This window comes from Ranitomeya imitator, chromosome 4 (assembly GCF_032444005.1).
Source record: "Ranitomeya imitator isolate aRanImi1 chromosome 4, aRanImi1.pri, whole genome shotgun sequence".
In the NCBI taxonomy this organism is placed as follows: Eukaryota; Metazoa; Chordata; class Amphibia; order Anura; family Dendrobatidae; genus Ranitomeya; species Ranitomeya imitator.
In genome coordinates this window covers 494,202,847-494,274,935 of record NC_091285.1, presented here as the reverse complement: position 1 = coordinate 494,274,935, position 72,089 = coordinate 494,202,847, and the positions used below count along the sequence as shown (strand labels likewise).

The 72,089-nt window shown below is 46.2% G+C and overlaps 1 protein-coding gene across 2 annotated transcripts; it reads left to right on the top strand.

The window, feature by feature from the left end:
* Window positions 1-19,780: 19,780 nt before the first annotated feature.
* Window positions 19,781-57,683, top strand: LEO1 (LEO1 homolog, Paf1/RNA polymerase II complex component). Of its 2 annotated transcripts, none has more exons than XM_069765986.1 (12): window positions 19,781-20,026; window positions 24,613-25,671; window positions 25,775-25,882; window positions 28,025-28,122; window positions 28,489-28,634; window positions 53,354-53,438; window positions 53,857-53,951; window positions 54,031-54,165; window positions 56,105-56,240; window positions 56,568-56,751; window positions 57,034-57,134; window positions 57,502-57,683. In XM_069765986.1, the coding sequence occupies exons 1-12, from the start codon at window positions 19,963-19,965 to the stop codon at window positions 57,607-57,609; spliced, it is 2,319 nt and encodes a 772-aa protein (XP_069622087.1). In that variant the 5' UTR covers window positions 19,781-19,962; the 3' UTR covers window positions 57,610-57,683. The 2 variants fall into 2 exon arrangements, with proteins under 2 accessions (XP_069622087.1, XP_069622088.1); XM_069765987.1 differs by having other exon boundaries at window positions 19,920-20,020.
* Window positions 57,684-72,089: the final 14,406 nt, after the last annotated feature.

Below are 72,089 nucleotides of genomic sequence, written 5' to 3'. Positions count from 1 at the left end.
GGAAGGAGGAGGGACAATGGCCTAGAGAACCTTCCTTCCAAAGGCCAAATCGGTATTGGACTTTAAATCTAGTCTGTAATGTTTTGAAAAGGTATGGACTGAGGACCAGGTGGCAGCTCTGCAGATCTGCTCAATGAAGGTGTTTGCCCTCTCAGCCCATGAGACTGACATAGCTCTGGTGGAGTGTGCTGTAAACTTTTCTGGCTTTACCATTTCTGGTTTCTGAAAGCTCCACAAATTGCCTTCTTAATCCAATTTGCAATCGTGCTCTTGGAAGCTCTCTTTCCCCTTATTTTAACCAAAGTGTTGTATGAAGACATTCTGGTCCTTCCTCCAGGGTCTTGACCTTTTGAAGATCGTGAAGGACTGTTCTTCATACAGCTAGAGTATGGAACTCCGTTTCCTTAGCATTAGACGGGTTCTCAAGTTTCGTCTTGCTGTTGTGATGGCAACCAGGAAAGCTGCTTTCCAAGACAATTTATCCAAGTCTATAATCTCTATAGGTTCAAATGGAGGTATTGTGAGGCCTTTGAGAACCATGTTCAGATCCCAGGTTGAGACCAAATTGGGAACCTTACGTTGTAGACGACAGGCTGCAAACATAAATCTCCTCACCCAGCGATGGTCAGCTAGGGTCTGATCAAAGTACGAGCTGAGGGCTGCAACTTGGACTTTTAAAGTGCTTGTCTTCAGACCTTTCTCCAGCCCGCTCTGTAAAAAATCAAGGATTTGCGCCACATTCAGAGGTAGTACATTTGGTAGTTTGGATCCGCACCAGGATATGAAGGTTTTCAATATTTTGTTATAGATAGAATTGGTCACTGGCTTCCTGCTCCCTTGAAGTATCTTAACCACCTTGTGTGAGAGACCTCTAACCTTTAGGATAATGGATTTAGAAGCCAGACTGCAAGCTGTAAGGTTTGAAGATCTGGGTGACAAATCGGTCCCTGGTGGAGAAGGTTGTTGGCTGGTGGGAGAACCAGCGGGCCATCTACCTTTAAATTGTTCAGAGCACCGAACCAGCTTCTTTTTGGCCAATGAGGTGCTACTAGTATGGTCTTTGTCTTGTCCCTTCTGATTTTTCTGCAATGTCCTTGGTAGGAGAGGATTCGGAGGGAAGGCATATGCCAACTTGAAGATCCAGCAGTGGGCGAAACCATCCACCGCTATGCATGTGTCGTTCAGGTCTAGAGAGAAGTATTTGATTAGATTTGTATTTAGACGGGTAACGAACAGGTCTACCTCCAGACAGCATGGTGGCTCAGTGGTTAGCACTGTAGCCTTGCAGTGATGGAGTCCTGGGTTCAAATCCCACCAAGGACAACATCTGCAAGGAGTTTGTATGTTATCCCTGTGTTTGTGTGGGTTTCCTCCGGGTACTCCAGCTTCCTCCCACAATACAAAGACCTACTGATAGGTAATTTAGATTGTGAGCCCCATCGGGGACAGTGATGATAATTAGTGATGAGCGAATATACTCATTACTCGAGATTTCTCGAGCATGCTCGGGGGTCCTCCGAATATTTTTTAGTGCTCAGAGTTTGTTTTTCTTGCCGCAGCTGAATGATTTACATCTGTTAGCCAGCTTAATTACATGTGGGAATTCCCTAGCAACCATGCAACCCCCACATGGACTTATGCTGGCTATCAGATGTAAATCATTCAGCTGCGGCAAGAAAAACTAAATCTCCGAGCACTAAAAAATACTCGGAGGACCCCCGGGCATGCTTGAGAAATCCCGAGTAACTGGTATATTCGCTCATCACTATTAGGCCACGTTCACACGTTCAGTATTTGGTCAGTATTTTACACCAGTATTTGTAAGACAAAATCAGGAGTGGGTGATAAATGCAGAAGTGGTGACGTGTTTCTATTATACGTTTCCTCTGATTGTTCCACTCCTGCTTTTGATTTACAAATACTGATGTAAAATACTGACCGTGTGAACGTGGCCTTAGGGACCTGATCAGTTTTGAAGAGATTGTGTGTCCTATATATTGGAAACCCCCAAATTTGATACCATTTCAAAAACGCACACCTTAATGTATTTAAGATTGCTTTCAGGTAGTTCATTAACCCTTTGGGTGCTTTTTAGGAGTTAATGCAAAGTGGCACAACAGGAATTAAATGTTTGTTTTGCTTCTTACAGTGGAAGTATTCTGACCCCTTTACATTTTTCACTGTGTTTCATTGCAGCCATTTGGTGAATTCAAAAAAAGTTAATTTTTTTTCTCATTAATGTTCACTCTGCCCCCCATCTTGACTGAAAAAAACCCAAAACAGAAATGTAGAAATTTTTGCATGTTTATTAAAAAAAAGCATTCGGACCCTTTGCTCAGACACTCATATTTGTCACATTTCCTTGTGATCCTCCTTGAGATGGTTCTACTCCTTTATTGGAGTCCAGCTGTGTTAAATTAAACGGATAGGACTTGATTTGTCTATATAAGATCTCACAGCTCACAGTGCTTGTCAGACCGAATGAGAATCTTGAGCTCAAAGGAACAGGCCAAGAAGCTCAGAGACAGAATTGGGGTAAGGCATAGATCTGGCCAAGGTTACAAAAGAATTTTTGCAGTACTCAACGTTCTAAGAGCACAGTGGCCTCCATGATCCTTAAATGGAAGACATTTTGGGATCACCAGAAGTCTTCCTAGACCTGGCCGTCCAGCCAAACTGAGCAAACGTGGAAAAGAGTTAAAGAAGAACCCCAAGATCACTATGGAAGAGCTCCAGAGATGCAGTAGATGGGAGAACGTTCCACAAAGTCAATTATCACTTCAGCCCTCCACCAGTTGGGTCTTTATGGCAGAGTGGCCCAATAGAAGCCTCTCCTCAGTGCAAGACATATGAATGCCCGCATAGAGTTTGCTAAAAAACACATGAAGGACTCCCAGACTATGAGAACTAAGATTCTCTGGTCTGATGAGATGAAGATAGACTTTTTTGGTGATAATTCTAAGCTGTATGTGTGGAGAAAGCATTAAGCTACTTACCGGTAGCGGCATTTATCGGAGGCCCATGACAGCACCACGAGAGAGGGGATCCGCCCCTTTAGGAACAGGAAACCCACAGATACGAAAGGGCGGCTTGTCTTCCATGTATCAGTTGTATTGCAGAGCCTGAGAGAACCACTGCAGTTAATGACAAGCATACACAAACATTATATACAATAGAATACAATATCTTTAATGAAGTAATAATCCAGATATCACACGTGAGACAATCTTTTTTTTTTTTTTCGCTACCGGTAAGTAGCTTAATGCTTTATTCAGACTCCCATGACAGCACCACGAGAGATTTACAGAGATGTAAGCTACCTTAGGGAGGACCTATAGCCTGCAGCACCTTTAACCCGAAGTTGAGATCTGAGGAGAACCCCAAGTCCAACCGATAGTGTTTGAAAAAGATGGAAGGGGATGACCATGTGGCTGCCTTACATATCTGGTCGATTGACACTCCAGACCTTTCCGCCCAGGATGATGCCATGGCTCGGGTGGAATGCGCCCTCAGATTCTGCGGAGCCGGACCCCCACCTTCTGTGTAAGCCAGAGAGATAGCCGACCTAATCCATTTAGCTAGTGTGTATTTTGATGCTCTAACCCCCTTCCTAGGACCTTGGAAGGATAAAAATAATGCATTATCTTTTTTCCAGTCGTTAGTGACTGAGATATAGTGTTAAGGTACCGTCACACTTAGCGACGCTGCAGCGATACCGACAACGATCCGGATCGCTGCAGCGTCGCTGTTTGGTCGCTGGAGAGCTGTCACACAGACCGCTCTCCAGCGACCAACGATGCCGGTAACCAGGGTAAACATCGGGTAACTAAGCGCAGGGCCGCGCTTAGTAACCCGATGTTTACCCTGGTTACCATCCTAAAAAGTAAAAAAACAAACGCTACATACTTGCCTACCGCTGTCTGTCCTCGGCGCTCTGCTTCTCTGGTCTGGCTGTGAGCGCCGGGCAGCCGGAAAGCAGAGCGGTGACGTCACCGCTCTGCTTTCCGGCCGATGTGCTCACAGCCAGACCAGAGAAGCAGAGCGCCGTTTACAGACAGCGGTAGGTAAGTATGTAGTGGTTTTTTTTTTACTTTAACGATGGTAACCAGGGTAAACATCGGGTTACTAAGCGCGGCCCTGCGCTTAGTTACCCGATGTTTACCCTGGTTACCAGCGAAGACATCGCTGAATCGGTGTCACACACGCCGATTCAGCGATGTCTACGGAGAGTCCAGTGACCAAATAAAGTTCTGGACTTTCTTCCCCGACCAGCGACAGCACAGCAGGGGCCTGATCGCTGCTGCCTGTCACACTGGACGATATCGCTAGCGAGGACGCTGCAACGTCACAGATCGCTAGCGATATCGTCTAGTGTGACGGTACCTTTACTGAGACCTGGCTGATGCCCCCTGACACGGCCTCGCCTGCAGCACTGAGCTATGGTGGCCTCCAATTTACCCACACTCCTCGCTCTGGCAACAGACATGGTGGAGGAGTGGGTATCCTTCTTTCTAAAAACTGTTCCTTCAACCCTATCCAACCCCCACCCTCCCTTATCCTCCCTTCTTTCGAGGTTCACTCTGTCCGTATCTACTCTCCCTCCAATCTCCAAATGGCTGTCATATACCGACCACCGGGCTCAGCCACTGCCTTCATCGACCAATTCTCCACCTGGCTCCTTCACTTTCCCTCTGCTGACATCCCCACCATCATCATGGGTGACTTTAATATCCCTACTGACACCAACCAGCTAGCAGCCTCCAAGCTACTGGCCCTTACTTCATCCTTTGGACTCACTCAGTTGTCCTCCACAGCCACCCACACAGACGGACATACACTAGACCTCATCTTCACCCGCCTCTGTTCCTTATCTAATCTCACAACCTCTCCCTTCCCCCTATCTGACCACCATCTACTCACCTTCTCATCCTTGTCCTCCTCACCTGCCCCCCATGTCCAGCCATTACCACATCCTTGCAGAAACCTCGCACATCTAGACATTCTCAGACTCTCTCCTACCCCTGTCCTCCATATCTTCACTCCACGACACGGACAGCACCACCGCTTTCTATAACTCCACCCTCACATCAGCCATAGACTCAGTCGCCCCTCTCATGCATGGCACAGTGCGACGAACCAATAGGCAACCTTGGCATAACAATCTCACAAAAAAACTTCGACAAGCATCCAGGGTTGCGGAGCGGCGTTGGAAGAAAACACGCCTGCCAGACGACTTCACTGCTTTCAAACAAGCTACATTTGACTTCACATTAGCCCTCACATCCACTAAACAGACCTATTTCACTAACCTTGTATCTTCACTATCCTACAACCAAAAACAACTATTCAGCACATTTACCTCCCTCCTCCGCCCACCACTGCCACCTCCAACTCCCCTCATCTCCGAGGACTTTGCCACCTACTTCAAAAACAAGATCGACCAAACAAGGCAAACCTTTACTGTTCCATCACCCCAACCACTCCATATACCAGACCTCTGCCCTTCCCTAATAACCTCCCTCTCTAACATCACTGAAGGAGAGCTTACTCGCCTCTTTTCCAAATCGCACATCAACCACCTATGCACTTGACCCCATCCCCTCCCACCTGCTCCCCAACCTCACTAACATGCTCATTCCAGCCCTAACCCATGGCTTCTGCCCCCACCACTCCACCGAAACTGCGCTGACAAAAATTACTAATGACTTACAGCCAAAGCGAACAGTTCTCCATTCTCCTCCTTCTTGACCTGTCCTCTGCTTTTGACACAGTCAATCACTGCCTACTGCTACAGATTATTTCTTCCCTTGGCATCAAAGACCTTGCCCTGTCCTGGATTGCCTCATACCTTTCCGACTGCACATTTAGCGTTTCACACTCCCACACCACCTCCTCATCCCGCCCTCTCTCTGTTGGAGTCCCTCAAGGCTCTGTCCAAGGGCCCCTACTTTTTTCCATCTATACTCTTGTCCTAGGACAACTCATAAAGTCCCACGGCTTCCAGTACCACCTGTATGCGGACGACACTCAGATCTACCTCTCTGGCCCAGATGTCACCTCTCTGCTGTCCAGAATCCCGAAGTGTCTGTCAGCCATATCCTCCTTCACCTCTCGCTTCCTTAAACTCAATGTAGACAAAACCGAACTCATCTTTCCCCATCTCACGTATCCCCCCTACCTGACCTATCTATTATGGTAAACAGTATCACGCTCTCTCCCGCACCTGCAATCTGCTGCCCCGGGGTAACTCTCGACTCTGCCCTGTCCTTCAAACCGCACGTCCAAACTCTTGCCACCTCCTGTCGCCTCCAGCTCAAAAATATTGCCAGAATCCGTTCCTTCCTCAGCCCACAATCTACCAAAACTCTTGTGCATGCCCTCATCATCTCCCGCCTCGACTACTGCAACATCCTCCTCTGTGGCCTCCCTGCTAACTCTCTTGCACCACTCCAGTCTGTCCTCAACTCTGCTGCCCGGCTAATCCACCTCTCTCCTCGGTACTCCCCTGCTTCTCCCCTCTGCAAATCCCTCCACTAGCTCCCAATTCCCCAACGAATCCAGTTCAAACTACTAACACTAATCTACAAATCCATCCACAACCTGTCCCCTCCCTATATCTCTGAACTAATCTCCCAATATATTCCCTCACGTAATCTCCGATCCTCCCAAGACCTCCTACTCTCCTCCACACTAATTAGTTCCTCACACAACCGCCTCCAAGATTTCTCTCGAATATCCCCCATCCTCTGGAATTCCATGCCTCAACACGTCCGACTATCGACCACCCTCGGCTCCTTCAGACAGAACCTGAAAACCCATCTCTTCAAGAAAGCCTACAGCCTGCAATAACCATTCTGCCGCCTCGCCATCGCCAGAGCCGCCGCCTCGCCCCTACCTTCTGCCTCTTCCCCACAGAATGTAAGTCCGCAAGGACAGGGTCCTCTCCCCTCTGTACCAGTCTGTCACTGTAAATTTGTTTACTGTAAACGATATCTATAACTCTGTATGTAACCCCTTTCTCATGTACAGCACCATGGAATTAATGGTGCTATATAAATAATAATAATAATAATAAAATATCTTTTAATAATGACCGCTCAAACTCCAAGCCGTTAAATGGAGTCACTTCACTTGTGGATGGTATATCGGCCCCTGGAAAAGCAAATTCAGGATGTCTGGTAGCACCCAGGGATCGCCTACCGACATTGTCCTGAGCCATACAAACCAGGTTCTCCTGGGCCAGAAAAGAGCAATCAGAATGACCTTTGCACGATCCTCCCTAATTTTCCTCACCACTAGAGGTAACAGGTTTAACGGTGGGAAGGCGTAAGCCAGAGTAAAATCCTATTTTATTAGGAATGCATCCACTGCCAGAGGATTCTCCCTGGGATTTAGCAAACAAAATCTTTTTACTTTTTAGTTGTCTCTTGTGGCAAATAGGTCCACCACTGGCTGACCCCATCGGTGAACAATCTGATTGAAGACGTCTCCATTTAGAGACCATTCCCCTTGTCTTAGCATATTGCGCCAGAGAAAGTCTGTTTTTACGTTTTCCTTCCCTTTGATGTGAAGAGCAGTCAAAGATTGAAAATTCGTCTCTGCCATCTGGAACAGGCGATCTGTGACCTGCATCAGAGTCTTGGAGCGTGTTCCGCCTTGATGATTTATATAGGCGACTGCCACCTGGTTGTCCGAGAGGATCCTGATGTGGTGTCCCTGCAGATATGAGTTTTTTAACTGCTAATTCAATCGCCAATAATTTCCACTGATTGGATGAAGACGTTGTGTACGGTTCCCATTGTCCCTGAACCACAATGTCATCCATGTGGGCCCCCCACCCTGAGGGGCTGGCATCCGTAGTTATCACCCGGGATATATCTGTTATCCAGAGAACCCCTGCCGATAAATTATCCAGCCACCATTTTAGGGATTCAAGAGTTACCGGTCTCAAGGTTATTTTTCTCCTCTAAGACACCCCTCAAGATTTTGTCATTAATTAAAACATCTTTCTGTAGGGGTCTAGTATGAAATTGGGCCCATCTGACCGCTGGGATGCATGATGTGAGGGACCCTAGCAGGGACATAGCTTGTCGAAGGGTCATAGAGGGTGTATTGATTGCCTTTAATACTTGATGCTGAATTTGATCTAATTTCTCTATTGGGAAAATACACTGTTGTGTAGCTGAATCTAATAATAAACCTAAAAACTTTTGAATTTTTAGGGGCTGCAACCGGGATTTCTCATAATTAATTATCCAACCCAGGTGTTCCAATTTAACTCTAGTTACAAACAGTGCTCTATTCAATTCCCTGCTGAGGAAATCATCAAGGTAGGAAACAATAAGAATATTAGATTCTCGTAAATGTGCCATAACTTCCGCAATTACTGTATATACTCGAGTATTAGCTGAGATTTTCAGCCCAAATTTTTGGGCTGAAAGTGCCCCTCTCGGCTTATACTCGAGTCATGGTCGGCGGGTGAGGGGGAGAGAGGACTGTGGCATACTCACCTGCTCCTGGCGCTGTCCCTGCCTGTCCCATGGTCTTCGGGTGCCGCAGCTCTTCCTTTGTTCAGCGGTTACATGGTACCGCTCATTAAAGTAATGAATATGGACTCCACTCCCATAGGGGTGGAGCCACATATTCATTCCTGTAATGAGCGGTACCATTGACCGCTGACAGAGGAAGAAGCTGCAGTGCCCGGAGACCATCTGTCCGGGAGAAGGACCCAGGGACCGCGCCGGGAGCAGGTGAGTATTTCATATTTACCTGTCCGCGTTACACCCACTGGGCGCCGCTGTCTTCCCGTCCTCTTGCTGTGACTTTTCACGTCAGAGGGCGCGATGACATATTAGTGTGCGCGCCGGCCTCTGCCTGAACAGTCAGTGCGGAGAGACGGGACACTGAGGAGCAGCGGGCAGCGACGAGATGTATGTCATTTTTTTTTTTTACTGCAGCAGCAGCAGCAGAATTATATGTGGCACAGCTTTATATGCAGCATCTATGGGGCAATAATGAACGGTATGGAGCATTAGATGTGGCACAGCTTTATATGGAGCATCTTTATATGGAGCATCAATGGGGCAATAATGAACGGTATGGAAAATTATATGTGGCACACTTTTATATGGAGCATCAATGGGGCCAGAATGAACTGTATGGAGCATTATATGGGGCATCTATGGGGCCATAAAGAACTGCATGGAGCATTATATGGGGCATCTATGGGGCCATAAAGAACTTCATGAAGCATTATAAGGGGCATATTTGTATATGGAGCATCTTATGGGGCCATAAAGAACTGTATGGAGCATTATATGGGACATATTTTAATATGGAGCATCTTATGGGGCCATAATGAACTGTATGGAGCATTATATAGGGCTCCTGATTCAATATGGATATTCAAAAACACAACCTACTGATGTCTCAATTAATTTTACTCTTATTGGGATCTATTTTTATTTTTTGCATTTACCGGTAGCTGCTGCATTTTCCACCCTAGGCTTATACTCGAGTCAATAAGTTTTCCCAGTTTTTTGTTGCAAAATTAGGGGGTCGGCTTATATTCGAGTATATACGATAGTTTTGTAAATATTCTAGGGGCAGAAGTTATACCGAAGGGAAGTGCTCTGTACTGAAAATGGTGAACTACTCCCCCCATTAATACTGCTACCCTTAGAAATTGTTGAAAATCTTCATGAATGGGCACATGATAATAGGCATCTTTTAAATCCACTACTATCATAAAACAATTTTTGAACCACATCTTTATTGTCGAATTGATAGACTCCATCTTAAAGGTATGTTTGACCAGGTAACTATTAAGATGTCTAAGATTTATGATGGTCCTATAAGTGTTATCGGGTTTCTGAATAAGAAACCGGGGAGAATAAAATCCCTTTCCTCTATCAGATTTTGGAACCTCTATAAGGACATTTTTAGAACAAAGAGACAACACCTCGTCTTCTAAAGCCGATTGTTCCAGGGGAGAAGAGCGTAAAGGAGTCAATTTAAAATTATCCCGTGGGGTACGGATAAACTCAAGTGTGAGACCCCGAGAAATAGTGTTTTGAACCCAAACACTATTTGTGATCTCTGACCATTCTGAACAGAAATGTAATAGTCTTCCTCCCACCGGGATTCCTATTCATTTATCTTCCTTCTTTCTCTCCTTTGAAGAATGTCGGAACATATATCCTGTACCTCTTCTATGTCTATCATCCCATCTAGACCGATCTCTAACGGGTGAAAAGGCACGCTTCCTTCCCCAACCAAACCTCTTCTTATTGAAGGGACGACGATACGACCCAAATAGATTAGGGAACTTCTTTTTGTTGTCTCCTGCTTTCTCTAGGAGTTCATCCAAGGTGGGATCAAATAAATATTCTCCCTTACAAGGGTTGGCACAGAGCTTTGACCTCGTTTGTATATCACCCGGCCAGCATTTTAACCACAGGGCTCTCCTAGCCGCAGTAGAGAGTCCTGCTGCTCTAGCCGCCATTTTAACAGAGTCAATGGAAGCGTCCGACAAGAAGGCAGCCGCCTCCTGAATCACCGGTAAAGCAGTTAGAATAGAGTCTCTAGAAGCTCCCTCTTTCAACAGGGTCTCTAACTGGTCCAGCCAGACCATCACTTACCTGGCTGTACAGGTTGAATCCACCGCAGGTCTTAAGGAACCAGCCGCCATTTCCCAGTTACCCTTTAGAAAAGTGTCCGCCTTCCTGTCAAGGAGGTCCTTAAGGGTTCCCATATCCTCAAAGGGGAGAGAGGCCCGTTTCGCCACTTTGGCTATTGCCGCATCTAATTTAGGGGCTTTTTCCCAATTGATGACTGCTGGGTCATCAAAGGGATACCTGCGTTTCTGTGCTGGTGGTAAGGAACCTTTTATCTCAGGTTTTTTCCATTCCTTATTAATAAGTTCTTGAATTTTTTCATTTAGCGGAATCCAAGAAGTATTGTTTCTCCTTGCGGAGAGTGACATGATAAGCATGTCGAGGTAAGGAGACTTAAAGCCGCAATGCTCCTCTGGGAAATATACAAATTGTCTCTTCAGAGAGGAAGAGGACTAGAACTCTAGTGCCACCTATTGTAAGTAGCAATCCTAACAGTCAATGTCGACCATTTAACGATCTAAGTCATGTGACAAGGCTCGTTAAAGGGTCGACATTGACTGTTAGGATTGCTACTTCCAATAGGTGGCACTAGAGTTCTAGTCCTCTTCCTCTCTGAAGAGACAATTTTCATTTAGGCTACTTTCACACTAGCGTCGTGCACTGCACGTCGCAATGCGACGTTGCGGCGCGCCGACGCATGCAGTGGAAGCGGCGCACAACGGGGCAGCGAATGCTGTTTTTCAACGCATCCGCTGCCCCATTGTGAGTTGTGGGGAGGTGTGGAGGCGGAGTTCCGGCAGCGCATGCACGGTCGGAAATGGCGGGCACAACGCAGCAAAAAATGTTACATGTAACGTTTTTTGCTGCCGACGGTCCACCACAATACAACCGTCGCACGACGGTTGCGACGTGTGGCAAAGCGTCACTAAAGTTAGTCAATGGAGAAAAAACGCATCCTGCAAGCAATTTTGCAGGATGCGTTTTTTCTCCTAAACGACACAATGCGACGTGCAGTGCACGACGCTAGTGTGAAAGTAGCCTTAGCGGAAAAGCTCTACGCTTCTTTTGCTCCAATCCACTAAACATAATCTCCTCTTTAGATAGCTGAGGTTTGGGTTCTGTTATGCCCATTGTTCCTCTGACCGCTTTAACCAACTTATCTATCCTTTCAAGGGGTAGACAAAAGCGAGCGGTGTCTTCATCCGTGGAAGAGGACGATGCAGCTGAACCGCAGGAAACTTCATCCCTATCCTCATCCGCTGAAGAATCCGAGAATAATGGGGCTTTATATTTAGAGCTTCCTGCTTGAGATAGGCACTTTATGGATTGTTTAAAGGGAACCTGTCACCTGAATTTGGCGGGACTGGTTTTGGGTCATATGGGCGGAGTTTTTGGGTGTTTGATTCACCCTTTCCTTACCTGCTGGCTGCAATATTGGATTGAAGTTCATTCTCTGTCCTCCGTAGTACACACCTGCGCAAAGTAATCTTACCTTGCACAGGCGTGTACTATGGAGGACAGAGAATGAACTTCAATCCAATATTTCGGCCAGCATGCAGCCAGCAGGTAAGGAAAGGGTGAATCAAACACCCGAAAACTCCGCCCATATGACCCAAAACTGGTCCCGCCAAATTCAGGCGACAGGTTCCCTTTAACTTCCCTCCTGACCAGCTCTTTCAGGCTTGCGGCCATAGTAAAGGATTCTTCCGCTACCTGAGGGGGCAAGTAAGGCAATCTAGTCTTTGAAGATCTAACGCCCTCCACCCTCTCCCCTTCCATGAGACCTCACCGTCTGCTGGATACAGGGGGCACATAGTTTTTTAGGGCACGAGTCAGGTAAGGGAACTCCGCAGATGGCACATTCTTTATGTTTCGCCTTACTGATGCTTTTCTTCCCTGGAATATGAGAGGGATTCTTCTTGGCTGATGCACCAGACCCCTGTCTGGAGGAGCTTTTGCGGCCAGATTCACTACTCCTTCTGTCATGCTCCTTTCCTTTGAGGCTGCTGTTCATGCTCACTCTCCATCCTCACGGTATGAGGCCAGAAGCAAGGAACCCAGATCCGGAGCTCGTTCATATAACCCCTCCTCCGGTCAGCAGATATGCCGAGCGCTCCCCTGATTCACTCTATGCCTCCCCCCAGGTGCAGGAGGTCGTCTCCGGGGTCTGATGGCAAGCAGCGTGCAATTGCCAGTGGGCGCCGCCATCTTGGTTTCACCGCGCATGCGCGGGACCCCGAAAAGCCAGAAGTAACTGACAGCTCCGCCCCCAAAATCACCCCGGCCCCTAGCGCTTCCTGTCAGTGCTCAGAGCAGCGTGGGATGCCCGGCTAACCAGCAGCACACCGGGTGGCGCCACCAAAATGTCGCCGCACCATCCCCAGGATGGAGGAGACCCCAGGGGACATACTTAACCAGCGCTGGACTTGGAGACATGACACCGCCGGCAACCACTCCCTGCCGAGAATATCACAGCCGTGCAGCCCTGCCAGGATCACCGTGACATTTCCAGGATCTCCGCACCGGCCGAGGTAGGAGATCCCCCCGCTACCTGAGTCGGCCGGCCGGGGATCCTTTTGCAAAATCTTTAGGATCCTGTCCCTTTAGGAACAGGAAACCAACTGATACATGGGAGAGGTGCCGCCCTTTTGTATCTGTGGGTTTCCTGTTCCTAAAGGGGCGGATCCCCTCTCTCGTGGTGCTGTCTTGGGAGTCCAAATAAAACAGGCACTGCTCATCACCTGCCCTATACAATCCCAACAGTGAAATGTGGTGGCAGCATTATGCTATAGGGGTGTTTTTCAGCTGCAGGGACAGGACGACTGGTTGTCATTGAAGGAAACATGAATGCGGCCAAGTACAGGGATATCCTGGATGAAAACCTCTTCCAGAGTACTGTGGACCTCAGACTTGGCCGAGGGTTCAACCCTCGAACAAGACAATAACCCTAAGCCCATAGCTAAAATAACAAAGGAGTGGCTTCAAAACAACTCAGTGACCATTCTTGACTGGCCCAGCCAGAGCCCTGACCTAAACCCAATTGAGCATCTCTGGAGAGACCTGAGAATGGCTGTCCACCAACGTTCACCATCCAACCTGACGGAACTGGAAAGGATCTGCAAGGAAGAATGGCAGAGGATCCCCAAATCCAGGTGTGAAAACTTGTTGTATCATTCCCAAGAAGACTCATGGCTGTACTAGCTCAAAAGGGTGCTTCTACTCAATACTGAGCAAAGGGTCTGAATACTTATGACCATGTGATATTTCAGTGTTTGTGTTTAAATACATTTGCAAAACTTACACTTCTGTTTTTTTTCAGTCAAGATGGGGCACAGAGTGTACATAAATGAGAAAAAAAAAATAACTTTTTTGAATTTACCAAATGGCTGCAATGAAACAGAGTGAAAAATGTAAAGGGCTCTGAATACTTTCCGTACCCACTGTAAAATTTGATAACTTTTGAACATGCAACTATAGCTGGAAGACTTTAAGGCAGTGAACTGCCATGGCAAACATTAGGCCTACAGATGAGCGAATACGTTTGGAAAATGAGTGCCGAATCCAAATTTGCCATATTAGTGCCGAATTTATGTTTGATGATCTTTGCTAACATATTTGCTCATATTGAAATATTTGCTTATCTATAATCAGGACCACACGATCAAGATCTCAGGGTACCAATGGGGATATAGAGGGCGCCACCACACTGTTAACCATTTAGATGTCGTAGTCACTATTGGCAGAAGCATTTAAGGGGTTAAATGACCATAGTCTGTCCCAACGCTGATGCTGCCAGTTATAGTGTACAGCTGATAGCTGCTGAATTGTCACCCGTTGGGGGATGCTAGTCTCTTATATGGCAGGTCGGTGAAAAGTATTGGTGGGCACTAAGGGGTTTATTCAGAACTGGACTGACAAACCCTCACATAACAGCATGCACAGCGCTGGGCCTATGGGTGTAGCAAGCTGCATCAAAATACAAGGTAAGATCTTTTCACACAAAAAAAACACCTGAAGATAATTATGAAAAAGAGTATACAATAGCAGAGCGGATTAAGTGTTTGGGGGTTGTGAAGCAACATCTAGATGAAGTAGCCATAGCAGAGGGGAGTGTTGGGGGGAGCAACAATTAGATGAAGTAGCCATAGCAGAGGGGAGGAAGTGGTGGGGGGGTGGAAGCAACAACTAGATGAAGTAGCCATAGCAGAGGGGAGTAACAACTAGATGAAGTAGCCATAGCAGAGTGGAGTAAGTGTTGGGGGGGGAGCAACAATTAGATGAAGTAGCAATAGCAGAGGGGAGTAAGTGTTGGGGGGGGGGGAAGCAACAACTAGATGAAGTAGCCATAGCAGAGGGGAGTGTTGGGGGAAGCAACAACTAGATGAAGTAGCCAGACTGAAATGAAAAGAACAACCCCTTTTGATTTGCTCTTAGAAGGTTCAGTCATTGTGCTGTGGCCACCTGTTTCCTGCAGCCGCTGGAACGGGTCCTGGAACGGCGCCGCTGCGGGTCCTGAGTTGATTAATCTAGGGTTGTCTATTAGTGGACAGCCCCTTTAAACCCAGAAACACTTAGCATAATGTGAACATATCTGAACTGGGACGTTGATGTAAATTCCTAATTATTCTGTAGTTATAAGTCTGGTGGGCGCTCCAGTGACTGACAACTTTAGTCATGTGCCAGTAAGACCGTCAATGATTGATGTGACATGATTGTCCATGATGCTGGTAGAATATGGCACTAATGTACGGCATCCTTATGTATGATGGAACCATTCGCTTGAAGCCAACTGCCTCCCTGTCTATGGCTGCCACAGTGGTATTTCTTTGCTGTCAGATGTTCTGGTTGCCTGCGGCTTCCATGCCATTCTCCCTCACTGCTCCATGAGAAAGCACATGGCTGAGGTGTCGGACGTAATCAATACCAGTATAATCTGTCACCACCCAAGTGAACAGACTGTTTCAAAAAGTCACAAATGCGTCATGTGAAAATATGCGCACAGGGCAGGATTAACCCCTTACCGACATCAGGCGTACATTTACACCAATGTCGGTGTCCCTCCCTTTGATGTGGGCTCCGGCGGTGAGCCCACATCTTTCTGGGGACATGTCAGCTGTTTTTAACCAGTTAAATGACGCTGTCAAACTCTGACAACGGCATTTAAATTGCTCTTCCGGCCATCGGGCTGGAAATACGCACATTGGTGACCCCGTCACAAGATCGCGTGTCACTGATGTGTTGGCATGACAACCTGAGGTCTCCTGGAGACCTCTATGGTTGCCGGCTTGCTGTGAGTGCCAAACAGTGGTCGGCGCTCATAGCAAGTCATTAAAGGGAACCTGTCACCTGAATTTGGCGGGACCAGTTTTGGGTCATATGGGCGGAGTTTTCGGGTGTTTGATTCACCCTTTCCTTACCTGCTGGCTGCATACTGGCCGAAATATTGGATTGAAGTTCATTCTCTGTGTTCCATAGTACACGCCTGCGCAAGGTAAGATTACTTTGCGCAGGCGTGTACTACGGAGGACAGAGAATGAACTTCAATCCAATATTGCAGCCAGCGGGTAAGGAAAGGGTGAATCAAACACCCGAAAACTCCGCCCATATGACCCAAAACCAGTCCCGCCAAATTCAGGTGACAGGTTCCCTTTAAATCTGCTATACAGAGGCAATCTGAATATTGCCTGTATGTAGCAGAGCCGATCGGGCTATGGCAGCTTCTAGTCTCCTATGGAGACTATTGAAGCATGCCAAAAGTTAAAAAAAATAATCACACCCCTTTCAAAATAAAACAATACAATTAAAATCAAACCTACACATATTTGGTATCGCCGCGTTTAGAATTGCCTGATCAATAAAAAAAAAAAAAGCATTAAACTGATTGCTAAATGGTGTAGCGAGAAAAAAAGTCAAATGCCAAAATTGTTTTTTTAGTCGCTGTGACACTGCATTAAAATGCTATAATGGGTGAGCAAAAGATCGTATCTGCACCAAAATGGTATCATTAAAAACGTCAACCAAAATGGTATCATTAAAAACGTCAACCAATAGAGAAACTTGGCACTCAAAAATATCTTTAGCGTGGATAGATACAGTTAGGGCCAGAAATATTTGGACAGTGACACAAGTTTTGTTATTTTAGCTGTTTACAAAAACATGTTCAGAAATACAATTATATATATAATATGGGCTGAAAGTGCACACTCCCAGCTGCAATATGATAGTTTCCACATCCAAATCGGAGAAAGGGTTTAGGAATCATAGCTCTGTAATGCATAGCGTCCTCTTTTTCAAGGGACCAAAAGTAATTGGACAATGGACTCTAAGGGCTGCAATTAACTCTGAAGGCGTCTCCCTCGTTAACCTGTAATCAATGAAGTAGTTAAAAGGTCAGGGGTGGATTCCAGGTGTGTGGTTTTGCATTTGGAAGCTGTTGCTGTGAGCAGACAACATGCGGTCAAAGGAACTCTCAATTGAGGTGAAGCAGAACATCCTGAGGCTGAAAAAAAAGAAAAAATCCATCAGAGAGATAGCAGACATGCTTGGAGTAGCAAAATCAACAGTTGGGTACATTCTGAGAAAAAAGGAATTGACTGGTGAGCTTGGGAACTCAAAAAGGCCTGGGCGTCCACGGATGACAACAGTGGTGGATGATCGCCGCATACTTAATTTGGTGAAGAAGAACCCGTTCACAACATCAACTGAAGTCCAGAACACTCTCAGTGAAGTAGGTGTATCTGTCTCTAAGTCAACAGTAAAGAGAAAACTCCATGACAGTAAATACAAAGGGTTCACATCTAGATGCAAACCATTCATCAATAACAAAAATAGACAGGCCAGAGTTAAATTTGCAGAAAAACACCTCAAGAAGCCAGCTCAGTTCTGGAAAAGTATTCTATGGACAGATGACACAAAGATCAACCTGTACCAGAATGATGGGAAGAAAAAAGTTTGGAGAAGAAAGGGAACGGCACATGATCCAAGGCACACCACATCCTCTGTAAAACATGGTGGAGGCAACGTGATGGCATGGGCATGCATGGCTTTCAATGGCACTGGGTCACTTGTGTTTATTGATGACATAAGAGCAGACAAGAGTAGCCGGATGAATTCTGAAGTGTACCGGGATATACTTTCAGCCCAGATTCAGCCAAATGCTGCAAAGTTGATTGGACGGCGCTTCATAGTACAGATGGACAATGACCCCAAGCATACAGCCAAAGCTACCCAGGAGTTCATGAGTGCCAAAAAGTGGAACATTCTGCAATGGCCAAGTCAATCTCCAGATCTAAACCCAATTGAGCATGCATTTCACTTGCTCAAATCCAGACTTAAGACAGAAAGACCCACAAACAAGCAAGACCTGAAGGCTGCGGCTGTAAAGGCCTGGCAAAGCATTAAAGGGACTCTGTCACCTGAATTTGGCGGGACTGGTTTTGGGTCATATGGGCGGAGTTTTTGGGTGTTCGATTCACCCTTTCCTTACCCGCTGGCTGCATGCTGGCTGCAATATTGGATTGAAGTTCATTCTCTGTCCTCCATAGTACACGCCTGCGCAAAGCAATCTTGCCTTGTGCAGGCGTGTACTATGGAGGACAGAGAATGAACTTCAATCCAATATTGCAGCCAGCATGCAGCCAGCGGGTAAGGAAAGGGTGAAACGAACACCCGAAAACTCCGCCCATATGACCCAAAACCAGTCCCGCCAAATTCAGGTGACAGGTTCCCTTTAAGAAGGAGGAAACCCAGCGTTTGGTGATGTCCATGGGTTCCAGACTTAAGGCAGTGGTTGCCTCCAAAGGATTTGCAACAAAATATTGAAAATAAAAATATTTTGTTTGGGTTATGTTTATTTGTCCAATTACTTTTGACCTCCTAAAATGTGGAGTGTTTGTAAAGAAATGTGTACAATTCCTACATTTTCTATCAGATATTTTTGTTCAACCCTTCAAATTAAACGCTACAATCTGCACTTGAATTCTGTTGTAGAGGTTTCATTTCAAATCCAATGTGGTGGCATGCAGAGCCCAACTCGCGAAAATTGTGTCACTGTCCAAATATTTCTGGCCCTAACTGTATTTATTCAATCTGCATCCATAGAGACAAAAGCTGAACGTTTTCGGTCTACATCCGGACCTTCATCAGAACAATTATACTGGGAAATAAGTGTCTCCTGTCAAAACTGCGCAACTCACCACGCGACCCCTGTCGCTCTCCTTGTGCGCGGACACACTCAGGATTCCTCTTCGCATCCAGGCTTTTTTGAAAACTCTGTTGGAACCAGTTTTGACAGGATATACATATTTCCCAGTATAATTGTTCTGATGAAGGTCCGGATGTGGACTGAGAACGTTCAGCTTTTGTCTCTACGGATGCACATTGAATAAATAACTATCCACGCTAAAGATATTTCTGAGAGCCAAGTTTCTCTATTGTCTGGATTGCTTTGGGCTGGATTATCTACTTGAGCACCTAACTCGCATGATAGTATGAGTGCCGTGTTGTACCGCTACAAATTAAAAACGTCAGTTAGGCACGAAAAAAATAAGCCCTCATCCGACCCCAGCTCATGAAAAATGGAGATGCTACAGGTAGCGGAAAATGGCGCTATATTTTTTTGAGTTTGGAATTTTTTTTTACTACTTAGATAAAAAAAGAACCTAGACATGTTTGGTGTCTGTGAACTCGTAAAGACCTGGAGAATCATAATTGCAGGTCAACCTAGCTAAAAAGCCAAACAATAAACAACTGTGGGATTGCACTTTTTTTTGCAATTTCACCACACTTGGAATTTTTTCCCTGTTTCCAGTACACAATATGGTAAAACCAGTGGTGTCGTTCAAAAGTACAACTCGTCCTGCAATAAATAAGCCCTCACATGGCCATATTGCCAGAAAAATAAAAAAGTTATGGCTCTGGGAAGGAGGAGGAGCGAAAAACGAAAACGCAAGACTGAAAAAAGCTCCGGGGGTGAAGGGGTTAAAGCCACTAAAAGGAGCAAATAATTCCAGAAAAGGGGAGAAAGGCGCCAGAGAGTGACTCGGCCCCGGGGTCACACCGACACTAGTATGCGGAGAGTAGACTATAGCTAAAAGCTGCCACCGCGGCTCCTAAATGCGCAGCTTGAGAACTACATTTCCCGGCATGCTTCACTCGTGTACGGCAGAACAGCAGGCGTATGACTAGGAGCACAGGTCCGCGGTCACCGTGCAGCATATGGTGACACTCACAGGGCGGAACAACGCTGCCTGGTGAGAATATTCCTTCTGCCAGGTCTCCTGCCTCCGCCCCGAAGCGTCCAGCCACTTCCGCTCCTGCGCACTTCCTCTCAGAGTCCCGGGCAGACATGGACGCGCTGGATGGGCTGTTCGGTAGTGATCCGGAGTCCGACAATGAGCAGAAAGGTGACGGTGAGTGCCGCGCCCACAGAGGGTACAGTAGATGGCCGAGCAGCAGACATGCACTGCTCCCACCCTGCACCTCCATGTTGGAGATCATTGCAGCAGCTCAGTGTGGGATATGACATCACTATTCGGGACTTTCCTGTCACATGACGCGGTGTGACGTCACTAGGACGCCATCACTGACCCACACAATGGGTGGCCATATTGTTCCGTCTCCTGGCCCCCATTAATGCTGGAGCTGCACCTCAATCAGTAGAAAGGGGCCGGTGCTGAGAAAGTCCAGGGAAGGGTCCCAGCTCCCATCACAGCGTAACTCCTGGTCACACGCCGTCACTTTTCATTAGGTATTCACCACCATGGCTTCCGACAGGTCACCGATCCCTCACTGACCTGCCCCCTACTTTATGTAATGAATGTACTATTGTGAGGTTACAAAAACAATTACATTCATCATGATAAATGCTGCAGCACAGGCTCAGCCAGCGCCATTTTGGCAGAGACATTTTTCTTCTAGCAAAATGGCGGTGGCACCTTCTCAGTAGCATCTATTCCCTTCTCAATTATGCTAATGACTTGTGGCCTGCGCCATTTTGAGGTGTACGTTTTTCTTTATCACCTCATTGGGGGACACATGAACCATGGGTGTATGCTGCGGCCACTAGGAGGCTGACACTATGCACAAAAAAGTTAGCTCCTCCTCTGCAGTGTACACCCCACCGACTGGCATTCTGAAACCCAGTTTAGCTTAGTGTCAGTAGGAGGTGGACACGGGTCTTTTATTAGACCCTTATCTACCTCAATGTGCGTCGTTCTCTTTCAGGTTTCCGGAGGGATACAGGGTGAACAGTCACATCTGTACTCCCACAAAGAGACTATGAGTACGGCGTGTACTGCCACCTCGTATCCTCATAGATCCCACAACAGGACCAATTCCCCTAACACAGAAGCGTGTTGAGGAGATCCGGACCTAGCTCCGTCTCCCACCCACTCGCCCACCAGAGCCTGTCCGTTGCGGAGACAAGGACGTCCCTCACCAGCTCCCTGGACGTCTGATACCTTCCATGGACTGAGCTTTCTTTCTTTCTTTCTTTCTTTCTTTCTTTCTTTCTTTCTTTCTTTCTTTCTTTCTTTCTTTCTTTCTTTCCGAAGCCTCCGTAGTAGCTGGCGGCGTGGGATGTATTAGGTGAGTATTGCATATATCCCCACCCGTCCCAGATTAGGGTTTGGAAAGAAGCTCTGCACTAAGTTCCTCTGGTGTTATGGGGGACTCCCTATTTTTGGTTAGGAGGCGCAGAGCTATCCCAGGGTCCTGTAGCACCCCACCCCCTCGATCTTAGGATCCGTTACCATCAGCAGATCGCACGGGGCGGGGGTCTTCGCTGCATCTGAGCAGCAGCCTTTTCTGCTTCCTTCGGCAGCCGCACTATCTGTTTCCACCCCTTCCCTTGCTTCCCAAGCTGTTAAAAAAAAATCAAGGTGGAAGGGGTGCCGGTCATTCTGATTGGCCCAGGAGATCTTGGTTTGCGGACATCATCAACCTTCTCGCGGACGCCCCCTGGCGGCTTCCAGACAGACCCGATCTGCTGTCTCAGGGTCCGATCTGCCACCCAAATTCTCGGTCGCTCAGTTTGATGACGAGGCTGTTGAGACTGCAGATCTAAAAGCATTCGGGTTTTCAGATCGGGTCATTCACACTATGATACAGGCTAGGAAGCCTTCGTCTTCCAGGACCCACTATTGAACCTGGAAGGCTTATTTCCATTGGTGCGAGTCGAACCACGTTCCTCCTATGACTTTTTCTCTTCCCTCTATTTTGGCCTTCCTTCAGGCAGGACTGGATGTGGGTCTGGCCCTTAGTTCCCTAAAGGGCCAGGTTTCAGCGCTTTCCATCCTCTTCCAGAAGACGTTATCTTCCCGGCCACAGGTCAAGACCTTCCTTCAGGGAGTAGCCCATACTGCTCCTCCGTACAGGGCTCCTGTGGATTCATAGGACCTCAATCTTGTTATGGAGGTCCTGAGGGGTTCACCCTTTGAGCCTCTCAGGGAGGTTTCCCTGTCATTTCTTTCTTGTGGCCATCACCTCTATTCTGCGTGTTTCAGAGTTGGCAACCCTGTCTTGTCGACCTCCTTTCTTGGTTATCCACCAGGACAAGGTGGTCCTGAGGCCTCCGCCTTCCTTCCTTCCAACTTCCACCTCAACTAGGACATCGTCCTACCTTCCTTTTGTCCAGCTCCGACTCATCCTCTGGAGTGTTCTTTGAACAAACTAGACCTCGTCAGGGCAGTGAGGGTCTACCTGGATAGAACGGCCTCTTTTCGGAAGACTGATTCGCTTTTTGTCACTTCTGATGGCACGCGCAGAGGCCTGCTGGCTTCCAAGGCGACTATTGCTCGCTGGATCAGAACGGCAATTTTGGAGGCTTACCGGGTTAAGAACAGAGTGCCCCCCTCCTGGGGTTAAGGCTCACTCTACCCGGGCAGTCGGCGCCTCCTGGGCGGTTCATCACAGGGCTTCCGCCCTATAGCTTTGCAAAGCGGCAACCTGGTCTTCCATCCACACGTTTGCCAAATCTCACAAGGGCCATACCTATGCTTCGGCTGACGCCAACCTAGGCAGAAAGATCTTGCATGCGGCAGTGGTGAGTCCTCTGACCTGATGGAAGTCTTTTTCCCTCCCCAGGGACTGCTTTGGGACGTCCCATGGTTCCTGTGTCCCCCAATGAGGCGATAAAGAAAACAGGATTTTTGGTTGCTTACCGTAAAATCTGTTTCTCGGAGCCTTCATTGGGGGACACAGCTCTCTCCCATATTGTTCAGCTTATCGTTGTTCTGTGTTCTATGAATGTTTTTGCACTTACAGTTCTATATCTGTGGTTATGTTCTTTCAACTTTATCATTTTTTCTCATACTGCTTTCTCACTGAGTTTCAGAATGCCAGTCGGTGGGGTGTACACTGCAGAGGAGTACCTAACTTTTTTTTGTGCATAATGTCAGCCTCCTAGTGGCAGCAGCATACACCCATGATTCCTGTGTCCCCCAATGAAGGCTCCGAGAAACAAATTTTACGGTAAGCAACCAAAAAATCCATTTTTTTTTCTCTCAAGAAACTTATGAGTAGGTAAAACAAATATGGATATTACAGATCCGATCATGTTACAGCGCCGCCGCCTGCATGATGAATGTAAGTTGTTGTTTTTTTTTTTTTGTTTTTTTTTTATTCCCCCAAGCAATAAGGCTGGGTTCCCATTGCGTTATGGGACCGCGTTAAACGGACAGCGTTGCACGGCGAAATTAACGCCGTGCAACGCGGCCGTTAACGCGCCCATTCACGCTAATAGGAACGCGCTTCACTAGCGCGTGCCATGTTCGGCACACGCTAGCGACGCGCCGGTGATTCCTGGCGCGCCGCGGACGCTGCTTGCAGCGTCCGAGGCGCGCCCGCGGTCCGTTCCCCGCTCTCGCAGATCGGGGATCTGCGAGAGCGGGGACGTTACCGCGACCCCGACCGCAGCCCCATAGAAAACATTGCGTTAGCGCAATGCGCTAGCGCTAAACGGATTGCACTAACGCAATGTGACCCTAGCCTAAGAATGTAAAATGGGGGGCAGGTCAGTGAGGGATAAATGACCTGTCTACATTATGAATACCTAATCAATTAAAATTAAGGATATACAAACCCTTTTAGTGGGGGTTTCCGCCTTCAGAAAACGTTATGCTATAAGCTGCAGTAGTTACTAAAAAAACCCTCCAAAAAACAGTATTATTTACCCTCATCGTGGCTAATCCTGTGTCTCCACCATTGCCCCGGTCTATGTTACTTGTGTGAAATGTTAATGTCACGTCGACAGTGCCCCTTCCGATCAATGAGCTGCACATCTACACAGGCAGAGCCGCTGAACTCGGTGATGGGCTGCAGCGCTGTCGACATGATATCCACACTGCAGACAGAGACCGGTGCAGCTTTGGATACACAGCGTTAGACCTTGGGTTTTGCAACTACCAGAGCTTCTTGTTTTGAAATGAGACAACACTTTTAAGGGGGTTGCCCACTACTAGGACAACCCCAGTCTCCATCTAAATGTTTACCTCCATTGAAATAAAAACACCTGTACTCTCCTCCGGCACTGTTCCAGTGGAGTTTGCACTTGTGTTCCCAGAGCTCAGATCAAGTTTTTACATCTTGGGTTGCATGACCTAAAAACCTCATGTGAGGCCTCAGCCCAGTCAGCACTGGTGTCACTGTCGGACAAAATAGTCCTGGCTGCGCCTGCTCTCTGACTTCTTCTCGATTTTCGATTTGTCCGAAGCTGAGGACCAAGATGCCGGCGCTGATTGGGTTCAGGGCTGGTGTGACATCATATCCTCATGGGAGCCCCGGGAACATGATTGCCGACACCGCTGGAATGGTACCGGCAAAGAGTATACGTTTTTACTTTAACAGAGGCAGATTGGGAAAGGGTTGAGTAGTGGACAACCCCTTTAAGTAAAATTTGTAGGCTGATGTGATGTAGATTACAGCTGTGGAGTTAGCACTTTTTGTGTATTGTAGAGCTGATGATGAGGTAACCTGACCTGTTATTTCCACCTTTTAGAAGTCTCACACTCTGGATCTGGCTCTGATTCGGAACCAAGGAACGTCGGCTCTGTGAGTAATGCTTCTGCTAGTGACAGTGAGCACGACGACGATGATGATGGACATTCTGCTTTAAAACCCAGCAACAGAGAACTTTTTGGTGATGATAGTGAGGATGAAGCTGGGTCCCAGCACAGTGGTAGTTACAACCATTCAGAAAGGTCCGATAATCAGTCTGAAGGTAACATCCCCTCTGAGCAAGATGTAAATGATCATTCAGATGCCGAGCAGCATAGTGGCTCCGAAAACTTTCAGGATGAAGATGACGATGGAGGACACCAATCTGACAATAGCAGTCACCACTCTGAAGCCGAAGCGTCAGAAAAAGATGCCCATTCTGAGGATGAAAAATGGGGCCGAGAGGACAAAAGTGACCAGTCTGATGAGGAGAAAATTCAAATGTCAGAGGATGAAGCACAGCATTCAGATGATGAGAGAACTATGAGATCAGATGAGGAGATGCATCAGCAGTCTGATGGAGAAGACCATGAAAACCATCAGTCTGACGAGGACGATCACAGACTTCACTCAGATGATGATGACCATGATCAGAGACATTCTGATGATGAGAGACAGCATTCAGATGAAGAAGAACAGGATCATCAACGATCAGATGATGATGAGGAGCCAAAGCTTCAGAATTCAGATGATGAACATGAACGGCTGCGATCAGATGATGAGCTGCAACATTCAGATGATGAAGACCAAGAGCGACGGCATTCAGACGACGAGCGGAGACGGCATTCAGATGACGAGCGGAGGCGGTATTCAGACGACGAGCAGAGGCAGCATTCAGACGACGAGCATAGACAACATTCAGACGACGAGCATAGACAACATTCAGACGACGAGCATAGACAACATTCAGACGACGAGCATAGACAACATTCAGACGACGAGCATAGACAACATTCAGACGACGAGCGGAGGCAACATTCAGATGATGATGAACTTGACAGCCATCACTCTGATGATGAGCAGCAACATTCAGGTGGTGAAGAACAAGAACACAAATCAGGTCTGTTTCACTCCTAGCTTTTATCAACACCAACATTGTGTGTGTGGTACATTACAATGAGGGATTTTATGCGGAAAGTAACATTTTCTGATTTCTTTCATAGTATCTGGAAAAGGGAGCGACAGTGAAGAGGAGATTGTACGACAGAGGCATAAGAAAAAGAAACCCCAGTCAGACTCTGAGTTAGACAGTGATGGGGAAGCAGCCAAAGGTACGGAGACCTTCTATAAGACTTTAACGTTTCTGCCTTTACATTAACCCGTTACCGACATCGGGCGTAATAGTATTCCGATGTTGGTATCCCTCCCTTTGATATGGGCTCCGGAAGTGAGCCCATATCTTTTCTGGGACATGTCAGCTGTTTTGAACAGCTGACATGCTCCCGCAATAGCCGTGGGTGGAATCACGATCCACCCGCAGCTATTAAGTAGCTAGATGCCGCTGTCAAACTCTTGACAACTGCATTTAAATGGCGATTCCGGCAATCGTGCCGGAAATACGCACACTGGTACTTGTGATGATTTGGGATCATCAGTTCATCGGCATGACAACCTCTGGTCTCCTGGAGACCTCTATGGTTGTCAGTGCCGGATTGTTATGAGCACCACCCAGTGGTCGGCACTCATAGCAAGTCAGTAATTCAGCTACATACAGGCAATCTGATCATCGCCTCTATGTATCAGAGCCAATTGAGCTATGGCAGCTTTTAGTCTCCTATGGAGGCTATTGAAGCATGCCAAAAGATAAAGAAAAATGTTTTTAAAAAAAATATATAAAAGTTCAAATCACCCCCCTTTTGCCCCATTCAAAATAAAACAATAAAAAAAAGCAATCCTACACATATTTGGAACTGCCCGATCTATCAATAAAAAAAGATTAACCTGATCGTTAAACGGCATAGCTATAAAAAAAAAAAAAAAAAAAAAAGTCAAAATGCCAGAATTACGTTTTTTTTTTTTTTTGTTGCCGCGACATTGCATTAAAATGCAATAACGGGCTATCAAAAAACATATCTGCACCAAAATGGTATAATTTAAAAAAAAAACGTCAGCTAGGCACGCCAAAAATAAGCCCTCACCCGACATCCAAAAAAATGGAGACGCTACGGGTCTCGGAAAATTCCACTATTTTTATTTATTTATTTATTTTTTAAGCAAAGTTTGGAATTTTTTTTTCACCAGTTAGGTAAAAAAGAACCTACACATGTTTGGTGTCTGAACTCGTAATGGCCTGGAGAATCACAATGGCAGGTCAGTTTTAGCATTTAGTGAACCTGGCAAAAAAAGCCAAATAAAAAAGTGTGGGACTGCACTTTGTTTGCAGTTTCTCTGCACTTGGGAATTTTTTTCCCGTTTTCTAGTACACGACATGGTAAAACCAATGGTGTCATTCCAAAGTACAATTCGTCCCGCAAAAAATAAGCCCTCACATGGCCATATTGATGGAAAAAAGTTATGGTTCTGGGAAGGAGGGGAGTGAAAAACGAAAACGCAGATCCAAAAACCGCTTTGGTCATGAAGGGGTTAATATTGTTTTTCTATTCAGTTGCTGATATTGATAATATATTAGTAACAGTGTAATTTTCCTTTCCTCGAGATATTGTATCTCCTGGCTGAACAGACTGTCTTTAAAGATTAACCGTCATTTTAGTTTTAATTTTATAATTCAATAGTACATATGAAAAGAAGCAATATTGTGAAATATCTTGTCAGAGAAATTTGCTTCTTCTGTCCCTCTGGATGGATCATTCATTTTCAGTTCATGGGGACATTCTGCTGTTCTGAAACGAGTTACTGTTCTCCATAGAACTTCATGAGCACCAACTGTGATCTCATGTCTCGGTAGTGGGGAAAATCTGTGTTTAGTGAAGACACATTTTAACTTTTAATTGAAAGAAGTAATTTATCTAAAAATATATTACAAAGTTTTTTTTATTAATTTATGCTCTTTTAATTCTGTATGGCCGCCTTTGCAAGTTTGAGCTGAAAAACTGATGAAAATTTAAAGCAGAGGGATCCTATAGATTATTATTGGACCGGCTTTTAGAATATATGACACCGCACCATATGCAGAATCTTTTCTTCCATTCTGAGAAAAAATGTTAAAAACAGACGTCATGCGGATACCAGACGGACCCCATAATGCTCAGTAGGGTGTCTCTGCTTCAGTTTACTGTACTTGGCAAACGGACGCACAGCATATCCAATCCGACATGGGGACAGAGCCTAATTTTTGTCTGTTAATAAAATATTGTAATCTCTACCTCCTGTCCTGTTTTGATACCACATTTATCTAATTAATCCCATTTAAATGTACTGAATAAAATGGCATATTTAATCATGTCTTTTAATAGATGGAAAAAAGGGCGCCTCTGATTTGTTTGGAGACGCAGATGATATTTCTTCAGACAGCGATGGTGAAAAGAAACCACCAACTCCAGGCCAACCAATGGTATGTATCCATAGATGTAAACTTGCTAGACTTCCTTATTCTAGATCTTCCCTTTATTCTCTACACACATTCTGGATTCAAGGCAGACCATAGAATATGCATATAGAGCAGACCTCGGAAAACTGTAGCCTGGACCGCCAAAGAGCTGGAAACTGGCGCATCGCCCATGATTCAGGCGTCTACTGTCTCTGCATCCTCTGAATGTTGTTGTTTTTTCACTGTTAATTCATGTGAATATATCATCGTGTAATAACAATGGAAGAAAAATGTTATTGTTTGTAGATTGGACGCATTCTAGCATTATATGTATATTTGTAATATGTCGCATCAGGAAGACTGACATACTCACCTTTTTTGATTCTCCAGGATGAAGATGGAATGGACCACGATCATCAAGAAGAGGAACCCGTTCCTGAGACCAGAATAGAAGTAGAGATCCCTAAAGTGAACACAGACCTTGGAAACGACTTGTATTTTGTGAAGCTTCCTAACTTTCTCAGTGTTGAGCCCAGGTAAGGCATATTCAACTAAAACCTGAAATGTAAAATCCCACCATAATTCAAAAGTTCAGTATACAGATTGTAATTGCCAACATCAACCCCTAAGCTTAGGACATTGCCCTGTGATCCTGGGGCAGAGCTAGTGCTGTGTAGATAACCACAGTGCGCTCCATATAGAGTAGTACTCCCACAGAACAGATGATTCCTTATCCACAGCATAGGCGATGCACGAATGAGTAGTGAATCCCCACTAATCACTAGAATTGAGTTCCTGAACGTAGGGCTTCCCTGCATACATCACTCGTACAGATATTGAATGGAGCTACAGTCGCTTTATTTTTTTTCCTCTCTCTTTCCATCCCTTCTTCCAAGAGCTGTAACTTTTTATTTTCTTGCCCATATGAAGTCTTGTTTTTTGCAGGACGATTTGTACTTTTTATTGACACCATTCACTCTACCATGGGATGTACTGAAAAACGGGTAAAAATTCCAAGTGTGGTGAAATTGCAAAAGAAAACCCCCAGTTCTGTGATTTGGGGTTTTGTTTTATGGCATTCATTGTGTAGTGAATATGATTTGGAATTGCAGTTCTCCAGGTCAGAACTATTATAGCAATAGCAAACATGTGTGATTGCGTGCGTGTATTTGGTCTATAGAGGTATCATGTACTTTATTTATTGCATTTTTGGGGTACTTAGTGTTTTCATATTTCCGTGCATATTTTTGAGAAGTTGCGGCAACTGTAACTCTGGTTTTTCTATTTTTTTTTTTCTATTTTTTTTTTTCTTTTACATTTTTTTACCAATCGGGTTAATTATTATTTATTGATCAGACTTTTTTTTTTTGTCTTTTATTTTTAATAAGGGGAAGCAAGGGTCATTTGAAAGGGGAAAAAAAAAAATATATATATATATATATATATATATATATATATATATATAATGTAATTTCGAGTATAAACCGAGATTTTCAGCCCATTTTTTTGGGGGCTGAAAGTCCCACTCTCGGCTTATACTCGAGTCATACCCAGGGGTCGGCAGGGGAGGGGGAGCGGGGGCTGTCTAGTTATACTTACCTACTCCTGGTGCGGTCCCTGCACGTCCCTGCTTCTTCCAGCGCTGCAGCTTCTTCCTGTACTGAGCGGTCACATGGTACCGCTCATTACAGTAATAAATATGCGGCTCCACCTCCCATTCATTACTGTAATGAGCGGTAACTGTGACCGCTCAATACAGGAAGAAGATGCAGCGCTGGAAGAAGCAGGGACCGCGCCAGGAGTAGGTGAGTATATGGGGAGGGGAGCGCTGCGTGATATTCACCGCTTCTCGTTCCGGTGCGGCTCCGTCTTCAGCGTTCTCTGGCTGTGACGCTTAGGTCAGAGGGCGCGGTGATGTGGTCAGTGCGCGCCCTCTACGTGAACGTCAGTGCTGAAGATGGCGCCGCACCGGAACGAGGAGCGGTGAATATTGAAAGTGCCGGGGGTCCTGAGCGACGAGAGGCGAGTATGTGATTTTTTTTTTTCACAGCAAAAGCATATGGGGCAAGTGACTGTATGGAGCATCTTATGGGGCCATAACATTTGTGCAGCACTATAAGGGGCAAGTGACTGTATGGAGCATCTTATGGGGCCATAACACTTGTGCAGCACTATATGGGGCAAGTGACTGTATGGAGCATCTTATGGGGCCCATCAAACTTTATGGAACATTATATGGGGCTCCTGATTCAATATGGATATTCAAAAACACTTAACCTACTGATGTCTCAATTAATTTTACTTTTATTGGTATCTATTTTTACTTTTGAAATTTACTGCTATCTGCTGCATTTTCTACCCTAGGCTTATACTCGAGTCATTAAGTTTTCCCAGTTTTTTTGTGGCAAAATTAGGGGGGGTCGGCTTATACTCGAGTACATACGGTGTGTGTGTGTATATGTGTGTATATATATATATATATGTATATATATATATGTATGTATGTATGTATGTATGTATGTATGTATATATATATATATATATATATATATATATATATATATATATATATATATATATATATATATATATAATTTTTTTTTTTTTTTTAATTGCATTTGCGGACATGAACTTCCCTGCGATCGTATGATTGCTGATTCTGTATACCGTAATACCCAATGCAGAATATAGTTTTAAAAAAAAACACCGTTCGCTGGGATGGGAGAGTGATGGATTCTTGGGATGGTATGTCCCCAGGCTGCACTCTGTAAATCCTGCTGTCAGAGATTGACAGTGGAATTTAATAGGTTAATGGCAGCATGCGAGGCTCAGCTATACCTGCAGCTTTTAGTAGCAGATAATGGCTAAATAAAACAACCATCATCTGCCAGGAATGGTGCGAGATCGTCTCCAGAGCCCGTACCATATACCTGCTCTTGATGAGTTCAATACATGTACGGCGCTCGTTAAGGGGTTAAAGAGAATCTATCAACAGGTCAGTAGTGACCCATTTTTGCTCTTTTATTCCCACTGCTCCCCTGAGTAATCAGTTGATTATTTTCTAAAACTGCCATAGAGTTCCAGAGATATGGGCCTTTTATACAGCTCTGGCAAAAATTAAGAGACCACTGCAGAGTTTTATAAAAATCCGCTTCTCTACATGTCTGACAGCCATTCCAACCAGAGTACACCTCATTCTACTTAATGTGCTTCTGATTAGGTGACCATCTGAACCAAATCTTATTTAATGAAGGAAAGTATAAAAAACTTGCTGTGGTGTTCACACTCCTCTTTCAATAGGGTAAGCAGGATGGCAAAACAAGTGCTAGTAATATCCCAAAAGTAATAGGAATGAGTTAATTAGTTTTAACCATGCCAGAGGAGTTGAAAAGAAAAGTCTTGAGTGAGGAAAAGAAGGGCTAAATTCTGGCTTTACTAGCAGAGGGACACAGTGAGCGTCATGTTGCCTCCATCCTTAAAATTTCTAAGACGGTAGTCCATTACAACAAGGTCAAGCAGCAGACATTGGGGACAACAAGGCTACAGACCGTCAGAGGGCGAAAACGACTCTCCACTGACCGGGATGGCCGTCATCTTTTCGAATGTCACTTAGCAACCGCAGGATGACATTAAGTGACCTACAAAAGGAATGGCAAATGGCAGCTGGGGTGAAGTGCACGGCAAGAACAGTTCACAACAGGCTCCTAGAGGCAGGACTCAAGTCATGTAAAGCTAGAAAAAGCCTTTCATCAATGAGAAGCAAAGGAGAGCCAGGCTGAAGTTTGCCAGAGACCATAAGGATTGGTCCATAGAGGACTGGAGTAAGGTAATCTTCTCTGATGAGTCTAATTTTCAGCTTTGCCAAACATCTGGTCGTCTAATGGTTAAACGTAGACCTGGAGAGGTGTACAAGCCACAGTGTCTTGCACTCGCTGTGAAATTTGGTGGAGGATAGGTGATGATCTGGGGATGCTTCAGCAAGGCTGGAATTGGGCAGGTTGTTCTTTGCGAAGGACGTATGAATCAAGCATTATACAAGGTTATCCTGGAAAAACAGATGATTCCTTCTGCTCAGGCAATTTTCCCCAACTGTGAGGACTGTTTTCTTCTTCGCCTCATTGGGGGACACAGACCGTGGGTGTATGCTGCTGCCACTATGAGGCTGACACTAAGTGATACAAAGAAAGTGATCTCCTCCCCTGCAGTATACACCCTCCTGCTGGCTCTCAGCTAACCAGTTCTTGCTTAGTGTCTGTAGGAGGCACATGGGTCTGTTTCAGACCCCAACGTTTTTATTTTATTGTTTACTTTTCTGTAAATTTTTATTTTTTAATTAACGGAGTGAAGGGGGCGACGGTTCCTTTCAAGGTTCCGATCTCCCCCGAACCATCAACAGGCGAGCACGGCGAGTATACCTCCCCGTACCCTCTCCTGCGACGTGGGAAGCCATGCCTGAGCTCACTTCAGGGGCGACTGTTCCTTTCATGGTCCCGATCTCCCCACACCAGCAGCAGGCGACCACATGGAGTGTCGCCTCCATTTATCCTCTCCTGGAGCCAGGCCTAATGCCGGACAACTGGCCCTGTCCACCCGGACTGAACTCCGTGGCTGTACAGAGGCCCCTCTCTATGGCGTCCGAGCAGCCCCCACTGTCCCACCACTGTGAAAGCGGATGGCACAAGGAGGCGGACGGTTCCTCTCCACCTCCCTAACAAACGGGTGATGGATTGAGGCTTATCCCTGCACCGTCCACGCTGCACAGAACAGCGCTGAAACCCACATCCACGGCGGCTCCATGCCGGGACGCGCACCAATGGTGAGTGGATCCATCTTCAGTGGGATATTCACATGCTGACAGGCAGCCTCAGCCACTTCCCTGTGGCCCACCTCTCTGAGGTAACGCTCTGGATGGCTGCAAAAATTTAGTCCCCGGCTTCGGCCGATTTGTAGGCCGCATCCTGGAAGTGTCCGTGGCTCCGCCCCCCCCAAATTCGCGCTTCTCGCTCTCTGCGAGATTTTATCAACTCTGCAGCTCCCGGTGGCCATCTTAGTCCACCCAGCCAGCTCACACTGGGGTGACAGTATTTTTGCATTAAAGGGGTACATCGACTCTACATCAGTACCCGGGTAAGGAAGTACCTGGTCTTAAAGGCACATGACCAGTATTCCCAGTCTTAAAAGCGTATGACAAGTATTCCTTGATCTTTTAAAGCGCATGACCAGTATTCTCTGGTCTTAAAGGCGCATGACCAGTATTCTCTGGTCTTAAAGGTGCATGACCAGTATTCTCTGATTCTCTGGTCTTAACCCCTTCCCGACCTGTGACACAGCGTATGCGTCATGAAAGTCGGTGCCAATCCGACCTATGACGCATATGCTGTGTCACAGAAAGATCGCGTCCCTGCAGGCTGGGTGAAAGGGTTAACTCCCATTTCACCCGATCTGCTGGGACAGGGGGAGTGGTAGTACAGCCCAGGGGGGGTGGCTTCAACCTCCCGTGGCTACGATCGCTCTGATTGGCAGTTTCACTTTCAACAGCCAATCAGAGCGATTTGTAATATTTCACCTAAAAAACTGGTGAAATATTACAATCCAGCCATGGCCGATGCTGCAATATCATCGGCCATGGCTGGAAATACTAATGTGCACCCACCCCACCCCACCGATCGCCCCCCGATCTGTGCAGCGCTCCCCTCCGTCCAGTGCTCCGCTCCCCCGTCCTCCTGTCCGCTCCCCCCGTGCTCCAATCACACCCCCCGTGCTCCAATGAAACCCCCCCGTGCTCCATTCCCCCCTCCCCGCACAGCGATTTCCCCCCCCCCGTGCTCCGATCCACCCCCCTGCACAGCGATCCCCCACCCCGTGCTCCAATCCACCCGCACGCACACCGATCCTCATCCATGCTCCGACGCCCCCCCCCCCCGTGCTCCGACGCCTCCCCCCCGTGCCCTGATCTCCCCCCCTCCTTATACTTACCGAGCCTGCCTGTGTCCGTCTTCTTTCCCGGGCGCCGCCATCTTCCAAAATGGCGGGCGCATGTGCAGTGCGCCCGCCGAATCTGCCGGCCGGCAGATTCGTTCCAGAGTGAATTTTGATCACTGAGATAGGTTATATCTCAGTGATCAAAATAAAAAAAATAGTAAATGACCCCCCCCCTTTGTCACCCCCATAGGTAGGGACAATAAAAAAATTTTTTCCACTAAGGTTGGGGTAAGAACTAGGGTTAGGGGTAGGGTTAGGGTTAGGGTTCGGGATGTGCACACGTATTCTGGTCCTCTGCGGATTTTTCCGCAGAGGATTTGATAAATCCGCAGTGCTAAACCGCTGTGGATTTACCGCGGTTTTTCTGCGCATTTCACTGCGGTTTTACAACTGCGATTTTCTATTGGAGCAGTTGTAAAACCACTGCGGAATCCGCAGAAAGAAGTGACATGCTGCGGAATGTAAACCGCTGCGTTTCCGTGCAGTTTTTCCGCAGCATGTGTACAGCGATTTTTGTTTCCCATAGGTTTACATTGAACTGTAAACTCATGGGAAACTGCTGCGGATCCGCAGCGTTTTCCGCAGCGTGTGCACATACCTTTAGAATTAGGCTATGTGCACACGGTGCGGATTTGGCTGCGGATTCGCAGCAGTGTTCCATCAGGTTTACAGTACCATGTAAACATATGGAAAACCAAATCCGCTGTGCCCATGGTGCGGAAAATAACGCGCGGAAACGCTGTGTTGTATTTTCCGCAGCATGTCAATTCTTTGTGCGGATTCCGCAGCGTTTTACACTTGTTCCTCAATAGGAATCCACAGGTGAAATCCGCACAAAAAACACTGGAAATCTGCGGAAAATCCGCAGGTAAAACGCAGTGCCTTTTACCCGCGGATTTTTCAAAAATGGTGCTGAAAAATCTCATACGAATCCGCAACGTTGGCACATAGCCTTAGGGTTAGGGTTGGGTTGGAATTAGGGTTGTGGTTACGGGTGTGTTGCGGTTAGGGTTGTGATTAGGGTTATGGCTACAGTTGGGATAAGGTTTAGGGGTGTGTTGGAGTTAGAATTGAGGGGTTTCCACTGTTTAGGCACATCAGGGGGTCTCCAAACGCAACATGGCGCCACCATTGATTCCAGCCAATCTTGTATTCAAAAAGTCAAATGGTGCTCCCTCACTTCCGAGCCCCGACGTGTGCCCAAACAGTGGTTTACCCCCACATATGGGGTACCAGCATACTCAGGACAAACTGCGCAACAATTACTGGGGTCCAATTTCTCCTGTTACCCTTGAGAAAATAAAAAATTGCTTGCTAAAACATCATTTTTGAGGAAAGAAAACGTATTTATTATTTTCACGGCTCTGCGTTATAAGCTTCTGTAAAGCACTTGGGGGTTCAAAGTGCTCACCACATATCTAGATAAGTTCCTTTGGGGGTCTAGTTTCCAAAATGGGGTCACTTGTGGGGGGTTTCTACTGTTTAGGCACACCAGGGGCTCTGCAAACGCAACGTGACGCCCGCAGACCATTCCATCAAAGTCTGCATTTCAAAAGTCACTTCTTCCCTTCTGAGCCCCGACGTGTGCCCAAACAGTGGTTTACCCCCACATATGGAGTATCACCATACTCAGGAGAAACTGAACAACAACTTTTGTGGTCCAATTTCCCCTGTAACCCTTGGGAAAATAAAAAATTCTGGGCTAAAAAATTATTTTTGAGGAAAGAAAACGTATTTATTATTTTCACGGCTCTGCGTTATAAACTTCTGTGAAGCACTTGGGGGTTGAAAGTGCTCACCACATATCTAGATAATTTCATTTCGGGGTCTAGTTTCCGAAATGGGGTGACTTGTGGGGGGTTTCTACTGTTTAGTCACATCAGGGGCTCTGCAAACGCAACGTGACGCCCGTAGAGCATTCCATCAAAGTCTGTATTTCAAAACGTCACTACTTCACTTCCGAGCCCCGGCAAGTGCCCAAATAGTAGTTTACCCCCACATATGGGGTATCACCGTACTCAGGAGAAACTGGACAACAAATATTGGGGTCAAATTTCTCCTGTTACCCTTGGGAAAATTAAAAAAAATTCTGGGCCAAAAAATTATTTTTGAGGAAAGAAAACGTATTTATTATTTTCACTGCTGTGTTATGAACTTCTGTGAAGCACTTGGGGGTTCAAAGTGCTCACCTCACATCTAGATTACTTCCTTTGGGGGTCTAGTTTCCAAAATGGGGTCATTTGTGGGGGATCTCCAATGTTTAGGCACACAGGGGCTCTCCAAACGCAACATGGTGTCCGCTAATGATTGGAGCTAATTTTCCATTTAAAAAGCCAAATGGCGTGCCTTCCCTTCTGAGCCCTGCCGTGTGCCCAAACAGTGGTTTACCCCCACATATGGGGTATCTGCGTACTCAGGACAAACTGGACAACAACATTTGTGGTCCAATTTCTCCTATTACCATTGGCAAAATAGGAAATTCCAGGCTAAAAAATCATTTTTGAGAAAAGAAAAATTATTTTTTATTTTCATGGCTCTGCATTATAAACTTCTGTGAAGCAGCTGGGGGTTTAAAGTGCTCAGTATGCATCTAGATAAGTTCCTTGGGGGGGTCTAGTTTCCAAAATGGGGTCACTTGTGGGGGAGCTCCATTGCATAGGCACACAGGGGCGCTCCAAATGCGAAATGGTGTCCGCTAACAATTGGAGCTAATTTTCCATTCAAAAAGTCAAATGGCGCTCCTTCCCTTCCGAGCCTTACCATGTGCCCAAACAGTGGTTTACCCCCACATGTGAGGTATCGGTGTACTCAGGAGAAATTGCCAAACAAATTTTAGAATCCATTTTATCCTGTTGTCCATGTGAAAATGAAAAAATTGAGGCTAAAATAATTTTTTTGTGAAAAAAAAGTACTTTTTCATTTTTACGGATCAATTTGTGAAGCACCTGGGGGTTTAAAGTGCTCACTATGCATCTAGATAAGTTCCTTGGGGCGTCTAGTTTCCAAAATGGGGTCACTTGTGGGGGAGCTCCAATTTTTAGGCACACGGGGGCTCTTCAAACGTGACATGGTGTCCGCTAAAGAGTGGAGCCAATTTTTCATTCAAAAAGTCAAATGGCGCTCCTTCCCTTCCAAGCCCTGCCGTGCGCCCAAACAGTGGTTTATCCCCACATATGAGGTATCAGCGTACTCAGGACAAATTGGACAACAACTTTCGTGGTTCAGTTTCTCTTTTTACCATTCGGAAAATAAAAAAATTGTTGCTGAAAGATCATTTTTGTGACTAAAAAGTTAAATGTTCATTTTTTCCTTTCATGTTGCTTCTGCTGCTGTGAAGCACCTGAAGGGTTAATAAACTTCTGGAATGTGGTTTTGTGCACCTTGAGGGGTGCAGTTTTTAGAATGGTGTCACTTTTGGGTATTTTCAGCCATATAGACCCCTCAAACTGACTTCAAATGTGAGGTGGTCCCTAAAAAAAATGGTTTTGTAAATTTCGTTGTAAAAATGAGAAATCGCTGGTCAAATTTTAACCCTTATAACTTCCTAGCAAAAAAAAATTTTGTTTCCAAAATTGTGCTGATGTAAAGTAGACGTGTGGGAAATGTTATTTATTAACTATTTTGTGTCACATAACTCTCTGGTTTAACAGAATAAAAATTCAAAATGTGAAAATTGCGAAATTTTCAAAATTTTCGCCAAATTTCCGTTTTTATCACAAATAAACACAGAATTTATTGACCTAAATTTACCAGTATTCTCTGGTCTTAAAGGTGCATGACCAGTATTCCCTGGTCTTAAAGGTGCATGACCAGTATTCCCTGGTCTTAAAGGTGCATGACCAGTATTCCCTGGTCTTAAAGGTGCATGACCAGTATTCTCTGATTCTCTGGTCTTAAAGGTGCATGACCAGTATTCTGATTCTCTGGTCTTAAAGGTGCATGACCAGTATTCTGATTCTCTGGTCTTAAAGGTGCATGACCAGTATTCTGATTCTCTGGTCTTAAAGGTGCATGACCAGTATTCTGATTCTCTGGTCTTAAAGGTGCATGACCAGTATTCTGATTCTCTGGTCTTAAAGGTGCATGACCAGTATTCTCTGATTCTCTGGTCTTAAAGGTGCATGACCAGTATTCTCTGGTCTTAAAGGTGCATGACCAGTATTCTCTGGTCTTAAAGGTGCATGACCAGTATTCCCTGGTCTTAAAGGTGCATGACCAGTATTCCCTGGTCTTAAATCCCAACCGCAAATGTAATCCCAACCCTAACTGTAGCCTTAACCCCAACCTTAGCCCCAACCCTAGCCCTAACCCTAATGGGAAAATGGAAATAAATACATTTTTTTAAGTTTTTAATTTTTCCCTAACTAAGGGGGTGATGAAGGGGGGTTTGATTTACTTTTATAGTGGGTTTTGTAGCGGATTTTTATAATTGACAGCCGTCACACACTGAAAGACGCTTTTTATTGCAAAAAATATTTTTTGCGTTACCACATTTTGAGAGCTATAATTTTTCCATATTTGAGTCCACAAAGTCATGTGAGGTCCTTTTTTTTTTGCGGGACGAGTTGACGTTTTTATTGGTAACATTTTCGGGCACGTGACATTTTTTGATCGCTTTTTATTCCGAATTTTGTGAGGCAGAACGACCTAAAACCAGCTATTCATGAATTTCTTTTGGGGGAGGCGTTTATACCGTTCCACGTTTGGTAAAATTGATAACGCAGTTTTATTCTTCGGGTCAGTACGATTACAGCGACACCTCATTTATATCATTTTTTTAATGTTTTGGCGCTTTTATACGATAATTATTTTTTCTATAAAATAGTTTTTATTTTTGCATCGCTTTATTCTGAGGACTATAACTTTTTTATTTTTTTGCTGATGTTGCTGTATGGCGGCTCGTTTTTTGCGGGACAAGATGACTCTTTCAGAGGTACCATGGTTATTTATATCCGTCTTTTCTCTTACCCCATGATGGCACTACAGAGAGAGAGAGGGATCCGCCCTCAGGGACAGGAAACCCGCAGGTTAAAAAGGCGGGACCTCTCCTCCACCTCAGTTCGGTTTCCTGTCCCCGACGGGAATCCCACAGCTCACCATCCAGGAGTCCAGGGACCATCGGGCCGAGTTCAGGCAGCGGGGGGCCCTGCCACGGTCACGGGTGGATTCCTCCCTGAGGGCGCGTTCCGGGGTCGGCGGGCCTCGTGGATATGCGCGGAGGGGAGGCAGTGAAGAGGACCGAGCCTGCCTCCCCTTTTCAATGGAGACGATCGGTAATAGGTAGCGGCGGCTACCTGGAGTTTTTCTCCGCCGGTCCATGAGGCGCACAGGGGGTGGTGACGCCGGTCACCGACAAGCGGCAGGACGCAGGGAGCAGCGGCGGCTGCGGAAGCTCCGCCCCTCCTGTGAGCCGGCAAGAAGTGAGCACGCGCACGAGGTCCGGCGACTTACTGCGCAGGCGCGGGGGTCACTTCCGGGGCGGCGCAGGGTACCTCTGGGTAAACCGGAAGTTGCCTGGCGCCGCTCTGTCAGCATAAATCCGGAAGAGAAGGGGCATACCGCTGCTCAGAGATTACCACCATGAGTGGAATAGAGCAGTCGGTGGAAGAAATTTCACAGGCTCCTGTGACAAAGAGCCCGAAGGAGCGCCATTCTTCGCGGAAACCTACGCAGCGCAGCAGCTCAGGATCCCAGCACAGCAGAGGCTCTGGTGGATCCAGGAGGGAGACGGTGGTTCAAGTGGAGGAGGCGTCCTCAAGACCAGAACCGGTATCTTCCTCATATTAGGAGGGTAAGTGACCTCCGTGAAAGTGTGTATTCTAATAGGGGTTTATTGTTTTCCTAGGGAAAGAAATGCCAGGGGAAAAGTAAACATAGTGTGCCCGCTTTGTTCAGCAGATTTGCCAGATTCATGGGTTAAAAAACTCTGTGCGTCATGTATTAAAAACACCATTAATGAGGAGTCGCCGAGTTTTACATCCGAATTAAAAGACTTAATTAAAACCCAGGTGGCAGACGCACTAAAAAGCGTAAAAAAACGTAAAAGAAAACGTAAAGAAAAAACTCCAGATTACAGCTACAACGAGGGAGATAGCACGAGCGAGGATTCAGATAGCTCTACAGCTTCAGCATCCTCCTCCGCATCTTCAGAAAGCGGTTGCAACTGTTTCCCAATAGATGAAACGGATGCGCTGGTAAAAATGGTTAGGGCAACGATGGGTCTGGCAGACACTCGTTCCAAAAAATCGGTACAAGATCTTATGTTTAGTGGCCTGGAACAAAAAAAGTACAGTGTTCCCATTAAACGAAAAAATACAAGCCCTAATAAAAAAGGAGTGGAAGAGACCGGACAAAAAAGTACTGTTAACACCCAAAAGAAAATATCCATTCGATGACCCAGCCTGCGCCTCATGGGGGAAGGCGCCAAAATTAGACGTCGCTATCGCGAAAGCCTCTAAAAAATTCGCCCTGCCTTTTGAGGACATGGGGACCCTCAAGGATCCTATGGATGAGAGGGCCGATGTCTTCTTAAAAGGGTCATGGGAGGCCGCCAGCGGGGGGCTAAAACCCGGTATTGCTGCTACTTGTACAGCGAGAGCGCTGATGGTCTGGCTGGATCACTTAGAGACTCAATTGAAAAATAAAACCCCGAGAGAGTCTATATTGGACTCCGTGTCGGCGATGAGAGGGGCCGCTGCATATCTAGCAGATGCCTCAATAGACTCAGTTAGGCTGACGGCAAGATCAGCTTCTTTCTCAAATGCGGCTAGGAGAGCATTATGGCTGAAGTGCTGGCCGGGGGATCTGCAAATTAAAGCCAAGTTGTGTTCCATACCGTGTGAAGGTGAATATTTGTTCGGTCCCACCCTAGACGATGTCCTTGAAAAAGCAGTGGATAAAAAGAAAGCCTTTCCAGGATTCCCAAATCAGTCCTACAGGCGGCCCCTTCGAGGGAGGAGGTTCACACAAAGACGACCCCCAAGAAACCAAAAGGAGGGGTGGGAAGATAGAAAATTCAAAAGAGGAGGTTTCATGTTTAACAAACCGGAAAATAAAAAACAGCCACAATGAGGGTGCGCCCCAGGTAGGAGGGAGACTGACTCACTTTCTTCAAACCTGGGAAAAAATTTCTGGAAGTGCCTGGACTTTAAACATCATAAAGACAGGCCTAAGACTAATATTTCACACGATGCCACACAATCAGTTTGTGGTTACACCACAAAGAAAGTCGGAGATCGAGCAGCTGAGTATCCAGAGGGAAGTTCTCAGTCTTCTGGAAAAGAAAGTCATACAGGAAGTTCCGCAACAGGAAGAAACGAGGGGGTTTTACTCTCCACTCTTTCTTCGAACAAAGCCGGACGGAACTTTCAGAGTAATAATAAACTTGAAACAACTAAACAAATACCTGGTAATAGAAAAATTCAAAATGGAAACAATAAAATCATGTGTCAGATCCCTTATCCCGTCTTGTTTTGTGACTGTTATAGACTTAAAAGACGCATACTATCATGTGCCAATACATCCGGAGTTCCGAAAGTACCTCAGAGTGGCAGTGATGATACAAGGGAAACTAAAACATTACCAATACAGAACTCTTCCGTTTGGTCTAGCCATTGCCCCAATGGTATTTACAAAATTAATGGCGGAAGTAATGGCCCATATAAGGGAACAAGACATATTGATTGTGCCTTATCTGGACGACCTCCTAGTGATGGGCAGTTCCTCTCTACATTGCAGCCAGCAACTAAGCAGAGTGATGGTACCCCTATCGAATCTAGGATGGTTTTTGAACCTGGAAAAGTCCAGGCTTATCCCGTCTCAAGTGCAGTTGTACTTAGGGATAGTAATAGACTCGACAAAGCAAGAGTGTCGTCTGCCGGAAGAAAAAGTATCCAATATGATACACTTAGTGAATCATTTGAGTCTCTCTCCCCTGATTACTCTAAGGAAAGCCATGTCCATACTGGGGTCAATGACATCCTGTATCCCAGTGGGCTCAGAGCCACTCGAGAGATCTCCAGTGGGAAATATTAGAGGCGGTATCCCACGCAGGAGGAAATTTAGAGAAGCAATTAAAAATATCCTCTCAGACGAAAGCTTCCTTAGCTTGGTGGACGAATCCGTCCAATCTCAGGAAGGGGGTTCCATGGGTGTGGCCGGTCTCTGTAATCCTGACCACAGACGCAAGTCCTTGGGGGTGGGGGGCCCACCTAAACAGGCAAATTGCCCAAGGTCCTTGGTCAGGGGAAGAAAAGGACCTTACTTCAAACATGAAAGAGCTTTTGGCAGTTCAGTACGCTATCAATCATTTTTTAACTTCCCTCCGTTCCCATCACGTGAGAGTACTGACGGACAACAGGGTGGTAGTAGCATATGTAAATCATCAGGGAGGGACGAGGTCTCAATCCCTAATGAAAGTAACAAATTCCATCCTGTCACAAGCAGAAGCCAACTTGTCCTTCCTGACAGCCCTTCACATAAAAGGGTCAGAAAATCAAACTGCAGATTTTCTAAGCAGAACTCAATTAAAACAGGGGGAATGGGAGTTAAATACAAAGATATTCGATCGCATAGTGGATCTTTGGGGGGCCCCGGATATAGATCTATTTGCAAACAATCAAAATCGGAAAACGGAGGCCTTCTGCTCGATAGATCCTCGGGGGAGTCCAGTGGCTATAGACGCGTTGTTAATCCCATGGAAGTTTCATCTAGCCTATGTTTTTCCTCCGATAGCTCTGATTCCCTTAGTCTTGAAAAAAATCAGGGAGGACAGAGCCAAAGTGATATTGATAGCTCCGTTCTGGCCGAAAAGAGTATGGTTCCCATGGTTACGCCTAATGTCCATAGCAGATCCATGGGTTCTACCAGATATCCCAGACCTTCTGCATCAAGGGCCAGTGAATCACCCACAAATAAAAAGTTTGCATATGACGGCCTGGCTTTTGAAAGGGAACTGTTAACAAAAAGGGGGTTTTCTTCAAATCTAATTTCTACCCTGCTGGCCAGTAGAAAACCAATAACTACCAGAGCGTACGGTAAAGTCTGGAAAAAGTTCCTCTCCACTTCAGGGGTTACCCTATCAGAACAACTCCCAATTCAGGAAATTCTAGAATTTCTTCAAAAAGGATTAGAGAAAGGCCTAGCTACAAACACTCTGAAAGTTCAGATTGCAGCATTAGGTGCCCTTTATAACCAGGATTTAGCGGGGAATCACTGGGTAAAAAGGTTTATTAGAGCATCTACTAGGTCCAGACCAGTTATACATCTCACCGCTCCTCCCTGGGATTTGAACCTAGTCCTTTCAGCTCTAACTAAAGCACCGTTTGAACCTTTATCTCAGGCTTCATTGAAAATAATATCCTTGAAAACCTGTTTATTGGTGGCTCTAACCTCAGCTCGCAGGATTAGTGATTTGCAGGCCTTATCAGCTTACCCACCTCTAACCCAAATATTAGATGACAGAGTAGTCCTTAAAACTGACCCTTCTTACCTCCCCAAAGTGGCGTCAAAATTCCACAGATCTCAAGAGATAGCTTTACCATCTTTTTGCCCTAATCCTAAAAACAAAAAAGAAGCTCTACACACACTAGATGTAAAGAGATGCCTAACACACTATCTATCAGCTACAAGGGAGTGTAGGAAAGGGAGGGCTCTGTTTGTCTGCTTTCAAGGACCAAATAAGGGTCACAAAGCATCGAAGGCCACGTTGGCAAGGTGGGTAAGAGATGCCATCACGATGTCCTATACCTCATCCGGGGAACAAGCTCCAGATACAATTAAGGCCCATTCAACCAGGTCGGTGGCAACCTCTTGGGCAGAACGTGGTGGAGCATCAATAGATCAAATATGTAGAGCAGCCACTTGGTCTTCCCCCTCTACATTCTTCAAGCACTATCAGCTTAATCTATCCTCTCCCTCAGACTTAACTTTTGGTAGGAGAGTTCTGGAGGCAGTAGTCCCACCCTAAATACTCATTCTTTGAAATTCTCTCTGTAGTGCCGTCATGGGGTAAGAGAATATCGTAGTTACTTACCGATAACGGTATTTCTCTGATCCCATGACGGCACCTGTATATTCCCTCCCTTCACGTATGGGTGTACACCCTACTAATATTTTAAGTCACGAGGTGTCAAAAAAAAAAAAAAAAAAAAAAAAATATATTATATATATATATATATATATATATATATATATATATATATATATATATATATATATATATATATATATATATATATATATATATATATATATATATATATATATATATATCTTATATAAGTTTATATAGTTATGATTTGTTGTGTTTAAATAACCAATTAAGTTACAGCAGAAATTCCCTGCAAGGCTCTGTAAACCAACTGAGGTGGAGGAGAGGTCCCGCCTTTTTAACCTGTGGGTTTCCTGTCCCTGAGGGCGGATCCCTCTCTGTCTCTGTAGTGCCGTCATGGGACATATTGGTACACAATAGGTTGCCCCGAGAGAATAACAATTGGTTGGCTTCTAGTGCCCCCAAGGGAAATCATCGCTGTGGCCAATGCTCGCAATGTAAATTCCATATTACAGGAAGTTTTTTACAAATAGGTTCAATCAGACATGAGGTCAAGGTGTTTATATCTTGTAAAACTAAATACGTAGTGTATATAGTATACTGCCCGTGTGGACGTTTCTACATCGGGAAGACTATCAGATGCTTGCATATGCGTTTCCGCGAACATTGTAGCACCATCACCACCGGAAAAGGAGTACCGCGGTTAATAACACATGTCCGAGAAGCACACCAGGGAGATCCCAATGTGCTGACATTTGCTGGCATTGAAAAAATTAGTTTACCTCCTAGGGGGGGCAATCTCCATAACACTTTATTGAGAGCCGAAGCGAGGTGGATTATGCGTACTAACGCGATGGGTCCCTTGGGTTTTAACGACCGTGTGGACATGTCCATTTTTCTATAAGATTTTTTGTCAGTCACCTTTATTGTGAATAGGTATATAAGGGTTTCGAGGCTAATGCCATCCGTGCACAACAGATATGGTGGTTTGATCTTAGGGTACCGTCACACTATAACATTTCGATCGCTACGACGGTACGATTCGTGACGTTCCAGCGATATCGTTACGATATCGCTGTGTCTGACACGCAGCAGCGATCAGGGATCCTGCTGAGAATCGTACGTCGTAGCAGATCGTTTAGAACTTTCTTTCATCGCTGGATCTCCCGCTGTCATCGCTAGATCGGTGTGTGTGTGACACCGATCTAGCGATCTAGCGATGCGATCCAGCGATGCGTTCGCTTGTAACCAGGGTAAACATCGGGTAACTAAGCGCAGAACCGCGCTTAGTTACCCGATGTTTACCCTGGTTACAAGCGTTAAACTAAAAAAAAACAGCACATACTTACATTCTGGTGTCCGTCAGGTCCCTTGCCGTCTGCTTCCAGCACTGTGACTGCCGGCCGTAAAGTGAAAGCAGAGCACAGCGGCTGTGCTTTCACTTTACGGCCGGCAGTCACAGTGCGGGAAGCAGAGACTGCAAGGGACCTGACGGACACCAGAATGTAAGTATGTGCTGTTTTTTTTTTTTTTAGTTTAACGCTTGTAACCAGGGTAAACATCGGGTAACTAAGCGCGGTCCTGCGCTTAGTTACCCGATGTTTACCCTGGTTACCCAGGGACCTCGGCATCGTTGGTCGCTGGAGAGCTGTCTGTGTGACAGCTCCCCGGCGACCACACTACGATTTACCTACGATCACGGCCAGGTCATATCGCTGGTCGTGATCGTAGGTAAATCGTATAGTGTGACGGTACCTTACATGTTGGCGTTAAATATCTATTTATGTGACAAAGTAATGTTAGCGATAATTTCCTTTCCATATAGGTTCTAGTTTCTTTTTGTTTCGTCTGATGTTTATTGACATGTTTTTAATTTTGCTTTTAAGTGACTCGTCATGCAGTGGGATGTGCTCGGTTATTGCGGGAGGAAGTGGGGAGGGGGAGCTTAAGTCTCACCTGGCCCTATTTCTTCTGGCGTTACTGATTACATCTTTACTGACCCGTTGAAGCGCCAGCCGGGCGCGAAACGGCCGTCGTCAAGCCTAGCCGCATTCCTTTCACAGCACCCCCGGTCGTGAAGATGTTTTTTATGCATTTGGAATAAAGCTTTACTGCATCGGATGTCCAGGTAGTGCGCTCCTTTCTTCTATTTTGCGAGATATATATATATATATATATATATATATATATAAGTTTATATAGTTATGATTTGTTGTGTTTAAATAACCAATTAAGTTACAGCAGAAATTCCCTGCAAGGCTCTGTAAACCAACTGAGGTGGAGGAGAGGTCCCGCCTTTTTAACCTGTGGGTTTCTTGTCCCTGAGGGCGGATCCCTCTCTCTCTCTGTAGTGCCGTCATGGGATCAGAGAAATACCGTTATCGTTAAGTAACTACGATATTTGATCGCGTGTTATTCCACTTTTTGTTCGGCGGTACGATAATAAAGCGTTGTTTTTTGCCTTGTTTTTTTTTTCTTACGGTGTTTACTGAAGGGGTTAACTAGTGGGACAGCTTTATAGGTCGGGTTGTTACGATCGCGACGATACTAAATATGTGCACTTTTATTGTTTATTTAGATAAAGAAATGTATTTATGGGAATATTTTTTTTTTTTCATTAATTTTTTTTTTTTTTTTTTTTTTACACACTTGGAATTTTTTTTTTTAACTTTTTTACTTTGTCCCAGGGGGGGACAATACAGATCGGTGATCTGCCAGTTTGCACAGCACTCTGACAGATCACCGATCTGTCAAACAGCGCTGCAGCGTTACCAAGTGCCTGCTCTGAGCAGGCACTTGGTAAGCCACCTCCCTCCCTGCAGGACCCGGATCCGCGGCCATCTTGGATCCGGGACTTGCTGCAGGGAGGAGGTAGGAGACCCCCGGAGCAACGCGATCACATCACGTTGCTGCGGGGGTCTCAGGGAAGCCCACAGGGAGCCCCCTCCCTGCGCGATGCTTCCCTGCACCGCCGGCACATCGCGATCATCTTTGATCGCGGTGTGCCGGGGGTTAATGTGTCGGGGGCGGTCCGTGACCGCTCCTGGCACATAGTGCCGGATGTCAGCTGCAATAGGCAGCTGACACTCGGCCGCGCTCCCCCCGTGAGCGCGGCCGATCGCGCTGGACGTAATATTCCGTCCTTGGGAATTAAGGTCCACCCCACATGGACGGAATATTACGTCCAATGGCAGAAAGGGGTTAAAGGGCACCGATCTCCTCACACCATCAACAGACGAGCACACGGAGTGTCACCTCCATGTTTCCTCTTCTGCATCCAGGCCTAACGACAGACAACCTGTCCTGTCCACCCGGAGACCTGAACTCTGTGGACATACAGAGGCACCCTTTTTGGCGTACGAGCTCCCCCCTCTGCATCACCACTATTTAGTGGGTGATGCAAGAGGGCAGACAATTCCTCTCCACTTCCCTGTTAAGAGGTTGATGGATCGAGGGTTCCTAATTTTTATCTCTGCACCGTGAAAAGAGGAGATGGCAAGAGACTATGACCTGCTGGATGCAGCCGCACATTCTGCCATGGGGCAGATTAACCGGGTAGAATCTCCTGTGGTATACCTACCAGTATCCATACCCGATGGGTCATCAATTACAAATACCACGGACTGTCAGATAGCAAATCTGGTTCGTTCCGTCTTGCGGCTTCGGGTCCAGCGCTCTATCCTCCCTAGTGGCCGCATGGATTGCTAGAGCAATGGTCTCCTGGCTGGAGACCTTAACTACCTTGATTCACACCAGCAACAACTGGCCAATCAAATCCTTTGAGCGGGAGACTGACAAAGGATTGTATAAGGGATTGTCCAGCACAGTCTAGATCTAAGGGATCTTGGTTCCAAACAGGGGAACGAAAAGTAAGATCGACCCTGGACCTCAAACTTCTAACAACCTTTGACATGGTCCTCCTTCTTTGGATGGAGTTCCTCCGCTCAGCCATTACTTCAACAGAAAAAGGTGCAGTTTCCGGTATCCATCGACATTCGGGTTGCTTGCCCTCTGCAAAAATTCCTTCGCCTTTCCATTCGTCAACAGCATTTTCAAGTCACAACCTTGTCCTTCGGCCTTGCTTCCGCACCCAGAGTGTTCGCACGGGTCATGGCGGATGTCATGTTTCTCTTGCACTCTAGAGGCGTGCTCGTCCTACCCTGTTTGGTCTGTCTAGCCGCCCTTCCAGGACTACGCTGAGTCGTCTATATCTCTTGCGATACCTTCTCTCCTGGGCTGGCAGCTACACTTAGACAAGTTCTCCTCATTTCAAGCCCAGCAGATATCCTTTTTGAGGATGATCCTGCACACTTCTAGAAGGATGGTAATTCTTCCTCGAGACAAGGTCATGGCCCTTCAACAGGGAGCTCGCGCAAGGAGAGTTCTGAGGACTTGATTACTCACCCCCTCATTTCATTCGATTTGCTAAGAGAGTTCTGAGGAAAAATGGTGACGACAATGGAAGCGGTTTCCTTCGCTCCGCTCGTTTTCAGCAAGTCAAACAGACTTTCAGACAATAGTCTCTGAGCTCCTTCTTCATCCAGGGGCTTTCTCCCGGTTCAATGGTTATTAGTAACTACCAATGCCAGTCGTCTTCTCCCCATCATTGTTCTGGAGATCCGAACGGTAGTCTTACAGCAGGTCCACTGCCTTCTGGCGGGTCCCCCTATCCGAATTCAATTGGATAATGCCACGGCCGTGCCTTACGTCAGTCATCTAGCAGGTACCCACGGTCAGGCGCCATGACCGAGGTACCTCACTTTCTCTGATGGGCCGAAGTCTATTATTCGGTGATCTCGGCAGTATATATCCCAGAAGTAGAACTCTGAACGGCAAACAAATTCAGCCGTCAGGGTTCCGCCTCAAGTCAGTGGGAACTTCTCCCCGAAGTCTTCCATCAGGTCTGTCCTTACTGAAGCTCTCCAGTTGTAGGTGGGATGACATCCAGACTGAAGGCCAATGTACTCGCGTTCGTGGTTCGGCCTCGAGATCCAAGAGCCATCGCTCTCCATGCTCTGGTTCTGCCGTGGTACCAGTTTCCATAACTCCCCTTCCACTGCTTCCGAAAGCCTTTCGGAAGCAGAAAGGGGCCCCAGTGATCCTCAGAGATCCGCACTGACCACGTCCGTTTTTTGTTTGCGGAGCTAGTATCTTCTCGCCTTATCGCAGCACAACTGCAAGTAGGGACTTTCTCACAGGGAGTTTTCACACGTAGTTCTTCCCTATCGCATACCGTTAGATCATTGGGACCTTATTATTCCTAGGAGCCTTACAGTAGGCTCCTTTTTTCATCCGGGCAGACTTTACTATCAGGGAAAGTCGTCCCGTTCTCCTCTGCGATATTCTCACTCTGACGAGTCTTCGGAGCTAGCTTCTCTGCTCTTTCAGACTTTTTTCCCTTATTACCTTCGAGGCAAGGTTGTCCTCAGGCCATCTCCATCCCTTGTTACCAAGGTGGTACTGTATTACCACTGTTATAAGGGCATAGTTCTTCCCTCATCTCTTTTGGCTCCAGTCCACAAAATGGAATAAGATCCCCCATATTCTGGACGAAGTGAGTGCTCTGAGTAGGTACGTCTTGAGGACGGCGTCCTTCTGAAGGTTGGACGCTTTATTTGGGCTTCCTGACAGTAGAGGAAGGCTTCCTGACATTTTCAGGAAGGGTTTAGCCGTTTCATCGACCATGATAACATGGTGAATTCATTCCACCATCCAGGAGTCCTTCCGTGCTAGATGTCAGCCTATCTCCCTGTCTATCAAGGGTTCTAGGCACCAGGCGTCGGCAAGGCACGCCTGCAAGCTTGCGGATTCGTCCAGTCCGCATGCATTCTTGAAGCACTATAATTCCCACACTTCCACAGATGTGAGTCTGGGCAGGCGGACTCTGCAGGCCGCGGTGGCGCACTTGTAAGTAGTGGTTACACAGGGCCTGATCTATTGTTGTCCCCACCCAGGGACTGCTTTGGGACGTCCCACGGTCTGTGTCCCCCAATGAGGCGAAGGAGAAATAGGGATTTTTGTGTACTCACCGTAAAATCCTTTTCTCCGAGCCATTGGGGGACACAGCTCCCACCCTGTTATTAGCTTATGCTTGTTTTTTATAATATGACATGCTATACGCTCATATATTGTTATTGATCTCCTACTGCTTTTGCACCGAACTGGTTAGCTGAGAGCCAGCAGGAGGGTGTATACTGCAGGGGAGGAGCTAACTTTTTTTGTATCACTTAGTGTCAGCCTCCTATTGGCAGCAGCATACACCCACGGTCTGTGTCCCCCAATGAATGGCTCGGAGAAAAGGATTTTACGGTGAGTACACAAAAATCCCTATTTTTCCAGGAGGACAATGCGCCATTCCACACAGCTAGGTCAATCAAGGTGTGGATGAAGGACCACCACATCAAATCCCTGTCATGGCCAGCCCAATCTCCAGACCTGAACCCCATTGAAAACCTCTGGAATGTAATAAAGAGGATGATGGATAGTCACAAGCCATCAAGCAAAGAAGAACTGCTTACATTCTTGTACCAGAAGCAGTGTGAAAGACGCAAGAAAGCTGTGAATAAAAATCATGGTTATTCCACAAAATATTGATTTCTGAACTCTTCCTGAGTTAAAACATTAGTATTGTTGTTTCTAAATGATTATGAACTTGTTTTTTTTATTTATTTATTTATTTATTTATTTATTTGCAAGCAATGCATTTTTTTTTTTGTTACCGTATATACTCGAGTATAAGCCGACCCGAGTATAAGCCGACCCCCCTAATTTTGCCACAAAAAACTGGGAAAACTTATTGACTCGAGTATAAGCCTAGGGTGGAAATGCAGCATTTACCGGTGAATTTCAAAAATAAAAATAGATCATTATTTCCCCATAGCTGTGCCATACAGTGCTCTGCACCGTTCATATTTCCCCATAGGTGTGAACCATATAGTGCTCTGCACCGTTCATTGTGCCCCCTAGCTGTGCCATATACGGTGCTCTGCACCGTTCATTGTGCCCCATAGATGTGCCATATACGGTGCTCTGCACCGTTCATTGTGCCCCATAGATGTGCCATATACGGTGCTCTGCACCGTTCACTGTGCCCCATAGATGTGCCATATACGGTGCTCTGCACCGTTCACTGTGCCCCATAGCTGTGCCATATACGGTGCTCTGCACCGTTCACTGTGCCCCATAGCTGTGCTGTGCCATATACGGTGCTCTGCACCGTTCACTGTGCCCCATAGCTGTGCCATATACGGTGCTCTGCACCGTTCACTGTGCCCCATAGCTGTGCTGTGCCATATACGGTGCTCTGCACCGTTCACTGTGCCCCATAGCTGTGCTGTGCCATATACGGTGCTCTGCACCGTTCACTGTGCCCCATAGCTGTGCTGTGCCATATACGGTGCTCTGCACCGTTCACTGTGCCCCATAGCTGTGCTGTGCCATATACGGTGCTCTGCACCGTTCACTGTGCCCCATAGCTGTGCTGTGCCATATACGGTGCTCTGCACCGTTCACTGTGCCCCATAGCTGTGCTGTGCCATATACGGTGCTCTGCACCGTTCACTGTGCCCCATAGATGTTCCACATAAATTTGTGCCGCCGCTGCCGCAATAAAGAAAAAAAAACACATACTCACCTCCCTTGATTGCAGCTCCCGGCGTCTCGTTCCGGCGCCTCCATCTTCCCGGCGTCTCTGCTCTGACTGATCAGGCAGAGGGCGCCGCGCACACTATATGCGTCATCGCGCCCTCTACCTGAACAGTCAGAGAGCAGAGACGCCGGGAAGATGGAGGCGCCGGCCGGGAAGATGGATCGGCGCCCGGCGGCTGGAACGTGGACAGGTGAATATAACATACTCACCTAGTCCTGGCGATCCTCGCGCTGTCCCCTCCTGTCTTCGGTGCCGCAGCTTCTTTCTCTATCAGCGGTCACCGGCACCGCTGATTAGAGGAATGAATAAGCGGCTCCGCCCCTATGGGAGGTGGAGCCGCTTATTCATTTCTGTAATGAGCGGTCCCACGTGACCGCTGAAGAGAGGAAGAAACTGCAGCACAGAAGCCCGTGGGACGGCAGGGACAGCGCGAGGATCGCTGGGACTAGGTAAGTATGCCTCAGCGCCCTCACCCCCTCACCCGCCGACCCCACCGCTACCGTGACTCGAGTATAAGCCGAGGGGGGCACTTTCAGCCCAAAAATTTGGGCTGAAAATCTCGGCTTATACTCGAGTATATACGGTATTTTGACCATTTCTCATTTTCACAAAATAAATACAATATGTATTGCTTGGAACTTCGGAGACATGTTGTCAGTAGTTTATAGAAATAAAAGAACAATTTACATTTTACTCAAAAATATACATAGAAAGATAAAAATCAGACTAACTGAACATTTTGCAGTGGTCTCTTAATTTTTGGCAGAGCTGAATAGTGCTAATTTGTGTGGTCTTTACCAAGGGGGCGGTTCTATCTGTATTTTCTTGGGGGGAGGGGTTTCAGCTGTTCTGTATTATTACCCTGTGAGTAATTTAATTAAAAAAATATTAAAAATACTCTCCCAAGCTTCGAGAATGAAGTGGGGGAAAATTGGCTCCTTTTAATTAGATTATAATGTTGATAGTCCCAGCAGTGGGGCACCATCAATCTGTCCTGTGAATCAGTGACTAATTTATTCTGCTGGGGGAATCCTAACCCAATTTATTGAAGGTGTTCTCTCATCAAAATAGAAATCCTTCTAATGAAAAAAATACTTCCAGAATGTGAGCCATCAGTTCTTCATTGCTGAGGGTCCTTAGTGGGAGAATTCCCCCCTCCCCCCCCATAATAGTAATAATAATAATTTCTTTATTTATATAGTGCCAACATATTCCGCAGCGCAGTTTTTCACACATTATCTAATGTCCATATGTCTGAAATATCTTTCTGAAATGGCCCCTGTAAGAGTTCCTGTGAAGAGTAGCTCTTTCTCGGCAGCCAGCGGACGCCGGTGATCAGCCTGCCGTCCGGGAGCTGCCTAGAGAAAGGCGTGAATGTGGTGCACACTATCCTGTAGATTGGTATACTCCGAGTATGGGAGGAAGCGGTATTAATGTGGTGTAAGTGAGGAGCGGCATTATAGGACTACGTGGAGACATCGGCGCTCTGTTTTTTACTTTGTCATATACCGTTTCCATGTGACATTAATATTAGTATTAATATTTCTTATACTTATGAACATGTTTGTTTTTAGACCCTTTGATCCACAATACTATGAAGATGAGTTTGAAGATGAAGAAATGTTGGATGAAGAAGGTCGAACTAGGCTGAAACTAAAGGTATTTTTCTATTAATCTGGACATTATTGATATTTAAAGTGAGAGAGCAGAAAAAAAGATTTTAATGGAACAAGTCAAGTATATAAAGAATAGATCGTTGGTCGATCTGTTGCAGGTACGTGATGTGTAAATGTAAGAGTTGGCCTGTGCTGCATTTGAGTGATTCTAATGATGGGTAAAGTTTGGTATCAGGTGAGGTGATGGGACCTGAGATCATAGGTGCCACCTCCTCCTGCCGACACATATTTGGCTGCTGTTGTGTTTTAAGCTAAATAAAATCTTTGCTCTGTGTATTTGACTACCGATCTCACTAGTCTTCCTTCACTTTATCAGTCCACTGCCCGCCGTTTGTAAGACCAATACAGGTACATTGCCGCATGTCCGTGATGGGAATAATTGTTTCCTTTCTTACAAATAGGTAGAAAATACCATCAGGTGGAGAACACGCAAGGACGAGGAGGGAAGCGACGTCAGGGAGAGTAATGCACGTATTGTGAAATGGTCTGATGGCAGGTAAGCGTCAGGACGCCGTGCTCCTCTGCTTGGATTTGGTGACTGGGCTTTTGTGTAATGTTTGCCTCTTTTCTCGCAGTATGTCCTTACACTTGGGTAATGAAGTATTTGATGTCTACAAAGCTCCATTACAAGGAGACCACAACCATCTTTTTATCAGACAAGGAACAGGTTTACAAGGTCAGGCTGTATTCAAGACCAAGCTGACATTCAGGTAACAACTTTTTTTATTTATACACTATTTTCTATTTTTCCGCATGTTTTGGTTTTTTTTTTTTTTGTGCTTTTGACAGTGTGGATCCCAGCACTAGTTGTTTATTTCCTGTGTATTTTTAAGAGTGAGGGCATAATGGGGTATTTAATAGGAGGGGTACAAGGTTTCATGAATACAATCCATGTTGTACAGAGCTTTAAAGGGAATCTCAGCAGGTTTTTGCTATGTAATCTGAGGAAAGCCTGTGGTAGGGGCTAAAACAATAAATTCAACCATGTGTCACTGATCAGGCTGTGTGATGTTTACTTAGTGAAGGTTTTATCGCTAAGACATTATCATTGCTGTGACTAGTGTTCATGTGCCTCCTGGTCTGACTCTGCCCCCTCCTGTGATAAGTAGCTCACTGTCAGACTATGTACATAGAGGGCCTGGGTGGGTGGGGTTAGCTTTCTCGGCTCTGCTTCATGCTACATCTAAGAACTGATTGTGTGACAACTTCTGCACGCAGTGATCTGATAATCGTTGGACTCAGCTTCTCTTTTCCTACATTATGCTACTCTCAGATGTGGCAGCAAAAACCAGGTGACAGATTCCCTTTAATAGTGTAGCTCTAGTAATACTAGGGGAGTTCATTTTTTGTCAGATTTGATGTGGAGGGATGTAGATGTTTTTTCCTTCTGGTTTCTGCATGTATCAGATGACAAAAATTGTTAACACTAAAAGGGGCAATAAGATCAAATCCAATATGCAAGAGATATAAAATATAAATGAAAATATTAAATAAACCCCAGTGAGAACAAAATGGGGCGAGTTGAAACCACTCATATAGGCAGAGAACAACCAACCACCAGAGCAAAAGACCTAACCCCAATAACAAATCACATAGCAGGGTATACGTATTATAACAATAAGTCTTTATTAGTAGTGGTAGGGGATCCCTGACGAAGGATTTTAAATCCGAAACGCGCGTCGGGGTGCGCATTGATTGGATTCGGTGACGCCATAAGGTACAGGATCTCCGCTACAATTTTTTCATTTTTTCATGATTTCCCTTCACTCCTTCTTTTGATTATACTGTGCTAATTTGCACTTATCATATAGTGGGTGCCTTCCACACTATTATTACACTGCAGGCTTGCACATTTGCACCTCTTTGCACTTTATCCATATAAAAGTTGCTTTTACAACCCTATTATGGGTTGCCTTTAACCCCATAGTGATTTTGTATTATATGCTCACGTTATTTATTTTATATATCTTACCATTTTTTCCACATTGTCACACAGTATCAATTCTGATTGTTCCTAAGGAGTCCTGATATATATATTTTTTCCTTTTTTGGGGTACACCTTATGCCTATATTGGTTTTTATATATAACTGTTTTGGAGATTTTATCCTGGTTATTTGTTTTTTTATCCAACATGTGCACTTTTATCTATGTGTATTACCACTACTAATAAAGACTTATTGTTATAATACGTATACCCTGCTATGTGATCTGTTCTTGGGGTTATGTATCAGATGACGACGACAACAACAACAAAAAAGTACTGAATTTTTTTTGCCTAAAAAGTTTTGCTTCTGTTCCTTAATGACATCTATACATACGGCCCCCGTTGGAGCATTCTACATCCGGACTATGGAGACTGCTCATTTAAAGCCGTGCCGTGTGTGAGGCCTAATAGAGAGATGCTGGATAACTTTTCAGGGTTGTCCTCTATGGAAGTCTTTACTGTTTGCCCCCCCCCCTGTTTGTTTTGACATGTGATCAAAATAGTACAGCAATTTGCCACCCCCTGATATACAGCTATTCTGTTGGCAGGTACATTGGTATAGACTACAAGTCAGATAATACTTTGTTACCGTACAGTTATACCTATTAAAAGCAATAAAACAAAGTAATCTAATATACATGTATTCATCTTTATTGTCCTTCAGACCTCATTCCACCGACAGCGCCACTCACAGGAAGATGACCCTGTCCCTTGCAGACAGATGTTCTAAGACTCAGAAGATCAGGATTCTGCCAATGGCCGGACGTGATCCCGAGTCTCAGAGAACGGAAATGATTAAGGTAGAATATGTGACCTATTAGAGCTTGTAAGTAGCATTATTCTGTAAAATAACATGTCACCATCAGAGATGCACAGGCTGGGCTTACAGTATTTCTTTAGCCATCGTCTTTGTATGCAGGACTGATATTCGGGGTCCTGATACAGATTACACATTACCTTACTGTATAGCTGTTGCTACATAACACACAAGCTTCATGGGAACCTAACACTACCAGACTTTTAAGCCATAAATCCTGGATCCACTGTTGGAAATATCTTACCACGAGCATAGCCAGCGCCTAGAAACTTTCTACAGAACTAAAACATATTTTCTTGTTTTTACGTAGAAAGAAGAAGAGAGGCTAAGGGCTTCAATCCGCAGAGAGTCACAGCAGCGCCGAATCAAGGAAAAGCAGCACCAACGTGGCCTGAGTGCAAATTACCTGGAGCCTGACCGCTATGATGACGATGACGAAGGAGAAGAGGCAATCAGCCTGGCTGCTATCAAGAACCGATATAAGGGAGGAAGAGGTAAAAAAAAACCTTTCATGTCCCATCTGTGCTGTGGAAGTATTAGTCACTCTATGCTTTTACAACACGCATCCACCAGGGGGAATTGTGCAGTTTCTGAATGGTAGGAATCTATCTCACACCGCAGCTTTCAATGAATAAATATGATGTGGTGCAGTGTCTGGTAATTTGTGCTTTCCAGTTTGATACACTTCTGTAGCACTAGATAATCACTTGCTGTTTTACTCGTGCTGCAGAGATACTTGACTGTGGAATTATATTGAGCCTTGACATGTTTTGCAGAGGAAAGGGCCCGGATCTACTCATCTGACAGTGATGAAGGCTCAGATGATGACAAAGCTCAGAGACTACTGAAAGCAAAGAAACTGAACAGTGATGAGGAGGTGAGTCCAGGATGGTGCATGTAGACAACCTCCATTACATACTTTCTGATGGCCAGTAACAATTTGTCACCAAAGTCCAGCATCATCGGTCTGTAGTCATCTTAAACGTCTTAGTGCATGCTTTATTGGATTCCTCATTGTCAGCAAAGCTTGCATAGCCCATTATATCCAGCATGTATCATTTCACATGAGCCTCAGCCGTACATGAGCAGAAACGAGTGTCAGCAGCACAAACTCTTATCACACTAGAAACTATTGTTTGATTGCAATAGCAGCTTTCAGAGTAATTGTGAATTTATCAGTGTCCTGTACTCGGAATGGTCAGAAAGTGTCTGTGTGATCATTGGAATGTCCTTCTCATGTCTAGGAGGGAGAACCATCGAAGAAGAGGAAGTCAGATGATGAAGACAAAGCCAACAAAAAGCACAAGAAATACGTCATAAGTGATGAGGAGGATGAAGACGAGGACTTGTAACATGTCTATATATTTTTCATTCTGTACATAGTTTGGATTCTGTTCATTGAATAAATTTACAAAATACTACGGTCCTTACATGGTTGCATTAATCTGGTACAACATAAAACTGAATCTCTGTTTTAGGTCTCAAACTCATCTACGAGGAAAACTGACGAATGCAATCCGATTAAAAAATCGGATTGTGCTCTGACAAATGCTAATCTATGCGTCTCTGCTCAGATCGGGATGAGAAAATCGCAGCATGCTGCGATTGTCCTCATATCTCAGACAAGACTCGCCGATGCATGTCAGTAGGTATGATTAAAAAAAATCACACTGCGCACAGACCATTCAAGTGCCGTCTGAGTTTTACACACCCATGTCCTTTGAAAAGCCGGCAATTCGTATGCCACGTACAGTAAAATCACCGCGTGACCTGACAAAATAGAATAGATCTAAAGATGTCAGTGACATGTATAAATATGTGTAGCTTACTGTACATGTATTTTTTTTTAACTTACAAAATTTTCTGGAAAAAAAAATGGTGTGGGCTCGCCAACCATTTTATTAACCAGCAGATGGAAAGCAGACTACTGGGGGTAGATGTTTATAGCCAGAGAAGGGGGTAATACCCATGGTGCGGTGGCAAGTGTGGGTTATAGTTGAGGGGGTTGATGTCAACTTTGTGATACCAACATTACTAACCCCATAGTGATGTTATGTAAAAAAAAACAAAACAAAAAAATCCTTTCTCCTTCGCCTCATTGGGGTACACAGACCGTGGGTGTATGCTGCTGCCACTATGAGGCTGACACTAAGTGATACAAAGAAAGTTCGCTCCTCCCCTGCAGTATACACCCTCCTGCTGGCTCTAAGCTAACCAGTTCTTGCTTAGTGTCTGTAGGAGGCCTACGGGTCTGGTTCAGACCCCAACGTTTTTATTTTATTTTTTACTTTTCTGTAAATTTTTATTTTTTAATTAACGGAGTGAAGGGGGCGACGGAACCTTTCAAGGTTGCGATCTCCCCCGAATCATCAACAGGCGAGCATGTGGAGTGTCGCCTCTCCGTACCCTCTCCTGCGACGTGGGAAGCCATGCCTGAGTTCACTTCAGGGGTGACGGTTCCTTCACGGTCCCAATCTCCCCACACGAGCATCAGGCAAGCACATGGAGTGTCGCCTCCATGTATCCTCTCCTGGAGCCAAGCCTATTGCTGGACAACTGGCCCTGTCCACCTGGGAGCTGAACTCCGTGGATGTACAGAGGCCCCTCTCTTTGGCGTCCGAGCAGCCCCCTCTGTCCCACCACTGTTAAAGCGGATGGTACAAGGAGGCGGACGGTTCCTCTCCACCTCCCTAACAAAGGGATGATGGATTGAGGTTTATCCCTCTATCCCTGCATCGTCCACGCTGCAATACCTGACCTGCAGTCATCCGCGGGACGCGCACCGATGCTGAGTGGATCCTGTCAGTGGTGGGCCTCTGCAGCGGGATATTCACATGCTCACAGGCAGTCTCCGGTTTCCCTGTGCCCCACCTCCCTGAGGTAACACTCAAGCCGGCTGCAAAAATTTAGCCCCCGTCTTCGGCCGATGTGTACGCCGCACCCCGGAAGCGCCCTAAGGCGGCTCTGCCCGCTTTTGTGGCGCTTCTCGCCTGGCACGGAAGCGCTCAGTTTTCTCGGCCACTGCAACGCCCCTCACTTCTACCGTTGGTATCACTCCCACCGGCTGCAAAAATTTAGGCCCCGACTTGGGCCTATTCATGGAAGTCTCGAGGCTCCACCCACATCGTGCCTGTGGCTCCGCCCCCCAAATGGGAGCTTCTTGATTTTATCACCTCTGCAACTCCCGGTGGCCATCTTGGTCCACCCGGCCGTTTCACACAGGGGCGACTACTTTGCATTAAAGGGGCACAACGACTCTGCAACATGGCATGACCAGTATTCCCTGGTCTTAAAGGCACACGACCAGTATTCCCTGGTCTAAAAGGGACATGACCAGTATTCCCTGGTCTAAAAGGCACATGAACAATACAAAGCCGGTCACCCTAAATGAGCTCAGGAGCCCTCCGCCGCTGATCCCAGTTTATCCCAGAGTACCTAGTTCCCTCAGTGGACTTCGTCACTGCCGCAACCCATGGTTTCTCTGACCAAGAGATTGAATCCCTCCATGATCCCTCTGTGGCTTGGAGTGCTCGCAGGACCGATATACATGGTCCCTCTCCTACATGGGAACTGTCGGCTAGCAGGGGCCGCGAGTATTCTAGAAACGTACAGGCATCTAGAAAACAGAAGTTTTAATTTCATGATCTCTCTCCCCAAGGATTTGCTGAGAACAAGACTCTGAACATGGATCGGATATTGCCTTGTACCTGGACTTGCCAGAGCTTCAGTAAAGGATGAACTCGCCTATTTATATCATCAACCAATCTCTGTACATTGACGAGGACTCTGGTCCTGCTCTAGACTACGCAGTGTCCCTCCTAAGGAGACTAAACTCCCTCGTAGAGCATTTGCCATTCAGTCCGGATATGCGATTCACTGGACAGAAGCCTCTATGTGGGATGCCATGCCTGGTCTGATTTTTAAGGGCGACGGGTCCTTTAAAGGGCACCGATCTCCCCACACCATCAACAGACGAGCACACGGAGTGTCGCCTCCATGTATCCTCTTCTGCATCCAGGCCTAACGCCAGACAACCTGTCCTGTCCACCCGGAGACCTGAACTCTGGATGTATACAGGCCCCCTTTTGGGTGTCCGAGCACCCCCCTCTGCATCACCACTATTTAGCAGAAGATGCAAGAAGGCGGATGATCCCTCTCCACTTCCCTGTTAAGAGGATGGTGGATCGAGGGTTCCTAATTTTTAACTCTGCACCGTCAAAAGAGCGGCGATGGCAAGAGACTGACCTGCTGGATGCAGTAGCACATTCTGCCACTTGGCAGAGTAACCGGGTACAATATCCTGTGGTATACCTACCAGTATCCCTGCCCGATGTATCATCAATTAAAAATACCACGGATTGTCAGATAGCAAAGCTGGTTCGTTCCGTCTTGCGGCTTTGGGTTCAGCGCTCTACCCTCCCTAGCTGCCGCATGGATTTCTAGTGCAAAATGGTCTCTTGGCTGGAAACCTTAACTACTTTGATTCACACCAGTAACCTCCTGAAGACAGTACAACTGGCCAATCAAATCTTTTGAGCGGGAGACTAACAAAGGATCGTATGTTCCTACAGCCCCAACCAGCAGTGGAAGGGTTGTCCAGGACAGTCTAGATCTAAGGGATCTTGGTTCCAAAAAGTGGAACGAAAAGTAAGACTGATCCTGGACCTCAAACTTCTAACAACCTTTCACAAGGTTCTCCTTCGAATGGAGTTCCTCTGCTCAGCCATTACTTCAACAGAAAAAGGTGCAGTTTCTGGCATCCATTGACATTCGGGATGCTTACCCTCTTCAAAAATTCCTTTGCTTTTCCATTCGTGAACAGCATTTTCAAGTCATGACCTTGGCCTTCGGTCTTGCTACCGCACCCAGAGTGTTCGCAAGGCTCATGGCGGCTGTCATGTTCCTCTTGCACCCTAGAGGCGTGGTCGTCCTGCCCTGTTTGGTCGACTGTCTAGCCGCCCTTCCAGGACTACGCTAAGTAGTCTATATCACTTGCGATACCCTCTCACCTGGGCTGGCAGCTAAACTTAGACAAGTTCTCATTTCCAGCCCAGCAGATATCCTTTTTGAGGATGATCCTGCACACTTCCAGAAGGATGGTAATTCTCCCTTGAGACAAGGTCATGGCCCTTCAACAGGGAGCTTGCGCACTGGATCACTCATCCCCTCATTTCATTCGATTTGCTGGGAGGGTTCTGAGGAAAAATGGTGATGACAATGGAAGCAGTTTTCTCCGCTCCTTGTTTTCAGCAAGTCAAACAGACTTTTAGACGATAGTCTCTGAGCTCCTTCTTCATCTAGGGCCTTTCTCCCAGTTCAATGGTTGTTAGTAACTACCAATGCCAGTCTTCTCCCGATCATTGCTCTGGAGATCCCGGTAGTCCTATAGCAGGTCCACTGCCTTCTGGCAGGTCACCCCATCCGAATTCAATTGGTCAATGCCATGGCTGTGCCATACGTCAATCATCTAGCAGGTACCCACGGTCAGGCGCCATGGCCGAGGTACCTCACATTCTCTGATGGGCCAAGATCTATCATTCGGTGATCTCGGCAGTACATATCCCAGGAGTAGAACTCTGGGTGGCAAACATATTCAGCCGTCAGAGTTTCACCTCAAGTGAGTGGGAACTTCACCCGGAAGTCTTCCATCAGATCTGCCTTCACTGGAGCTCTCCGGTTGTAGATCGGATGGCATCCAGACTGATCGCCAATGTACTCGAGTTCGTGGTTCGGCCTCGAGATATAAGAGCCATCGCACTGCATGCTCTGGTTCTCCCGTGGTACCAGTTTCCATAACTCCCCTTCCACTACTTCGGAAAGCCTTTCGGAAGCAGAAAGGGCCCCAGTGATCCTTGGAGTTCCGCACTGACCTTGTCAGTTTTTTGCTTGCGGAGCTAGTAGCTTTCCGCCTTACTGCAAGTAGGGACTTTCTCGCAGGGAGTTTTCACACGTAGTTCTTCCCTATCGCATATCGTTAGATCATTGGGACCTTAATGGTCCTAGGAGTCTTACAGTAGACTCCTTTTTGATCTGGACAGACTTTACTATCAGAGAAGGTCGCCCTTTTTTCTCTGCGATATCCTCATCCTGACGAGTCTTCGGAGCTAGCTGCTCGGTTCTTTCAGACTTTTTTCCCTTATTACATTCAAGGCAAGGTTGTCCTCAGGCCATCTCCGTCACTTGTTACCAAGGTGGTATTGTATTACCACTGTTATGAGGGTATAGTTCTTCCCTCATCTCTTCCGGCACCAGTCCACAAAATGGAATGAGTTCCCCATATTCTGGACGAAGTGAGTGCTCTGAGTAGGTACGTCTCGAGGACGGCGTCCTTCCGAAGGTTAGACACTTTATCTTGGGCTTCCTGACAGTAAGACGAAGGTGTCTTGACGTTTACAGGAAGGGTTTAGCTGTTTCATCGGCCATGTTAGCCTGGTGGATTCTTTTCACCATCCAGGAGTCCTTCTGTGTTAGATGTCAGCCTATCTCCCTGTCTATTGTGGGTTCTAGGCACCAGGCGTTGACAAGACACGCCTGCAACCTTGCGGATTCGTCCAGTCCGCATGCATTCTTGAAGCACTATAATTCCCACACTTCCACAGATGTGAGTCTGGGCAGGCGGACTCTGCAGGCCGCGGTGGCGCACTTGTAAGTAGCGATTACACAGGGCCTGATCTGATGTCCCCACCGAGGGACTGCTTTGGGACATCCCACGGTCTGTGTCCCCCAATGAGGCGAAGGAGAAATAGGGATTTTTGTGTACTCACCGTAAAATCCTTTTCTCCAAGCCATTCATTGGGGGACACAGCTCCCACCCTGTTATTAGCTTATGCTTGTTTTATTATCTGACATGCTATACTCTCGTATTTAATATGACATGCTATACGCTCATATGTTATTCATCTCCTACTGCTTTTGCACTGAACTTGTTAGCTGAGAGCCAGCAGGAGGGTGTATACTGCAGGGGAGGAGCTAACTTTCTTTGTATCAGTTAGTGTCAGCCTCCTAGTGGCAGCAGCATACACCCACGGTCTGTGTCCTCCAATGAATGGCTCGGAGAAAAGGATTTTACGGTGAGTACACAAAAATCCCTATTTCATTGAGATAATGACAGACTCCTTTAACGAATCTACATTTAACAAAAGCACACATACTCACCGCAATGCCCAGTCCACTGAAGCCAATGTCTCCTGTAACAGAATTAAAGTAATCATTATATCCCTCACCTGTCCACCGAGAAGATAATCCAATTATCTCGCAAATGCGACTATACAGCCTCCCATCTAGCAGAGACACTGAACTCCAGTCACTGCTGCTAGGCATGTACCAGCTGTGTAACACAGCTTGCATCACCTGCGTGTGCTGCGGGCTTAACTTCTCAGCTCCCATCAACCATGGTGGACCCCTGTGAGTCCTGTACATCTGATTCCACTTGGGTCAAAAAAACATCACTCACTGATGATTATTCTATTTAAAAAAAAAATCACTTTATACACAGTGAAGTGAGTTTTCAACTTACTTTCTGTATACAGACAGCCTTTTACATATATCTGCCCTGGTGTACACTGACACTATAAAAATCCTGCATATAAATAAAGGCACAGCTTCTTCTCTAGAATTCAAAATAGTAAAGGTAATCATTATTGAGACCTCATTAAACTAGAAATGAAGACAAACTGTATTGTGATCATCAGAATATGACATAGCCTAATAATAAAACACAAGTGATTCTGTGTCCCCAGCATAATAAAGTTCTGCCTGGAAGAATAGAGTTTGGCCTTATCAATGTAGAATACGCTTCAGGAAACCTATTGTAACATGTCCAAAACAAAATAAAGTTTATAGATGACTAGACAGGCCACTGTGAGATCATCACAATAGAACACAGCCTATAAATGAAGACACATTATTTTGACATCATCCCTGTAATGAACAGCTTGTAATTATTACGTAGTCTAATCTGACATAAAACAAAATCTCATGGAAACCTGAAGATAGAAATTAGGAGAAAGTAAGAAAATGGTCTAGAAAAAAATGCAAACACTTCTGTAACTTCAATTTAGGAATCAAGACACTGACTATGGTGACTTTACCAATGCAGAATACGGACTCAGAACATCACATCATACGAAACACAGCCTACTAATAGACACATACAGCATAAATTGAGGTTTTTGTTTCTTACGTTCCTTGGATCTGTTCATGTGTTTACCTTCTGCCAGAGATGTAAAGTATTACATGTTATTTAGTCTCTTATATTTTAGGATAATTTATTATATATTTTCACAGCATAATGACTACAGGGGTTGATGGTTGTGGATCTAGCTTTGAGTAAGATGCAAAGTTGCCAACCCTCTGGTTTCACAAAACGTGCAAGTCTAACTGTACTCACATCATGTATCAAAATTTAATAACGTTCTTCATTCTAGAGGTATCAAAGGTTATAAAAACCCAAGAAGAAAAGTGCTGCAGTCCTCATTCCATGTAATAATGAGGCCCATCCTCTGTGGGGCAGTACTACACCAAGATTCTCCAAAGTAAATGTCTCCGTAATTCTCTTCTGTGTAGTTAGTTATAAATACAATACAGTATTTTACCAGGATACGCTGTAAATCCCCAATAGGTGGGAGATCATCTCTCAGGAGAAAAAGGGTACCCCCTGTCCCCAGTTTGCTAATTAACAGCTAAAATCTCACAGAACTCTACATTGAATTCCATGGGAGTGGTAAGAAAAGCCAAGCATCGATTTCTCTAGTCACCTTCCACGACGGCATATGGAGGTTGTCTCTTTGCCCTAATGGGGAACAGGAAACACAGAGCGGTTTAAAAGGACCTCCCACCTACCAGTGTCTTTCCTGTTCCCCATGGGACAGGGAGAGGTCTCCAGGTGCTGTTGTGGCCGGCGACTGCGGTACCTTTGTGCAGGCTCTGCCTGTTGTAGCCGGGCAGCTGATGGTCGTGCTCCGCCTCCTCCCCTGCTGCTCCCGTCGTCCTGCTATGCAGGTGCCTCAGGGACCCCCTCCCGGCCTTCCCGCGCCCCCACGAGGGCAAAGCAGGCCTGGGATCCCTCGCCGGGCTCCTCCATGAGCTGCTCGGCGTTCTCCCCCTCCATTGCCGGCTCGGTGTTCCGGATGTGACGTCGGCGGTCTCGCGCGTCATTTCCGGTCCTTCGTTCTCCTGGAGGCCGCTTCTTCCGGGTTCGCCGGCCGGCGTGTCGGACTGATGGCGTCCCCTCACATGGATCCCGGAGGGGGAGGGGGAACTGTTGATTGCTGGAGGCAGGTGCGGACAGCGTTCTTAAACCCTGCTGAACCACCACTGAGGTAAGACTATTTTTCCCAGTATGGATGGTTCCTTGTGCCCTGCATCTGCGGAGCCCAGCGCTACCCCTGCTACAGTAAGTGTTTTGCAGGGATAGGATCCGGGAGGTAGTACCTATAGGGGGTTTAATGTCCTCACTCCCCTCTCCCTTGTCATTTCAGGGAGAGAAGTCTGCCCCTAAAGCCGCTATTAAAAAGAAGTGCCCAGTCTGTTCTACTAAATTCCCTCTTAACAGGGACAAAAGACTCTGCCAGCCATGTACTGACAAGATTGTAAAAGCTGAGCAACCATCTCTGCTGGATGAAATTCGCTCCTTAGTAAAACAGGAGGTGCAATCTTCGTTAGCAGCTTTTACTACTCCTCCTCCACCTCCGCCACGACATTCCCCAGCTAAAAAGAGAAAAATTCAGGTGGTCGAATCGGACTCTGATTCAGACCTCTCCCATACTTCATCTGTGGGCTGGGAAGATCCTGTATCACCTAAAGCTGAGGTCAGGAAATACCTCTTTTCCTCAGATTATATTGAGGATTTAGTATCTGCTGTCCGTAATACTATGGGCCTAGAAGAAGAATATGAACCACAGTCCGTACAGGATCAGATGTTTGGTGGACTCAGATCGGAGAAGAGAGTGGGGTTCCCGGTGCACGCTAACATCGTTAGTATGATTAATCAGGAATGGGAACAGCCTGAGAAACGCCTCACTACCCCTGCAGAAATGAAGCATAGATTTCCTCTAGAGGGTGAAGTAATCAAATTGGACATTCCAAAGGTTGATGTGCAGGTGGCTAGAGTCGCCAAAAGAACAGCACTCCCTTTTGAGGATTCTTCACAATTAAAGGATCCTATGGACAGAAAGATTGAAAGTCTCCTAAAGAAATCTTGGGAAACTTCTACGTCTATCCTTAAGGCCAATGTCGCTTCCACTTGTGTTGCCAGGGCCCTCTCCTGCTGGTTGGAGAAATTAGAGTCTCATATATCTCAGGGTACCCCGAGAGGTGAGTTATTAGATTCACTTCCCATCCTGCAAAGAGCCTCTGGGTTTCTGGCTGACGCTTCTCTAGAATCTGTTAGAGTGGCTGCCAGATCTCTCGTACTCTCCAACTCTACTAGAAGAGCCCTCTGGCTTAAAATATGGAGCGGTGATATCACCTCAAAGGCCAAGTTGTGTGCTATACCCTTTAAGGGAGATTATGTTTTCGGTCTGGCCTTAGACGATATTCTTGACAAGGCTACTGACAAGAAAAAGGCACTCCCGGAGCAAAAACAACCGAGAAAACGGTTTTTTCGTGCCCCACAGTCTCAGCCCCCTCAAAGAGGGAAAGGCAAAACCGGCAGGTGGAGTTACGCAAAGGGTAGAGGGAAAAATATTTTTGTCCCCCAGCAGCAGCAGCAACAGTCCCAACAGGACAAGCAATGACTCCGACCCGGTAGGGGGGAGACTCTCGAAATATGTGGGTCAGTGGGAAAATATCACCAGTTCCCACTGGGTCCTCAATGTCATCAAGGAGGGCCTATTAATAGAGTTAATTTCTTCCCCCCTCAGGGTCTAAAAATTACTACCCTTCTGACTTCAAGAGATCACAGTTTATTGACGTTAGGTCTCAGGGATCTTATGAAATCAAATGTGATCTCCCCAGTTCCACTTTTGGAACAGGGAAAAGGACATTATTCCCGGCTGTTCTTAGTACCCAAACCCTCAGGGGATGTAAGAATTATTATAAACCTAAAAGGTCTAAACCAACATGTGAAATATCGCAAGTTCAAGATGGAGTCTGTAAGATCTGCAATTCCTCTGATAGGACATCTCTCCTTTATGGCAACCATCGACCTAAAGGATGCATATTTTCACATCCCTATCCACCCGAGACACAGAAAATACCTCAGGTTTGCGATACAGGGGAGTCATCGTGTGGAGCACTATCAGTTTAGAGTCCTTCCCTTCGGCATTTCCTCAGCACCAAGAGTATTCTCCAAGATCGTGGCAGAGGCAGTGTCATTTATCCGGAGCCAAGGTGTCTGTATAGTGCCCTACCTGGACGATCTGATAGTAGCCCCCACCGAGATGACCCTGATGTCCCATGTGTCAACCACTTTGGAGATATTGAAGTCTCTGGGTTGGATTCCAAATATGAAGAAATCACAGCTTCAACCCTCAAAAACCAGAAAGTTCTTGGGTGTGGTTCTGGACTCAGCAAAACAGATGTCCTTTCTCCCAGACGATCACAGGCTACCATTAGTAGCAAAAGTCAGAAGATTCAAGGAGACGAGATTTCCTACCCTTCGGGAGGGAATGTCTCTCTTAGGCTCCATGACAGCCTGCATACAATCAGTGGCTTGGGCTCAAGCTCACTCGAGAATTCTTCAAACCCACATTCTAGACAGATGGGATGGTCGTCCTGGCACTCTAATAAAAAGGATTCACACACCCGGTCGAGTGAAAGCATCCTTAACATGGTGGATGAATTCCACAAACCTCCTGAAAGGTGTAAGTTGGATTCAGCTTCCGCTAGTCACAATCAAGACAGATGCCAGCAGGAGGGGCTGGGGAGCCATAATAAATCATGTTCCTTACCAAGGTCTTTGGAACCAGTCAATCAGCAACAAATCGTCAAATTTCAGAGAACTCAAAGCTGTGGAAGAGGCCCTGTTGGCAGCAAGCCGTCAGATTTCTGGTCAACATGTCCAGATCTATTCAGACAATATGACCACGGTGGCTCATATCAAGCACCAGGGCAGTACAAAAATCCTCAGTCTGAAAAAGATCTCCGCTCGAATTTTTTATTGGGCCGAAAAACACTTGCTGTCCCTGACGGCAATTCACCTAAAAGGGACTGCAAATATTCAAGCAGATTACCTAAGTTGCCAGGACATTCATCCTGGCGAATGGAGCCTGGATCTTCAGACGTTCAATATGGTAGTTCAAAAGTGGGGTCTTCCAGAGGTCGACCTCTTTGCCTCTCACCAGAACGCAAAAGTCAAAACCTTCTTTTCCTTGAACCCAAGAGGCAATCCCAGAGGTCTGGATGCCCTAGTCCAAGATTGGCACTTCCAGCTTGCCTACGCATTTCCGCCAATCCCAATCCTGGCAAAGGTTCTAAGGAAGATACGATCAGAAGGGACTCCGACTATCTTGATAGCTCCTTTTTGGCCCAAGAGAAGTTGGTTCAACTTGGTCATCCAACTACAAGTGGATGGACCGGTAATATTACCTCAAAAGAACAATCTCCTCTCTCAGGGTCCTATTCTCCACGCAGACCCTAAGAAATGGAACTTAGCAGCGTGGTTACTGAAGCCCACGTGTTGAAAGCAAAAGGTCTATCGGACCCCGTCATAGCTACTCTCCAAAAGTCGAGAAAGCCAGTAACCAACGCCATATACAACAAAATATGGAAAAAGTTTTCGTCTTTTTGTTTACCTAACCTTCCAGACCCTCTCAAGCCTAATATACCTAACATCTTAGATTTTTTACAAAAAGGCTTAGAAATGGGTCTTAGGCCCAGTACTCTCAAAGTCCAGGTCTCGGCACTTAGCTCCTTTTTTGATCAAGATCTAGCAGGTCATCGCTGGATCAAAAGATTCTTAACATCAGCAACTAGGATGAATCCTAGAAAACAGATAATAGTTCCCCATGGGATCTTAATGTGGTGCTTCAAGGTCTTACAGGCCCGCCTTTTGAACCTTTGTCCTCCTGCTCTCTTCAAAATCTTGCCTATAAAACTGTGTTTTTGGTAGCCATAACTCGGCTAGAAGAGTGGGTGAACTACAAGCCTTATCTATAAGAGAGCTGTATCTTCTAGTGAGAGATGACTCAATAGTACTTCGTCTAGATCCTTCTTTTCTTCCGAAGGTAGTCTCTGATTTTCATCGTTCCCAAGAGATTGTTCTACCAACCTTTTGCCATAATCCTGCAAATTCGGAAGAAAGAAGATTCAACACTCTGGACGTCCGACGTGTTGTGCTGCAATACTTAGATCAGACCCGTGCTTTCAGAATCGATCATAACCTCTTTGTCCATCCCTCTGGGCAAAATAAGGGTAAAAAAGTAGCTAAAAGTACCATTGCTACATGGATCAAAAAGGCTATAACGGAAGCCTACCTTGCTCAAAACAAAATACCTCCAGTAGGGATCAAGGCCCATTCAACAAGATCTACGTCAGTCTCCTGGGCAGAAAGAGCAGGTACATCCCCAGAGCAGATCTGCAGGGCAGCAACGTGGTCTTCACTTCATACTTTCTCTAAACATTACAGATTAGATGTATTGTCCAATAAGGACTTAGTCTTCGGCCGTAAAGTTCTGCAGGCCGTTGTCCCTCCCTAGTGCCAAATTAGTTGGTGTTCCTCCATATGCCGTCGTGGAAGGTGACTAGAGAAAATAGAATTATTCTTACCGTTAATTCGGTTTCTAGGAACCTTCCACGACGGCACTAATTTCCCACCCGATACATATTCCTGGACTAGTTCTGGGATTCAGAAGGTAAACCGGTGCTATGGTTTCAGTTGTAAGTCACTGGCAGGTGGGAGGTGGGAGGTCCTTTTAAACCTCTCTGTGTTTCCTGTTGCCCATTAGGGCAAAGAGACAACCTCCATATGCCGTCGTGGAAGGTTCCTAGAAACCGAATTAACGGTAAGAATAATTCTATTTTTATTTATTTATTATGCTTTGCTTACATGGTGCCATCATATTCCACAGAGCGTTACAGACATCATCATCACTGTCCCTATTGGGGTTCACAATCTACTCTCTTTCAGTATGTCTTGGGAGTGTGGAAGGAAACTGGAGAACTCGGAGGAAACCCACGCAAACACGGGAATAACATACACACTCCTTGCAGATGTTGTCCTTGGTGGGACTTGTACCCAGGACCCCAACGCTGCAAGGCTGTAGTGCTTACTACTGAGCCATAGTGCAATTGGAATAGCGGAATCCCAGGATCTTGTTTTAAAATTTGAGGTTCCAGATGAGAATTTTTCGGAATTCATGTACTGCTGTAAAACTCGTACAATTAACAGACAGCCCTGGCTGACCAGCCTGACCAAAGAATTGAGACGGGCTTCCAGGATTGCTGAGGGGAGATTGAAGCAATCCCGCTCTGCCGACCACTTCACTGCATACAAGCAGTCCCTCACCAGCTTCAAGTCTGCGCTCACTGCCGCAAAACAAACTTACTTCTCATCTCTCATATTCTCCCTGTCTCACAACCCTAAACAGCTTTTCAACACTTTCAGTTCTCTACTCCGTCCCCCAGCACCTCCCCCCTCAGTTCTGCTGAAGACTTTGCCTCTTTCTTTAAACAGAAGATTGATGCGATCAGAGAAAGCTTTGGCCCACAGCGCCCACTGCCCCTCTTAGCTGCTCAACCCTGCTCCTCCAAAACCAGCTTCTCCACCATGACAGATCAGCTCTCCACCCTCCTGTCAAGATCACACCTCACCACCTGCACGCTTGACCCGCTCCCGTCCTACCTCATCCCTAACCTTTCCACGGTCTTCATCCCAACCCTAACGCACCTCTTCAACCTCTCACTCCCAACAGGTGTCTTCCCCTCATCCTTCAAGCATGCCAAGATCACACCCATCCTCAAAAAGCCCTCTCTCGACCCATCCTCTGTGTCTAGCTATCGCCCGATATCTCTTCTCCCTTATGCCTCCAAATTGCTGGAGCAACACGTCCACCTTGAACTGTCCTCCCACCTCTCCTCCTGCTCCCTCTTTGATCGGTTACATTCAGGCTTCCGTTCCCATCACTCAACTGAAACTGCCCTAACTAAAGTCACCAATGACCTACTAACTGCCAGGAGCAAGCGACACTACTCTGTCCTCCTTCTCCTGGACCTGTCTTCTGCCTTTGACACTGTGGACCACACCCTTTTGCTACAAATCCTCTCATCTCTTGGCATCACAGACTTGGCCCTTTCCTGGATCTCGTCATATCTGACAGACCAAACATTCAGTGTCTCCCTCCCCCACACCACCTCCTCACTTCGGTCCTTGTCAGTCGGTGTTCCTCAAGGCTCTGTTCTAGGACTCCTACTCTTCTCCATCTACACTTTTGGCCTGGGACAGCTCATAGAATCCCACGGTATGCAGTACCATCTCTACGCTGATGACACGCAGATCTACCTATCCGGACCTGACCTCACCTCCTTACCAAAATCCCGCACTGTCTGTCTGCTATTTCAGCCGCCTTTTCTGCTTGCTTTCTACAACTGAACATGGACAAAACAGAATTCATCATCTTTCCCCCATCTCACTCTACCCCTCCACCAGACCTATCCATCAATGTCAATGGCTGCTCACTTTCCCCAGTCCCACACGCCCGGTGCCTCGGGGTGATTCTCAACTCTGCCCTCTCTTTCAAGCCACATATTCAAGCCCTTGCCTCCTGCCGTCTCAAACTCAAAAATATTTCCTGACTCCGTGCTTTCCTTGACCGCAACACCGCAAAAATGCTAGTGCATGCCCTTATCATCTCCCGCCTCGACTACTGCAACCTTCTACTCTCTGGACTCCCCT

Coding starts and splice junctions, on each gene's coding strand:
- LEO1 (XM_069765986.1), top strand. CDS start 19,963: ATGGACGCGCTGGATGGGCTGTTCGGTAGTGATCCGGAGTCCGACAAT. Junction 56,241..56,567: donor AGAGAACGGAAATGATTAAG/GTAGAATATGTG, acceptor GTTTTTACGTAG/AAAGAAGAAGAGAGGCTAAG. Junction 56,752..57,033: donor CCGATATAAGGGAGGAAGAG/GTAAAAAAAAAC, acceptor CATGTTTTGCAG/AGGAAAGGGCCCGGATCTAC.